General features: G+C 44.4%; 2 protein-coding genes across 2 annotated transcripts; one reads left to right on the top strand and one right to left on the bottom strand.

Moving 5' to 3' along the window:
• Positions 1-10,435: 10,435 nt before the first annotated feature.
• LOC114909455 (paraneoplastic antigen Ma1 homolog) lies at positions 10,436-15,192 on the bottom strand. Its single transcript, XM_029248967.1, has 4 exons — positions 13,996-15,192; positions 11,290-11,356; positions 10,753-10,899; positions 10,436-10,641 (listed from the first exon to the last, which is right to left on the bottom strand). Exons 1-4 carry the CDS (start codon positions 15,190-15,192, stop codon positions 10,436-10,438), a joined length of 1,617 nt encoding a protein of 538 aa, XP_029104800.1.
• A 29,174-nt stretch (positions 15,193-44,366) lies between these two features.
• Positions 44,367-64,282, top strand: wnt2bb (wingless-type MMTV integration site family, member 2Bb). Its single transcript, XM_018741791.1, has 5 exons — positions 44,367-45,191; positions 53,949-54,169; positions 58,078-58,355; positions 58,744-59,008; positions 63,049-64,282. The coding sequence occupies exons 1-5, from the start codon at positions 45,010-45,012 to the stop codon at positions 63,276-63,278; spliced, it is 1,176 nt and encodes a 391-aa protein (XP_018597307.1). The 5' UTR covers positions 44,367-45,009; the 3' UTR covers positions 63,279-64,282.
• The last annotated feature ends 7,807 nt before the right edge of the window (positions 64,283-72,089 follow it).

Here is a 72,089-nt window from a genome sequence, read left to right as displayed (position 1 = left end):
AAAGGAGGGTAAAATTCCTCAGTAAAGAGGAAACTTGCCATGCTAGGAAGAAGAATGGCTGGTGAGGTGCCGACTTGCTGATGTTCAACTGACACACTTGCTGCAACATCTGAGTGGGGTATCCTTCATAAGAGCGCACAGTATGCTTGCTTGAGGAACAGTCACCAGCACCAACTATATGATTGGATGGAAGTTCCAGAGCTCCGCGGAAAGCAGGATGATATGAGAGATGAGCAGATGACAAATGGCCCAGGTAACTCAACATACTGGAAGAAAGTCACTGCATTTAGCTGTGGAACCAGTTAGGCATGATTAACCAAAGTAGTGTTTGGAGCTTTGTCCAAAGTCTAGTAGGGTTTTGTACGGTATGTTTAATAAACCAGGCTTTGGACATACAGTGCGTGTGTAAACCTAAGGGTTGATCAAGGCTGCAAGTTCAAGTTCAAGGCAATCAACACATCACCACACACCAGCACCATCTTAACTTTCAGCAAAGGGGGACACAATTAATTTCAAGAGAATAGTGACACAGACTGATCAATGGACATGCAGAAAGACGTGAATAATTAGCACCAGGGCATTATATGTGAAACTGAAAGTCAGCTACTGTAGCTCACTGTGCCAAGACATAGTGTTATGCAATTTGTGGAAGAGTCACTCTTTGAATGGTTCTAAGAGTAGGGTTCAGTTTGACACACCCTCCTTGATTATCATTTCCTCAGTAGTCAATGGTCTGGCTAGGGGATGAAAACCTTTACCAAAGACATGGGCTGATTCTGAGCAATAAGAAATTTAGAAAGAAATTAAGAAATTTCTCTGCAAATAAGATACTATAATGCTAAAATCTTTGGAGGAAAAGGTGATCCAAGTGCGGAGTTTATCTGTAGTTATGATGGATATAGTTATGTAGACCTTCAAGTGCAAATGAAACTTCACACCCAAAACAGACAAGGCACTCATGACCAGGCCTGGGGCACAACAGTATAAACACACTAGGGTTTATCCACTGGAGTGGATCAGCAGAAGCACGGTTTTGAAAGTAAACTCAATCAAGACTCAGGAAAGACACACTCTTCTGGTTTCGCTTTTCACAGTCCTGATAGGTAGGTGTGCAGCAAGGTTGCTAGTGTTCTGGTACTAGTGAAATTGAATGTCTTGTCTGAGGACTTAACTCCCACTTCAATACTACCGCTGAAGAGTTTACAAAGCTTCAGCTGCTGCACAACAGCGGGGGTCCATTTCCTAATGCTACCTGTCATCACTTATCAAAAGGACCTGGAGGTTTGTTGTTCTACCGCCTTGTTCAATTAACTAACACCTCAAGCTTCTTTCCTACTAATTTCTATTGTATCACGGTCAACTGTACAGATCTGAACAAACAAGTTGATGAGTAAGTTTTTGAAAAAAACACTAAAATGATGAAGTTCCATCCATGAATAAACAAAGTGTGCAATACCTTTCATCAATGGAAGTGTGAAATAAAACACATTCCATTCCATCTTAATGTATAAACATACAATGGACTGATAACACTGAAACAAGGTCACACTGATCCAAAAAATTGCCTCTGATTGGCTAGTTTGGAGACAATCACTTGATTTGACTTGATTATTTGCAGAAGCTAACATTGAGAAATGAAGCCAGTTGAGGAATACCTGTAGTAGACGAGTGACAAATGGTCCACAATCCCAACGGAATGAACAATGTTTATTCAATAGCTAAAGTGTCAAGAGTCAAGAGAGGCTTTATTGTCATTTCAACCATATACAGCTGGTACAGTACACAGTGAAACAAAACAACATTCCGCCAGGACCATGGTGCTACATGAAACAACACAGAGTTACTGACGCAGACTACACAGACTACATAAAGTGCATGTGTGCAAGATTTGGGCAAACAGTGCTAGAGATGCCAGTGCTAGACACTACAACTATTACTGAAACAGTGCTACACATGACAATAATTACTAAAACAGGAGAAGTGTCCTCAGTAGATCTTCAGACCCAAACAGACAAGGCACTCATGACCAGTACAATTAGTGTCTGGGATAATCTGCTCAGTACCACAGTAGATCCACTGTAATATCAGTAAAGTTTCTTGTAATACTGAAGAAATGCTGGTTTTAAAATGTCTGTAGTAAGCACTAAATTATAATAATGCCTGTATTAACTATGCAGTAAAACTTTCCAAGATGAAATATTTTCCATGTGTTATACGTTGTCTGCTTTGCATTATTCGGTACTTTGCTATAAAAATTACAGATTGTTTAAAATAACTGAATGTATTTCAGTGTAAACCATATAACAACATTTGTAATAAAATAAAATCTAAATTTAAGAAAAGTTGACAGTCACAACATTTTCATTCCATTCAATTTAGAAAATGATCTTTTATTGATAATCGTAAAAGGGGGGTGCGGTGGCGCAGTGGGTTGAACCGGGTCCTGCTTTCCAGTGGGTCTGGGGGTCGAGTCCCGCTTGGGGTGCCTTGTGACGGACTGGCGTCCCAGCCTGGGTGTGTCCCCTCCCCCTCCGGCCTTACGCCCTGTGTTGCCGGGTAGGCTCCGGCTCCCCGCAACCCCGTATGGGAGAAGCGGTTCAGAAACTGTGTGTGTGTGTGCACGATAATCGTAAATGTCTTTTCGCTGGTTAGGAATTACAATAATTTTGGCAAAATGTTTGCATGTTTCAAACTGAAAAAAATCCCCAGACAAAGTATGGAAGTGCTCTGATTCAGACAGAAAGTTGTGCTTATTAACAGGAAAAAAATTAGCTCTGCATCTTTAAGACAGGCACAGTCATGTGGCTGCTGGCAAATACGTATCGCAGTTGTGGTCATCCAGTATCGTTTTATCTCTTTACGTTGCCTTAAGGGGAGACCACCCAAAGCCCTGGACCGGACCCCCGAGGCCAGGCATTGCAATTCAGTCATTGTCAAAAAAACAGCACAAGTCAAGTATTTACAGCCTGGTACCAGGACACCTCATCACTGGGCCCCACATAGACACATTTTAGTGTCTATCATAGGCGTGACACCCCCGTTGACCCGCTATCAGTGTGAAGCCTCTTCACATGGCATTGACAAACTAACAAAGGAAGGTCGAGATACAGCTGAGGCTCCACCTTGTTGGCATTATTTTGTAGAGGCGTGATGCACTGAATTGGTCATACAGAGGAGAACAGGCCCCTTCAACAGCAGAAAGTGTGCGCTTCAAGTGTCATTCTTTGTGTTTTTCACTTTCTATTTCATATGTTTGTCCAGTAATTGCTGCAGGCTGTGGCCTTTCCAAGTCAGAGAAAACACTTGCGCCGTCACTGTGTTGTAGGCGCCACATCAGGCTCCAGGTTATTGTTCGCGGTGCAGCGGCTGGAGCTTGCTGTCTTCCCTCATTTAATCACTTCCTTTATTTATGGCTTTCGAGGTTAAGAAACAAATTCCCCCCAACTGTCTTCTCCAGTTGTACGATTTCATACACAGTTATGCTCCATCTTCAGAAGATTTCTTTTTGTTTGCGGGGAATGTTTCACCTCATTTGTCTGCGTTCAGTAAATGTTCTGAGGACCCGAATAGCAGCCTCCCCAAGCATGCGAGCCTGCTGCCAAAAAACGTCAACGAACTTTCACAATTTTATCACCTCATCAAGCCTCTGGACAACTTGAACCACCCAGAATTTAAAAAAAAAACATTTTTTTTCTGAACAATATTGACATTATTATGTTGGTTAGCTGATACTTAACAGACATTTAGAGTTTCACTTGTTTAGGCTGCTCATATTTGACTATTTTACCCTGAAATTCCCTGGGTACTACAGGGTCCTCTTGCAAATTCATTCACGTTTTAAACCTGTGGCGTGATATGTTACATTATTATTTGTGTGCAAATGAAAGATGAGTGGATGAGTCCAGTACTTTCCTCGATTTGGGACTTAATTTGTTCAGAATGGTGATTATTGTTTTACCCTTCATATAGGTAGCTCACTTAATGTTTGAAAGGGTAAAAAGAGTGCAGGTGAAGAGTAGCTGGATGGGATCCGCAGGGGCCCTGTACAACCTGGCGCACTCTCTTTCCAAGGAACGTGAGCACATGTGCTCTGCATGCTGCAGGCCTCCAGGTCAGGCAGGAAGGGACCAGTGCCACCCGCCAGCTTTCCACATCCCGTCTCCAGATGTGCAGAGCACAGCTGGCCTCTCACTTCAGAGGTCATTTATTTGGCACAGAAGGTCAGCTCACTTTCGGAAGGCATCTGTCACCATAGCGTGACAGCTGAACTTATGTGTGGATCGTCTCTATACTCAACAAAAGCTTAGCTCAGATAATGTCATATGTTTCTGTAGAGTGCAAAATAACTGATGTGAGGGGCTTATTTATTTGTAGAAAACAAGTCAGGTCATGTAATGTGTCAAGAGACTGTAGAGAGCAGTTAGTTTATGCAGAGCACAGCAGGCCATGTTGTTTTTACCTGTACATGGAATTTCATGGATGGTGCTGCATATATGACATGAAAGATGTAAAAAGTTACATGTACGTTGGTCACATTCTCTGTGTTTACACTGTGTCAATGATGAGGGGGAACCAATCAGGGTGGATTATTCTCTGGCATGCAAACACAGGAACGGGCAGGAGTCATAGTCAGGGGCAGGCAAGGGTCGTGGGAGGCGCAGACGTTATCCGTAGGGCAAGACGAGACTTGGATGTTGAGGAGACGAAACAGGAGGTCTGGAACCGAGAAGACAGGGATTAGGGAACCAGAGGGAGACAGCGATGCGGGACTGAGAGAACGAGGAGGAAGTGGTTGTGGTTTGTATCACAAGGGGGACAGTTGTCTCAAAGAGATTCTGCAAGTTTGTGAGGCAGCGCTGCTTTGTTAATCTCTGGGCATTCTGACTGATGGCAGGTGCAGTTCTTTGACCTGATGGCGTGGGCATAACACATTGCAACAGCATAGCACATTTTCTGTAGTCAAGTCACTTACCTATTTGCTCTAATAAGATACTTCACTTAATAGTAAGCGCATAGGAAGAGTGAATACATGTTATGGTAAAAGAAAAAAATGTGCACTGCATCATGCTTTAGAAGCTTTAAAAGAGCATTTGTACATACAGTAGAGTTAAAGAGAATAAAATTATCATTAATTAAATTGTATCGTTCTTAATTACAGTTCCTGTGGATTTTTACTGAGGATCTTCAACCATATGTTTTCAGGTTAAGGAACCACTCCAAAGAAATTTTTGCGTAATCCAAAGGGTTTCTGTTTGCAGGGCACAGAAGGCAAGTTTACATACGGAAAACCCAACTTATGTAGAATCCACAAGGTCCATTTGAGCTTGTTCAAAGGAGCTGTAGATGATTAACAGCATTTAGACAGGGCTTTTTGCCAAATATAAAGTATTTTCATCTGCCACATGGTGCCTGGTGCATTGAAATCAGCCCAAAGGGGTCGTGTGCGTATCTCCCTGGTTCCGATTTAGAGCAGGACCAATACAGAATCTGTGAAAGCTGGTCCAACTCATGGGACTTTGTGGGAACCTGCCCTACATACTTTCTGTTGCCTTATATCTGAATGTGCAGACAGTATGGACTGTCAGTACATTTTGTAATTAACTACAGAAGCAGGAGGTGTGGGTATTGGTGTAACTTCTATTCAACCTCACTGAAATGCCTTTAACATATCGCTTCAATAAAGATGTAAGACATCAGTCGAAGTGTATTGATTCCAATGAAACCATTCCAAAAACAAAAGCAATTCTGACTTAATATATCACAAAGTTATCATAACGCATTGATCTACAAATAATGTGTTCCGTGCTGGTATGTGTTACCTCAACTGTAGCCAGAGAGGCTGTTCCACTTGGAAACCCCAAAAGCAAATCCTCAGTTCAGCCTAACAGGGTCATTGTCGACATGTGGTTCTCTGTTAGTATAGTCGTCCTTAATCACATCAAGCTGTTTTGAAAAATCAAGTATTTTTTAATGGCTCCCATGGCATCTTGTGTTTTTTTGATGGTTAAGTACTTTTCTAAATGCATTTCAACCTCTATCACGTAGTGTTACAGTATCAAAGAAGCTACACAAGCATTTCTGATTCTCTTCTTTCATAGAATGTTGTTGTATGAATCCATTCTACCAAGATAAAGAACATTAAGTGCAATGGTGATCTCCCCATTATAACTCACAACTCAAGACCTTGATCATGGTTTACCTTCATTTTGCCCTTTGCTTTTAATAATGTACAAAATCATGTTTCCACCTCATCTGTATTTCTTCCATGTGTACTTCTCTTTCAAGGCTGCTTATATTTTGTTCCAGTTCTGTAAAAGTGTTCTGCTCTACCTAAGAAAAGGTCTCTTTGAATATAGGAGGAACACACACATACACACACACACACACACACACACACACATTTTCAGAACCGCTTGTCCCATACGGGGTCACGGGGAACCAGAGCCTACCCGGCAACAGAGGGCGAGGGGACACACCCGGGAGGGGACACACCCAGGACGGGATGCCAGTCCGTCACAAGGCACCCCAAGCGGGACTCGAGCCCCAGACCCACCAGAAAGCAGGACTGTGGTCGAACCCACTGCGCCACCGCACCCCCTACCTATAGGAGGAACATGCTTACCAAAAACATGAAAAGGGTTTGGTTTTTAGTGACTGAAGTAAATACATAACTAGATGCACAAAGAAACCAGCAAAAGGATATGATGATGCAATTTTGGGTCTTCATAGACTGATTAATGATAAATTGTGGGAAGCATATAATTTTTCTTGTGTGTGTTGTGATTTCCAGTATGGAGTAATGAAAAACATTATGCAAAATTATTGAGCAAAAATCACAAAGGTACTTTGAGGACGACCTGGCTGCATACAGAACTGTGAGGATGATTCACAACTTCTTGAAATCGAAATGCTTTACTGGCTTGTGGGATGCTGAGAAGAGTTGGACTGTGGTTTCAAACTGAGTGCTCCAGCTCCAAAGCCTTCCATGGCAATGTTGGCCTGATTTCATTCTTCAAGATCAGCATGTGAAAGGCAGGTGTTTCACTGCATTTTTCCAAGGTGTTGGCAGAAAAATTCAAGAGTACACATGTCAGCTTTGCAAAATATATTGTATTTCTCTTTGCAAAGTCAGGAGGGCATGGGCATGACATCATCTTGAGCCAAACCGGGTATAACATTGGTTTAGTGCATTTTTCACCATTGCTCCACCATGCTCTCATATAGGGACTAAAGAGTTTGATGTCAGCAGAAGAATTTGCCTTTCACTTCTCAATATAATTGCTACTTGATATCACATGAAATCTGAACTTTTTAAACAGCTTGTTCAAGCTTACTACCCATTTCTTAAGTGGTAAAATAAATGGAGTTCATTTGAACTAAATGGCAATAGTGCCTTCAAATTTCTTTTATCCTTATATACTCTGATTCATTTGACTGATTGCCTTTGTCAATGATTTTTACTTATTTTTCCCCACAGTGCTGTTATCTCAAGGGGGCACAGTGGTGCAGTGGGTTGGACCGGGTCCTCCTCTGTGGTGGGTCTGGGGTTCAAGTCCTGCTTGGGGTGCCTTGTGGCGGACTGGCGTCCCGTCCTTGGTGTGTCCCCTCCCCCTCAGGCCTTACGCCCTGAGTTGCTGGGTAGGCTCCTGTGACTCCGTCTAGGACAAGCAGTTCAGAAAGCGCGTGTGTGTGTGTGTGCTGTCATCTCAGCTGATACCTTAGAGTCTTTCTGGACCTTTCCAAACAGAAAACCCCAATGACTCCACAACCAAGTCCATTCACTTTTGAAAATATGATAGCAACTAATTAATATTCATTCATTCATTCATTCAGTGCAGGGTTTCCAGAGCCTTTCCATACATACACAGCATGGAGCAGGATACACCTTGGGTGGGTTGCTTTTTTGGATATTTTATAGCAAGTTTAAAGTCGAAGGAAACCCTTACCCATTAGTTTCAAATTTTAAGTAATAAAACACATTGAATCATCCTGAAAGGTAGTATTACGAATTACTTGGTGAGATTTGACTTGAATGTTCTTGTATTGCATATGATACTTTACAAATAGGTCAGCAGAGAGGGATTAAAAGGGTTATTAGTGATTACTGCATTTAGATTATGTGAATTTCCTTGTAACTTAATAGTAGTAGTAGTGGTAGTAGTAGTAATAGTAATAATAATAATTGTTAAAAGCAGTGTGTGTGTGTGTAGCGCCACCCTCCATTTCGCCTAATTGAGGGTGGTGCCCTGGGTTCTATTCCAATAGAAAACCCAAACTCAGGTATTTCAACAACAAATTTAATAAATTCTCCAAACCCCCATAGAAATATTCAAAGTTATTAACCCCAATTGGAAATCCCCTCAAAACGAATGCAAACATAAATAAAACAACCGAACAGAAAACACACGTACACTCAATATCTTACAACAAGCACGAATAACCTTGGTGCTACACACTTCTTCATACTCCGGAGTATTTAACACACGTCGTAAAAACCCCTCGTTGCAGGCCTGGACGCAGCTCGTGTGCGTTGAGACCCGAATTATGGGTCGCTTCACTCTTGCGAGCAAAAGAGGAAAAAAACCCGCAGTTTACCTTATCCCCGTTCACTCGCGTTCGGGGCGGATGAAAACTCCAGCGATGCCCGAGGAACTTCGCGCGTTACCAGTAGCACGAAGCGCTATCGGGTTCTCCTCAGTCCTCCTCCGTCACACCGGCGTAGCAGTTCGACGAGACCGGGCCGCTGAGCCTGAAACTTGCCGGTTTAACTGGACGTCTCGTCGGACCACGACGAGGACACCGCAGAAACTAAACTCGCCAACACAATCCAACTGCAGAGAAGCGATATTTTCTCTCTGGTTACTCATCCAGCAACCAGAAAAATATCGCCTCCTGACACTCTGGAGCGCTCTTTCGAACACACCCGTCTCGCACTCTCCTCCGCACGCTCTCCTCTCTCTCGACCCTTCTAGAAAAGTCTCGAAACTCTTCCCATTCGTTCCATCCCCCCTGTTCTCTCATTGGTTCGGCACCAAACTGAACCCCCCAATCGACTCAGTGCGTGCAAAACTAGCACAACGTGTAGGTTGCGCCTGTCCCAACATATGGTGGTAGGGCTTCGACCAACTAGGACTCCAATTAATGAAGCTTTATTTAAACCTTCAAAATTAAACACGCAACCTAGTAGTGCTACAGGGCTACATTCTCCCCTTTCTAATAAGTTGATGCCCTCATCAACTCATATAGCGGCTTCATAAAAAATTATCACTTAAATAAACCACAACAAGAACACAGTGCCATAGGGTGACACCACACAGTGTGGCTGGAACAGCGTCGGTTATCTCCGTAAGCTCCACAGCCAACAAGTACTCCTGTGCTCAGAATATCCAGTGGTCGATCTGAAGGTTTTCCAAACTCATCGTAGGTAAACCGTACCACTGGTCTTCTCTCCCTTCTTGGTCGTTCAGCTAACACGTCATCCTGCAACGCCTTACAACCATCCTGGTCACCTGCTCCCCCTTCTAGATCGGTTTCCACCGCTGAACCTGAAGCAGGGGACTCCTCGATCTCGAGGGCATTTGCTGAACTGGCAGCTTCAACCTCTTCCACCTCAACTTCACCTCCAGCCCCTGCTAATGAAGAACTGTGACTTTCATTTCCACAGTGGGCCTGGCTCACCCCAGATATTCCGGCTAATGGTAATACATTCTCCCAGTTCCGTCCATCAAACGTAAAGGGCTGAGTAACCACCTCGGAATCTGAGTCTGAGGAGGATGATACAGCTGTCCTCGTCCTGGAATCGCTCCTCTGATTGCAACTCAACTGTTTCGTCTCTAAGAGACTCTGTAGCCTTGTTACTCGTCTCTGCGGAGGATCCAATTCATTTACGCTCCCTGGCAGTCGCACTAAGCACCCAATGGGAAGTAGATGATTACGGTGGACTGTCCTGATTGTTCCAGAGCCACTTTCAGGTTTGATCTGGTACACTGGCAGATCTTCCATTTTCCCCACCACAATATATGGTAAAGACCTCCACCTATTCTGTAACTTGTGCTTTCCTGTGACACCGAAATTCCTCAGTAGCACACGGTCTCCCTTTTCCAGAACCTGGTCCTTGACTAATTTGTCATGTGTTCTCTTGTTCCGCTCATGATTCTTTTCAGCAGCTTCTTTGGCCAACTGATAAGCTCTGTTTAAACCTGCTCTCAACTTTGTGACATATCGCTGATATTGCACTTCGTCATCACCCGCCAGCGGCACCCCGAAACACAGATCTATAGGCAGACGAGCTTCCCTGCCAAACATCAACAGATAAGGAGAGTAACCAGTCGCCTCATTCTTCGTGCAGTTATAGGCATGTACGAGTTGACTGATCTTCTGACTCCAATTCTGTTTCTGCCTAGGGTCCAATGTTCCCAACATGGACAATAAAGTCCTATTGAATCTCTCTGGTTGGGGATCTCCCTGAGGGTGGTAGGGTGTCGTGCGGGACTTGCGGATGCCCAAGATCACGGATCAGCTTCGACTCAAAGTCACGCTCCTGATCAGAGTGAATGCAAGCAGGGAGTCCATAGTGCACAAAGTACTTCTCAAACAGTACTCTAGCAACAGTTGAAGCTTTCTGGTCTTTTGCTGGAAAGGCTTGAGCGTAACGAGTAAAATGGTCAATCACAACAAGCACATTCCCAAATCCCTTTGAATCTTGTTCGAGTGACAAGAAATCAATGCACACCAAATCAAGCGGCCCTTTACTTGTAATTTTGTTCAGTGAAGCTGCCCTCTGAGGAAGAGTCTTGCGTGCAATGCACCTGCCACAATTCCGGACATACTCCTCAATATCCGCACTCATCTTTGGCCAGTAAAACCGGTCCTTGATGAGCTCTGCCGACTTCTCCGATCCTAAATGGCCACAGTCATCATGAAGAGACTGGAGAACCATTGGAACATACAGTCTGGGCAACACAAGCTGCTGTACCTGAGTACCAGATGGCCTTTGCATTACTCTATAAAGCAGGCTACCAATCATTCGCAGCTTTGGACTCTCTCTCCGCAACAATGATACTTGCCACTCTTCACCCCGCACATAAGGAGATACATGCCCATTCCTGACAGACTCCTTTATTGGGGATATAACTGGGTCAGAGTCTTGAGCCTTTCCCAGCTCGGTGCTGCTTACAAGTTTCAAACGCCCGACATCGAGACGTGTTGGAAAAGCATAACAGTCCGGGATGGCTTCAGGCGAAACTCCCATGAACTCGGCACATGTTAGCGACCTTACATGCTCTTTACCACAGCGAATCTGTTTGCAAAGAGCCTTGATGTTCTCAGAAGAGAACTCTTGCCACTCCCCAATCTCCTTGGAGAACACATTTCGTGACAATGTGTCAGCATCAATGTTATGGCAACCTGGTCGGTACTGAACGGTAAAATTATATGTAGAGAGCGCAGCAAGCCAGCGATGACCCGTTGCGTTCAACTTTGCAGAAGTGAGAACATACGTGAGAGGATTGTTATCAGTTCTCACTGTAAAACTCACTCCATACAAATAATCATGAAATTTGTCTACCACAGCCCACTTCAGTGCTAGGAACTCGAGCTGATGGACAGGGTAGTTCTTCTCCGAAGGGCTGAGCTTTCGACTCGCAAATGCGACGGGCCTCAGACCTTCTGGGTACTCTTGGTTTAGGACTGCTCCCAGTCCATGGAAACTGTCATCAATATGCAATATATAGGGCCTGGTCGGGTCAGCGAAAACCAGAATGGGTGCATTGGTAAGGCAATGAATGATTTGCCTGAAAGCATTTGTACATGACTCATCCCATCGATCACCAAATGGCTCACTCACTTTGTAATAGTCTTTCTTGTTAGTGCCAGCAGCTTTCCAGCCCTTCTGGCATGGAGGATAGCCTTTGGTCAGCTCAGTGAGAGGTCGAACTATGATGGAAAAGTTCTTTATGAAACGACGGTAATATCCACAGAACCCCAGAAAGGACTGAAGGGATGGAAGATCAGTTGGCTGTTTCCACTGAGCTACCGCTTCAACCTTAGCAGGGTCCGTCGCAATGCCATGCTCTGACACAATGTGTCCCACATATGTCACCTGTGTGCAGCAGAACTGGCATTTATCTATGGATAATTTTAAACCGGCCTCTTCCAATCGGTCTAGAACCTTGAAAAGGCGTTCTTCATGTTGCTCTAACGTCTTTCCAAAAACTATTAGATCATCTAAATACACGACTACTTCCAGTAGATGCATGTCTCCCACTGCCTTCTCCATGAGTCTTTGAAATGTCGTCGGAGCCCCTGTGACTCCTTGCGGCATTCTCTCAAACTGGTAGAAACCCAGTGGGCAGATGAAAGCGGTCTTCTCTTTATCGTCCTCTGCCATGGGAATTTGGTAATATCCACTACGCAAATCCAATACAGAGAACCACTTGCTTCCATTGAGACAATCAAGTGCATCATCAATGCAGGGCACAGCATACTGATCAGGGATGGTGTGACGGTTCAGTGTCCTATAATCCACACACATGCGCAACTGACCGGATTTCTTTCGGGCAATAACTGTGGGGGATGCATAAGGACTTCTGGATTCCTTTATGATACCTGCTGCTAACAGTCCCTGCAGATGACGCCGCAAGTCATCCAGATCAGCGGGTGCCAAACGCCGAGATCTCTCCCGAAATGGCTTATTATCAGTAAGTCTGATCCTATGTTCAACCCCCTTTGCCAGACCAACATCCCACTCACTCATTGAGAACACATTGGCTCGCTCAGCTAACTTGTGTGATAGCCTCCTCTTCCACTCTTCAGGAATGGGTGATTCCCCAAAGTCAAACAAGGCTGGATCAATCCTTTTGGGCTCCTTGGCATCATTACTCCTTGCAACAGTCACTGTGTCGGCAACATGTAAATGTGCGATGACTGTGCCAGCTGGAATGGAAGCATCTTTACATGACTCATTGCGCAACCTAACCAGGAAGTTCTCTTTATCAACAGCTGATGAAAGTATCACAGTGGGCTGTACCAGAACACCAGAAGATACAGCAGTAGTGGGAGCACGCTCTGTAATCACAATGCTTTTCCCCATAGGCTGGGTTTCTGCAATCTTACAGACTGCAACGCGCTCACCAGCAGCAGGAACAATCAAAGGGTCAGGACCCATCCATCTGACATCGGCCACTTTGTCTCCAGCGTCAGGGGGAACACGCCCCACCTGGGCTGGTGTCATTACTTGAGACGTAAGGGTGCGCACACTCAACGATGGATCAGCACTCGTATCTTCTTGGGTACCAAAAACAAAAGGGCGTACCCTTTTCACATTAGTGCCCAGCAAAACAGGAAGGTTATCAGAGCAGCGTGGGTTGGGGCAAACCAAAGCAAGAACAGTAATGGGATTCCCGTCAGTCATCCCTTTCTGCGGAAATGCCAACTCCACCTGCACATACCCTCGATAAGGATAACTATCATCAGAATCACTCAGACCCCAGATAGCTAATCCACTTACCGGACACAATGGTACATGTCTCAAATGCTCATGATACCAGCTGTCAAAAATAATTGTCACCTGGGACCCGCTGTCCAACAGGGCTGTACAGATCTTCCCTTCCACCTTGACCTGAACAGTGGAGGGTGGTCCCACCAATCCTTTATAGGTAATGAACCAGCTTGGGTACTGGCGAAACCTCTACTCATGTGAACATCTGAGGGGCTTCCCTCAGCTGAAACACTTGATCCCTGTTTAGTGACTCTCACTATGCGTTGTGCACGAATGAACTTTTGGATCACTTTCTGTGGGTTTTCTGGTCTGTCGCATTTTGCGGCTGTATGCCCGTCTTCACCACAGCGATAGCAGAAAAACCCACCCTGTCTACGACATGGAAGTGAGCCTCGCTGTGGTATAGCTGAGGACTGTGGTCTGGGATCTGACTTCTCGATGACTGCAGTAGCAGGCTTAACTGACATAATCTTGACTTGCTTTCGGAGTTCTCTCACCTCTTTTTTCAGGGCTTTCACATCCCTATTATCCTCTGGATGTTCAGTGGAGTCAGTTGTTACCATGCTGGACTTCTGGACCACCACAGGATGAGCAGGGAGCAGAGCAGAACATTCAGCTAACTGAAGCTTCAAAGCTTTCACTTCAGCTTGGAGCTCTTGCATTCCACTGTCCGCATGTGCCACTACAGTTTTGGCCCGGACAGGCTTCACTGTGGACTTCAGTTTCTGTCGAGATGCTTCATATCCCTCTTCAGTGCGAATCTCACTCAACAGTTGTAAGAAATCAGGTGGGTTGTCTCGTCGCTCTCTCAATCTAAGATTCAAAAGCATCATGTCGGCTCCTACAGCTCCCTTGATGATCTGATCTAGGCGAGCGGCGTTTGCATCCTTTGCTGCAAGATCTCCTTTCTGTATGACTCTGCTCAGAGTTCTCTCAATTCTTCGAAGAAACTCAGAGAGCCTCTCCCCTGGATGCTGACACAGAAGCCTGAATGCAAAGTAGAGTTCCTCGCCAGTCTCAGCAGACCCAAAAGTATGTTGAATAGCCTCAATATACTCTTCCGAAGATGCATCAGGGTTGCTAAATCGAACTGCCCGAGCAATCTCCGCTGCTGGACCCTTCAAACTCTCTATAATCTTTAGCCTCTTTTCTCTGTCTGGCCTCTCACAGTTATCCACCATGAGACGTGCTTGCTCTAGCCAGTTTTCAAGCTGTTCCTCACCCAGTGGGGTCGGGACAACCCCTGAGAAAGTGCGTAGCCTCCTATACACATTGCTATCCACAGACAGTCTGCCTTGCCTCTCCATCAAGTCCCCAACAGCACGGATGATTGCTTCAGGAGAACAGGCTTGGAGGGGCACCTTTGTGTTCTCTTCAGACTCAGAAGATTGTTGACTTCCAGCAACCTCATCTGAGACTCCTAAGATTCTCCATGGCTGGTCACTGCCCTGTGGCAACACATCCAAGGGAATTGCCTTGACATTTACTCGCTCACAGCATTCACACAGAGCCATCAGATGTTGAGTCTGGGGATCATACCTTCGTCCCCGCACTCTAACTCGTCCCAGAGCCTTGATGGATTGCAAAGTCTCTTCAATGAGAGTAATCTCTGCATCTTCAGGAATATCCTTCACTAACAGAGCGTACTCAGGGTTAATGGCCTCTCCCCTACACCAATTACGGAGCTCAGCCATGTTTCGGTTGTGGTCACTGTGCCTTGTCTGGTACTAAACTAGATTTAACATTCAAACTACAAAACTAAGAAGAAGCCTGTACCAATTATCACCAATAAACAGTTATGGAATCTAACATACTTTTATTCCCTTAACCTCACACTGCAAAAATTATATATGTACTACACAAATAAACTAGTCAATTTAGCTTCCAGTACTGTTCATCCTAAATTAATTTATCCCAGCGGTGCCTCCATTTTATCATAGCGCACCCTCCATTTCGCCTAATTGAGGGTGGTGCCCTGGGTTCTATTCCAATAGAAAACCCAAACTCAGGTATTTCAACAACAAATTTAATAAATTCTCCAAACCCCCATAGAAATATTCAAAGTTATTAACCCCAATTGGAAATCCCCTCAAAACGAATGCAAACATAAATAAAACAACCGAACAGAAAACACACGTACACTCAATATCTTACAACAAGCACGAATAACCTTGGTGCTACACACTTCTTCATACTCCGGAGTATTTAACACACGTCGTAAAAACCCCTCGTTGCAGGCCTGGACGCAGCTCGTGTGCGTTGAGACCCGAATTATGGGTCGCTTCACTCTTGCGAGCAAAAGAGGAAAAAAACCCGCAGTTTACCTTATCCCCGTTCACTCGCGTTCGGGGCGGATGAAAACTCCAGCGATGCCCGAGGAACTTCGCGCGTTACCAGTAGCACGAAGCGCTATCGGGTTCTCCTCAGTCCTCCTCCGTCACACCGGCGTAGCAGTTCGACGAGACCGGGCCGCTGAGCCTGAAACTTGCCGGTTTAACTGGACGTCTCGTCGGACCACGACGAGGACACCGCAGAAACTAAACTCGCCAACACAATCCAACTGCAGAGAAGCGATATTTTCTCTCTGGTTACTCATCCAGCAACCAGAAAAATATCGCCTCCTGACACTCTGGAGCGCTCTTTCGAACACACCCGTCTCGCACTCTCCTCCGCACGCTCTCCTCTCTCTCGACCCTTCTAGAAAAGTCTCGAAACTCTTCCCATTCGTTCCATCCCCCCTGTTCTCTCATTGGTTCGGCACCAAACTGAACCCCCCAATCGACTCACAGTGCGTGCAAAACTAGCACAACGTGTAGGTTGCGCCTGTCCCAACATATGGTGGTAGGGCTTCGACCAACTAGGACTCCAATTAATGAAGCTTTATTTAAACCTTCAAAATTAAACACGCAACCTAGTAGCGCTACAGGGCTACATGTGTTAAAAGCAGCTTCTCAAAGTGCTTTATGGTAAAATGAAACCATATATGGGTTGCAACTCTTTAAAGTAAATATCAGAATTTGCAATTTGTAATAGGGGTGCGGTGGTGCAGTGGGTCTGGGGTTCAAGTCCCGCTTGGGGTGCCTTGTGACGGACTGGTGTCCCGTCCTGGGTGTGTCCCCTCCCCCTCCGGCCTTACGCCCTGTGTTGCCGGGTAGGCTCCGGTTCCCCGCGACCCTGTATGGGACAAGCGGTTCCGAAAATGTGTGTGTGTAATTTGTAATAGTGAAAGAACAGAATTTAAAGCCACATGATATTTTGGATTAAGACAATAAAAGAATAGAATCCTGTCAGTAGTAATAACTGCATGTCAAATGCAAGTTTGTGGTGGTCCACAGGCTATCCTGGAAAAAGAGTGATGTAAAGAACATCCTTGATGAAATGCCAGTCAGCTGAAACAGTCTGCACTGGGCTAGCAGCTGTGAAATCAACACTTTGGCACTATGAATAGCAAAATAAAACAACAAAATAAAAAGTGATAGTAGTTATCAGGTAAATGACAACAGGGAATGTGGGAAAGTGGACAGGACACGCAATGGTGTGATGTATGAGTGATTTTGAACATGTGCGTCTTAAGCCTGGATTTAAATGTATCCAGGGTAGTTGTGATATTCTGAATTTGTTTGACTGAGATATTCTGTTTAAAAATAAGGGAGGACTTTGCATATTTGATGAAAAAAATGGGTGAACCTTTTGAGGTTCCAAAAAGCATTACTTATCTCCCTCATTTAAACTGGTACAGTGTTTAAGGGTTTATTTAACAAGAATTGTCTTTATAAGAAGACTTTCCAAAAGGAATTACCCTTGTTATGCAATGGAAGCTGTATATTTGTGTGTGTGTGTGTGTGTGTGTTTCGGGGGGGGGGGGGATTTTGTATAATTGCTACAAAGCTTTTACAAACCAAAAATTGAAGTTTGGCATATTCCTAATCCCTTTTACTTCTTTCATCAGTTCAATTCAAAGAATGTATTTTGTTCAAGGATATACGGACTAGGAATTCTCAAAATCTGAGCCCTAACCAGCAAAAAGTACAGTTCCTTAATCATTTGCAATTTTTCATACATAGTACATAAATATTTTCCACCTGTGCATCAAAGCAATTTTCAGAGATTCTAGTGGCATAAAACGGCTTTAGAAGGGGTATTGAAAGAACACTGCAGTGAGGGTGCAGTGAGGCAGACCACCAACAAGCAGACATGGAATACAGGGATGAATTAGAAACACGTGGCAAGGAAGAACGTGCACTCTGAACCTCCCTACTGTGTGGGCGGCTCACTGTAGCCCGATTCTAATGATAGCAATAGCTAGCCACAAGCTAATCATCAGCATCTCACAGAGGTCACCCATGTTAGACCCTACTGTTTCCATCTGTGTGCTTTTTAACTGCTGCAATGTGCAGCCTTGCGAGACTGGACCAACTAACCTGCAGTTCTTCTGAATTTAACTTGTGATGGCTGTTTGGCACTCTTGCAGTGATACAAGACCCAAGGATTCACTGAAATGCCACAGCCTCCTTATTTCATTTCTAATTTTCTTTTTTATTAAAATAACCAAGCTGTGCTATTCCTTCCAAAGAACATGTAACACCAAGGGGAGAGAATTGCAAGATCTGGTAAACCTGCTTTCTCAAAAATTGGTTGAGTAGATCGCCGTGTTTTCATTGATCCATTCACACTGTTTTCTATGTTGCAGTGAATATTTCCCTTGCTCCTTTTTTCTTCTCCAAATGAGTGCTCTCATTTCGTATGGCCTGTGCTGGAGTAAAACGTCGCAGTACTCAAGCGGGGCCCATGAAGTGGCCCCGAGACAATTATGCATAAAGAAGGCGATGTATCTACATTACGAGTGGACAGTTGACCACTCTTAAGGCACCGAATGACCCAAGGGGCGAGTGGCAGCAGCAAATGTCAAATGGTCATGTCCAAACTGTCTTCAGGGCTCTTAAAGTAAACACATGATAAGCTGATCAGCCTAATCGGGAGTAAAGTAAAGTAATGGGCAGCTGAGGAGGTGCGACTCTTGGCGTGTTGTGTGGCTTTCTGCAAGCACTTATGACAGAGCTCAATAAACTAACACATGTGAAGGACCTGAGTCCTTCAGTGCTCAATAGTCCAAGGTCAGGAAAGAGTTGGCTCAAACTCACTGATGGCTCGTCAGAATGGCCTGCCCTGTTTTGACTTTCAGCAGCTTTCATTTGCCCACCTTGCTCATTTTTACTGTTTTGTCTGCCAGGATCCCTCTGTTAACATCTTTAACCTACCTGCTCGCTCAGTTAGTTGCAAGGTACTTGTATGTTTGTGTTGCCTATCTCGTAAAGTTCACCATTGTCATGAGACCTAGAAGACGCCCCGGTACTACCTGGGTTCTGTGCGCCCACCCGATCACCCATGGGCTTCCTTTAAAAATATCAGCCGAATACTTCCAGGAACATACCACACTAAAGCAGAGAATGTTCAGACAAGATGTTCTCCTGACAAAGACAAAAAAATGTTGGTTTCTTTTGATTCCTGCTTCTCCGAAGCATACTTTTTCACTAAATGTCTTACAGATGTATTGCTCTGCTGCTTTGTTGTCAGTCTTTACTTGAATGTCCTGCACTCACACTATTTGTGTTCAATCACTAGGCTGAGTAATTTCAATATATCAATAAAAATAGTTTTTATAGTATTTTTCAGAGTTAAAAAGTTGCATTTTTTTATGAGAAATAAAATAATGTATTAAATAGATATTTTTATAGTGTACCTTTCATGAAACATGCAAATAATATGTCACTGGAGAGCAATGGAGTGACAAAGCGAGCACACAGCTGGATCGTGTTCTTCGCTGGGCATTCTCTCTGCACTTCGACACCGTTATATCAGTTGCCTGGAGAAAAGTTTCACTCACTGTAAACAAAATCACGACGATAAACGTGAGAGTGACCTCCTGTCAGATGCTCTTTGGCTCTTCTTCACAGTAGTTGTGCGCAGTAGAGGGAGGCCATCTCTCAGACGTGTTCGCTCTCACTCTCCTTTGCTCTCCCTTTGTCTTTTGTGCTCTCTGAGCCTCATCCCGCACATTTTCGTCTTAAATAACAGGGCATCCGTCTTCATCGCACAGGCGCCTTTGCTTGGGATTGCTGGCTAGTAAGCCTGTGGACCCACAGAGATCTGGGAACAGGGTGGAACGGGGGAGAAGTGCTCAAATCATATCTCAGGCTAAGGTTCAACCACACGTGAAAAGTCCATTTACCTGGGCAGTGGCAGCAAGAATAACAACACACATCAGCAACGAGACACAGCTATTATATTTAGTGCCGCAATAATGTAGCTGAAACGCTACACGATTTGTCACAATGAGGTTTTACAGTTAACAAATGATCTTTTCAAGCTTATCCAGAAAAAAAAACATCCTGTTGCTGCAACCCTCTGCATCCAAAATGTATGTGACAACTGAATTAGCCAAATTACTGGACTAATACCACATGATTCCTATTTGGTCTTTCCATGTTTGAGAACACCATGAAGAAAGGCCAGATGAGTTATTTTAGTCAAATCTGGACATTTAATTGATTTTGAAGGGGCTTCTCAGGAGAAATATGAAGCAGGTATTATTAAAGAGATGTTATTATTCTTTAAAGAAATCTGTCAAGTGGAGATCGTACACTCCTGTTTATCTTACAAGGAGTGACAGAGATCTGCCTTGTCAGAAAATGGAAACATTAGCAGGACTTCTTGGAAAAGCTTTCCCGAAAAAGGGTCGGAAAATCTCTGTATTGTTAGTGGAAACTGATAACATGCAAAGTTTCTTTTATAACCAAATAAATAAATGAAAATTTGGTTTTAATACTAATTGGAAAGAATATCACATTTGAAATGGTTACAGTTCCAAGTAAAAAAGAACAAAAGGTTTCTGTTAATCTGTAAACATGGTATTTTAGTGACATGGCCAGCTAAGTTGTACTGCGGCAAGATTTAAATTGTCCCAAAGTAACTTTGATTTCATTTGGTCACTTGTGGCATCAGTCATGTTCGTAGTTACAGGTTTTCCAATCTCCTTAATGGAGGTGCAGTAACCATGCAGTCATGAGTTTCCTGGGACTGGCACCAAATGATAGGTGACAGATAGTGCAGATGTGTTTGGAAAAAGTTGACGTTCAAGTCTTCCCATGTCCGTTTTTGTCTGACATGGTTGTTCTGTTGAAATGAAGGTTGGATCTCACACAGCAAAGTGTGACTGTAAGCAAAAGCTCCCATGAAGCTAAGCAACGGAAAGCACCTTTGTTTAAGAACAGTGGTGTAAGTCATGGCATTACTGAGCGTTTCATTAAAAGTCGGGTGAATTTTTCACAGCAAAGCCAGTAGGAACGAGTGTTCATTGTATATACTGGAAATGAAGGGGGCACAGAAATATGCTGAGTCAGCACTGCGTAAGTGGCAGCCATGATACTGACAGGCTGCTCTCCTATTTATTACTCAAGAGCTCGTACAACCCCCTACGCCCCGTCCAACCCCATCCAAGCGCCACTTACCCAAAGTGAGCCTGATTTGTTTGAAAGCGCTCTGGTGGCAAGGATGTAATGAGTTGCCGCTGCCACGGAGCACCTGTCTTTGTCTCGTTCGACATTTGTTTGTTGTATCTGGGCCACACTGTCTACTTACGTTCTGTTCTCGTTTGTCCCCGATGCAATCTCCTCCATATGTTTTACCTCACGTGGGATTGCATCTAATTGTCGCACCTTATCTGCTCGGGAAGCCAGCTATTTGGGGTCAAGTTCCTCAGACTGGGGGTCAACTCCCGTGGTTAGAAAAGGCAAGCGGTGAAGGGGCAGAAAGTCTCCTTCGAGCTCAAGGCGCAGAAGGACCTGGGATTCGCTTTGCTTTCATTTCCATGTGCTGCCAGGCTAACATGAGACAGATGTGTGCGCATCCTGGCGGCCGTCCAACCGAAAACCTTCTACTCGTCCTCCTTCGCTGTGCTTCCTCCTATCTGGGTTTGTGCCTTTCGCTGTTTGCATGTTTATGCCTGCAAAATGTGTACACAAGTGATTTCTTGCAGCGGCCTGTATCCATATGTGAGTGTCTTTATTTTGCCTATGTGATTACGGCTGGAAGTCTGTGGTACCGGAGAATAATGGGGTCCGTTTGGTCATTCTGGGCTGAATGCTGGATGTTTGAGGTGTAAAAAGCAACAAGAAGCTTTGTTCATAGAGGGAAAGGAGTCTGTTTCTGTTGATTTAATTAGATAAAAAAAAAAATGTTATTCTCTGGTGCTAACAGCGCAGGGCAAATTGTTTAATTCCTCTAGGCCACGACTTTCAACAGACGGTGGTAACGCAAACCATCACTCGGTTGCGCTCTGTGTGATTGTCGCCAAACAAGTCCGTGGAGATAAAGGGTCTGCAAGGCTCTGTTTTTCCACAACAGCTTCACACAAGTGCAACCAGTGGCCCGGTCCAACCACAACTGAAGCCAAGGATACCAAAAGGGTAAGACAGGGTACCAAAGGAGTACCAACGCAAGTCCATCACCTCCAGGTGCAGTAATCTATCCAATGCTGCTGTGTTGCAAAGACAACATGATGAAGCATCTCACATTCCACAACCTGTCCACCACCCTCCACCCCCCGACTGATCTTTGATCCAGGGGGCGCTAAAAGTCCCACAAACCATCCCAACGTCCATGGAGATCAAAGGTACTGCTAACTTGAGGAAAATCATTAAATTATGAATGCAAGGCCTGGCAAAGGATGCCTGTCAATACATATAGATGGTATATTCTTCAGGACATGACATGACAAAACTGTCGGGCATCCAGGATCCCCTCCGAGAGCTGGCCGCACGACCCCCTTGTGCAGAGCCCACAGACACAGGACCGCTGTCTTCAATTTGCTGGGCTGTTAGAGCAACGTCGGCTCAAAACACAGATGCATTAAGTCAAGATGAAGACAGGTCCAAAGATACAGGGAGAGACCCCAAATCTGCTGGATTCATGACACAACACTTGGGACCTTGGACCCTTTGACTTTTTCGACCATTAATTCCTTATAGCTTTACCTTTGCTCTTCCAGATAAGTCAGAAATTATACTGACCTGGGACCTGTTCTCCAGACATACATTTTCCCCTATTGGCTGTCTTTCAGAGATACCCTACAAACACACAAACAAGAGACTGAATCATTTGCTTTGGACGAAAGGCCAGAGAAATAATCCAGAAAATGTAATTCGGTATTCTCTTAATTTAGAGACTAATTCAATGTGCAGCTCATTTTTTTTTTAAGACAGTCATTTAAAATAACAGCGATGAAACTTTTAAATAGGACACAAAAAATTCTGTTCCATCTTGCTGTATAATAAGTGAACATTTGCTGCTTTCTGAATGAAGCTCATAGTACAAATGATCTGATTCAGTTCAAACTGTTAAATTATTATTGACACTCTTTTGCTTTCTGTACAGAGGCTGGACCAAGACTGTTATTAAGTTGGAAATATTTCAAATGTGTTTTATTTATTCGGTAATAGACGTGAAAGGAGTACTGCGTATGAATGCTTTCCTTCTTATTCATGTCAGCTGTCTAAGATCTGGGAAACTGCAGGGTCAAACATCATTATAGCAGAAATATGTGTTCAGTATCTCCCTTTTCTTTGTGCTCGCATTTCAACTGCTCTACTTAAAACAGTTGCATCTATGCACCTCTGCTGTCATTGGCAAACAAGTAAAATATGTTACATTTACATTACTTCATTTTGCAGATGGTGTCCTCCAAAGCAACTTCCAATGAACTCGAAGTAGTGTTACCAGCTCACACACCTTATTCACCAAGGTGACTTACACTGCTAGAGACACTACATACAATGGGTCACTCATCCATACATCAGTGGAACACACTCTCTGTCAGTCACACACTATGGAAAAACCCGAACAGCATGTCTTTGGACTGTGGCAGGAAACCAGAGCACCCAGAGAAAACCCATGCAGGTACAGGGAAAACATGCAAACTCCACACAGACTGAGTGGGGATCAAACCCATGTCCTCTCACACCACCCTGGCACTGTGAGACAGCAGTGCTACTCGCTGTACCACCCAGCGCTGTCCATTTTGATTTTCTGCACACATCATGAGTGATCAATTTTAGAAGAATTCTTTGTGAAATATTACCATTAGATGGCGATAACATACTTTTACAATGCAGAATTATGGGTATGAAGTAGTTGCACTTCAGGGAGATATTTTCAAATGAAGAAAAACATGGCTATACTTACTCAGACTGTCCTTATGACTGACTTTTAACTCTGTTTAAACACCGACTGTTATAATACGTGATGATACATTGTGTATCTCAAAAATAAACATGAGCCCCTTTGTGCACTTTAAAAAAGTTGTATACTGTTTCATTCATTTCATTCTTTCACCAAAACCATAATCATGAAGTTCATTCAAGTCTGCTGGCTTCTCCATACTCACCACAATTTAAATTCTAAAATACTGATTTTCTGATCGACTATCCTCTTCTCAAATCCAGAAGCGATGATACCAGCAAATGTTCATAAATAATAACAGACTGATGGGACCACATATTTGTTCAATACATCCAGTTAAACGGTGCAGTTAATGAGCAACAGGTTTAACATGATCAGTCGTATAATTACCTTTTTATTCTTTCTCTTAATTAACTTGTTGAATGTACTTTGAAACATGCTGGAAAAAAAGAAAGAAAGAAAGAAAGAAAGAAAGAAAGAAAGAAAAAGATGCGCTAACTGAAAGAGAATGCAGGATGAGTCGGCCAGGGTGGGCAGCAGGGGCCCATCTTGGCTAGAAGTTCAAAGCCCCCCGCTGGCCTGGTCCACAGCACACACCTGCAGGCAGTTAAGGCTCCCCTTGTCAGGATGCAGGACAGGCCTTGCGCTTCTAGGAAATCAGAGCACCAGGCATCCCTGCCGTTTCCCTCCCCCACCCAGGCCTGGCTCATCCCTCCTCTGTAAAAAGGAGTCCGTTGTCTCAAAGAGTCTCCAGAACACTGCCGGGCACAGGCATTATTACTATAATGATAATAATAATAACAACAACAACAATAAAAATAATAATAATTTACTATTATTATTATTATTATTATTGTTATTATTATTATTATTATTATTATTATTATTATGTCAAGCTGATTGTAATTTTTTACTTTTCTTATATCTACATTTGAATAGTAACAGTGTAACTCTATAGCCTTAAACCTGCAGTCAAGTCAATAGCCAAAACGTCGCACTCCTCATCACCCTATCGGCTTGATCTTCGCGGATCAGTGTCTCCCAGAGGCTGGAAAAGGCCCTTTTCTGGTCCACTGAAAGCAGTTTTCCTAGAAGGCTCTGACAGCCTCGCTCTATTGCACCAGTCGTCCACTTCTGCAGTGTGGCCTTTGGGTGCAGTCAGGTTCGTCTGCCGGCCAGCCTCACGATAGCGTTTTCCATGCAGGTGGAGTGTCTCCACACAGACAGCAGGAGCGCTTAGCCCAGAATGAGGTACAAAAGTATAACAATATCAAGGGCAGCGATTCGGGAGCTGCTAATCCCCTTCCTTCCCCTTAGCCTCACCGGGGGCAGCAGCCCCTCGTGCTCACGCTGTGTAGCTGGCTTTCTTTATGGGCTGCTCGCAGCCAAATCAATACGCCACGATACCCCGGGGTTATGACAGCTATGCTGACGCTGTACTTTCCCAGATCTGTGGTCCTATGAGCCCCGTGGGATATTATGTTAAGAGTTAACAGTACCTACAGCATGGCCATTGCTCAGAAATGGCTCTTACCCCTAACAGTGCAAATCTGGGTTCAAAAACAGTGTTTCTCATATCTATTTTCCGACAAACTTGCTTACTTTGCTGCTTTTGCCACAGTCATGTTACTAAAGGATTTGTCACAGTCGTAAAAAAAAATTCCATGCTTTTTAAATGATACAGAAAGAATAAGTTCCCAAATCTTTGTAACGCCTAAAGGGAGGGCCAGCACATACTGTATTCCTGCAAAATAGTTTAATACTGTAGCTAATATTTTTGAATGTATTAAGGTATAAATGTAAAAATGTCCTACAAGTTACAGAAGTTGCAAAACTGAATTACTACAAATATTTCTTGAAAAAGTAATAAATAATCTTCAACTTGCAAGGCTTTTTTTAAAAATGTGAAACATACTAAAACGGTCTTCATTCAGCTATTCAGTAGAGCTTTAATAAAAAGTTTGATGTCTCCCCTCTTAAACTGCAACCCAAACTGTTTTTAGTGATGTTATGCAGCATATGCTGATTATTCTTACGCATTTGGCTACAAAGTATATTTCATTATATTGTATTATTTATATTATTTTATAGTTTAATCTAACTGCTCTGTTCAACCCACACATAAGACAAATTTATAAACATTCCTTTTGCTCATATGATTTTTTTTATGTACACAGGAGAGCCTTTAATAACTGTGGAGAAAAGGTCAAATTATTAATTTTTTTTTTTAAAGGTTCTAGTGTTATTTCATAATTGTTGTAAATTATGTTTAAATTGTGTTAAATTATGTTTAAATTATGTTGTAAATTATTAATTGTCGTTTTTTTCTCTGTTGAAAAACCCCTGCAACGTGAAGCAATTTGGAATTTTAAAGTCACTACAGCAATATGGTGAGGATGAGCATGGAGACAATGTAGAGTGTCATGCAAAAGCATTTGACCCCAAGTTACATGACCCACTTATCTATTCCTCTTGTGCAATCGGAAGTATCTGATGTCACATGGCTCCAGAGCACCAGTGGGTACAGAGTCAGAGCCGCATCCCCAGAAATGGTTCCGTGGATGAGCCCCTGTTTATCTTTCTGCTCTGATTGTCACTGGACATGTAAATTAATCCATTGCTCCTGAAATTTCTCCCAGGAGCTGAGTACTGGAGTTGTCGGGGGGGGGGCGTGGGATTTTGCGTGTTGAAGCGGCTCAATCCTGCAGGATAACACCATACCAGTGGGCAAACAGGCGTGGTGTGACTTTAATTTGTTGGCGCTCTGTACACTTCCTGGCTGAAAGTCGTGGGAAATCCAGTCAGGATTTTCAACAATTTTTTCTGGATCTGCAGGGATAAGAGGAATGACATCTGAGCACAGTCATTCATCTTTCAAAACAATCATAGTAGCACACCTCATAAAAACACTTAATAGCTAACTTGTAAAAAAGATCCTTGATTCCACAGTCTGGTGTCTAGAGTTGGGTCAAAATCGCACTTTGAGTCGTGTGTGAACTGGTAGCAGTGCTGCACAGTATCTTCACTTCAGGTTGACTAATGGAGGCACAAAATCCTTGACATTCAAAGGTCCAGGTTAGCCTCCATCAAGGGAGAGCACTGAAACAGTGGAGTTGCCTCTGTAGCAGACCTGCTTTGACTTCTTCTAGCCCAGAAGTCCCCCCAGTCCCACAACAACCCCAGCGATTCAATAGGCTCCACCCCCTTGCATCCAGGTTATGGCACTGATGTGTAACTGAGGGGGGTGAGATCTGGGCCAGACGTCACGTTCACCTACAGAAAGTATACACGCAATACATCGCCTCTCCTTCCTTTTGTAGTGATTGCTGCGTGGCCACTGTCAGGCTCGTCAGACGGGAGGTCACTACAAATCGCCTCTCCTACATTACTGCATCCGTAGCAACACCTTCTTGTTGGTCACCCCCCATTTCAACAGAGCTTTCTATGTCGTGGCATGACCAAGTGTCTGGCGGTATAACTGGATGGGTAGGCTGGACTCATTAGCCTTGGTTGGCAGCCCGCCTAAGAGAGTGACAACTCTGACTCCAAACCTGGGCAGATTATGCTCGTTACACCTGTCAGACCATCCATCTAGGAGAAGGTCACTCCGGCATAACTCCTATGACCTGGGGACCTTGCTGTCACCATCCCAGCTTGCTCAGCCATTGCAGATGAACCCCAGGTATAAAGGGTGGGGCCAGTAAGTGCACACCGCACTCCACCTAAAAACTCCACTGCAAAAGCTCGAAGGGCATGCCCACATCTATGACCAACATCATCATCAAGCCCTGCAGCAATGGGAAAGGGGTGAAACGGCAGGTGGAAGATGACACTAGAACCCCCAGTTCCAATCCTGCATACAGGCGGTCCAGGTGTAAGGGTCATCTGATGTTGACCCCGGAGATGATGGCCATCATACAGCAGCACCCTGAACGACTAAGCAGCCTTCTCTAGGGACAGCACTGCTTACTCCACATGGACAGGGGCCTAGAAAAGGTGGCCTAACCAACGCTTGTTTCCATTTCCCCCAGTTGGCTAGTCAACGGGCATTTTCAAACGCAGTCAAACAATAAAGAAGAAAAGGGACACAACTGCCATGCAAGGTGTGCTAAGACTAAAGCTTGGATGCTGGAACATCAGAATCATGCTCGATACAGCAGACAGTGGTTGCCAAGAACTACGCTTCACTCTAGTTGCACATGAACTTTCAAGGCTAAATGTCGACATCTCTGCTTTCAGTGAAGTCCGCTTCCCAGAGGAAGGCAGCCTTCGGGAACATGGCGCAGGCTACACCCTCTACTGGTCAGGCAAGCCAGAGACTGAGAGACGCCTTTCTGGCGTTGGCTTTATGGTCAGGAACTCCATTGCCTCCAAACTCACCCAAGTAATGCCCAGCGCAGAGTGTCAGACGGACCAACGTCTTATGAGCTGCAAACTTTGTCTTTACTTTAAACCCAAGCCAAAGAAGGGAGGGGCTCCAAGGAAGAAGTTTCAGGTTGGCAACCTCCAGTCAGCTGAAGTGAAAGCTGACTCCCAGGCAAATTTTCAATCGAGACTTGAGGGTCCTGGTTGCCCCACAGACCCCTCTTCAGAAGTGGTTTGGGAACAGCTCAAAACCACCATTCTGCAGACCTCTGAAGAAGTCCTAGGGTTTTCCACAAAGAAGAACAAAGACTGATTTGATGAAAACAATTAGAAGATCCAAGAATTGCTGGCAAAGAAGAGATGCGCCCACCAAGTCCACCTTGCTCAGCCATCCTGAACTGTTAAGAAAGCAGCCTTCCCCCTTGCATGCAGCAACCTCCAGCTCCAAGTTTCGAGAGATTCAGTGGGGGACCAACCTCGCAGAGAGAACTCAGCTTTGCGCAGGTATCGGTGACAATAGAGGGTTTTATGAAGTCCTGAAGGCTGTGTACAGCCCTTCATCTTTAGATATGTTTATATTTATTTATTTACAGTAGCAGGCACTTTTCTCCAAAGCAACTTCCAATGAACTGTATATAGTGGTATCAGCCTACACACCTTATTCACCCAAGGTGACTTACACTGCTAGATACACTACTTACAATGGGTCACTTATCCATCCATCCATGGAACACATTCTCTCTGTCACTCACACACTATGGGTGAACCTGAACTGTGGGAGGAAACTGGAGCACCTGGAGGAAACCCACACAGACATGGGGAGAACATACAAACTCCACACAGACTTAGCGGGGATCGAACCCATGTCTTCTTGTACCACCCAGGCACTGTGAGACAGCAGTGCTACTCATACCACTGTATTGCCCATTCACACCAGGTCAAGAGTCCCTTGCGCAGTGCTGATGGCCAAACGTTCTTCACAGAAAAAGTGTCCAACCTGAACTGGTGGTCGGAACATTTTCAGACTCTCTTCAATGCCAACTGCATGGTTCAAGACTCAGCAATCCATCACATCCCACAAAAGCAAAAGAAAACAGAACTCGACAAGATACCTACCCTAGAAGAGACTGTCAAGGCCATTAAGCAGCTGAAAAGTGGCAGGGCAGCAGGAGTCGATGGAATCCCACCTGAGATTTGGAAGTATGGAGGCCCAGCACTACACACCAAATTCCACGAGTTCTTTGTCTGCTGCTGGGAACAAGGCAAACTACCTCAGGACCTCCGCGACGCACTCATCGTCACCCTGAAGAACAAGGGGGAAAAGTCAGACTGCTCCAATTATTGAGGGATAACTCTGCTTCCCATTGCAGGGAAAATCCTTGCAAGAGTACTCCTGAACAAACTGGTACCCACCATTACAGAAGAACTCCTCCCAGAGAGCCAGTGTGGCTTCGGAGCCAACAGGAGCACCACCAACATGGTATTTGTTCTCAGACAGCTTCAAGAGAAATGTAGGAAACAGAACAAGGGATTGTATGTGATGTTTGTCGACCTTACCAAAGCATTTGACACTGTGAGCAGAAAAGGCCTGTGGCAAATCATGGAACGACGTAGTATGTCCTCCAAAATTCCTCAACATGGTCAACCAGCTACATGAAGACCAACGTGGCCAAGTCAGACACAGCAATGACCTCTCAGAGTCCTTCCCAATAGGCGATAGTGTAAAACAAGGTTGCATCCTTGTGCCAACTCCCTTCACAATCTTCTTCAGCATGATGTGCCAAAGAGCCACAGCAGACCTTGATGATGAGCATGGTGTCTATATCTGAGACCGCACCTATGGCAGCCTGTTCAGCTTGAGATGACTAAAGGTCCACACCAAGACAGTGGAGTATCTCATCCAAGAGCTATTCTTCGCCAACGATGCTGCCCTTATTTCCCACATGGTAAAAGCTCTGAAGCGTATAACATCCTGCTTTGCAGAGGCTGCCGAGCTCTTCAAACTAGAAGTCAGCTTGAAGAAGACAGAAGTTCTTCACCAGCCCGCACCTTAAGAAGACTACCACCCTCCCTGCATCACCATCGGCGAGTCAGAGCTGAAGACAGTCCACCAGTTCAGCTACCTGGGGTGCATCATCTCCTTGGACACCAAGATAAATAGACTGACAACAGACTGGCAAAGGCAAACAGTGCATTCAGCAGATTGTACAAAAGAGTCTGGAACAACAAGCATCTGAAGAAAGGCACAAAGATCAGTGTTTACAGAGCCGTTGTACTGACCACCCTACTCTACATTTCTGAGTCGTGGGTCACCTACCGTCACCACCTGTGACTCCTTGAACGCTTCTACCAGCAATGCCTCGGCACTATCCTCAACATCCACTGGAATGATGTACATTTACATTTATATCTACATTTATTCACTTAGCAGATGCTTTTCTCCAAAGCAACATACATCTCAGAAAAACACAATTTGTGCATTACATTAGGAGAAAGACACATAGTTGCAGACATGCAATTCTTAAGTAAACTTAGTTTTTTTCTTTCCACTTTATGCACCGATATTCATCGCACGAGTCAGTGCATTAAACTCAGAATAGACTATTCCTCATCACCTTCCTACAAACTTTTTTTTTTTAAAGGTACACAAACATTTCCGTACAATACAGGAGTAGCTCCTGGGGGTAGTGTTCCGAGGCGAGCGCCTGGTGGCTGCGCAACCCACGTAGCCCAGCCGGGCTCAGCCCGAAAAGGCATCGTGAGGGGGCCATGTGGGCCCACCACCTGCAAGGTCCAGCATGGGGGTCCGGTGCTATGTATACCTGGCGGCGGGAGGGGGTGGGGTGGCACATGGTGTCACGACCCCTTGCGACGAAAACTGGCTCTTGGTACGTGGAATGTCACCTCACTTGGGGGGAAGTAGCCGAACTGGTGCGGGAGGTTGAGAAATACCAACTAGATAGAGTTGGGCTCACCTCCACTCACAGTGTTGGCTCTGGAACCAAACTCTTCGATAAGGGGTGGTCCCTCTCCTACTCAGGAGTTGCATGAGATGAGAGGTGCCGGGCGGGTGTGGGGATACTCAGAAGTCCCCGGCTGGAAGCCATACAGTTGGAGTTTGCCCCGGTGGACGAGAGGGTCGCCTCAATGTGACTTAGGTTCGCAGAGAGGAAAACTTTGACTGTTCTGTGTGCTAATGCACCAAACAGCATTTCAGAGTATTCGACCTTCTAGGAGAAGGAGGGAGGGGTTCTGGACAGGGCCCCACCTACAGACTCCATAGTCCTGCTGGGGGACTTCAACGCTCACGTTGGCAATGACTAGGAAATCTGCCGGGGGGTGATTGGGAAGAACCGATCTGAACCCGAATGGTGAAATGTTATTGGACTTCTGTGCTAGTCATGGTTTGTCCATAACAAACACCATGTTCGAACACAAGGATGCTCATAAGTGTACTTGGTACCAGAGCTCCCTGGGCCAAAGGTCAATGAAACTTTGTAGTCATTTCTTCTGACTTGAGGTCACATGTTTTGGACACTCAGGTGAAGAGAGGTGCTGAGCTGTCAACTGATCACCATCTGGTGGTGAGTTGGATCAGATGGTGGGGAAAACTGATGGACAGACCCGGCAGGCCCAGACATTTAATGAGGGTGTGCTGGGAATGACTGTCTGAGGACCTTGTCCGGAATGATTTTAACTCACACCTCCGGGAGAGCTTCTCCCATGTCCTGGAAGAGGTAGGGGACATGGAGTCTGGATGGACCCTGTTCAAAACCTCCATTGTGGAAGCAGCCAGGCACAGCTGTGGCCAAAAGCTTGTTGGTGCCAGCCAGGGCGGCAACCCGAGAACCCGCTGGTGGACACCGGTGGTGAGGGAAGCCGTCAAGCTGAAGAAGGAGGCCTTTAGGGCCTGGTTGGCTCTGGGGACTCCTGACTCAGGAGACAGGTATCGGTAAGCGAAAAAGGCAGCAGCGGCTGCGGTTACAGAATCAAAATCCCGGGCATGGGAGGAGTTTGGAGAAGCCATATAAAACGACTATTGGTCGGCTTCAAAGAGGTTCTGGAGAACCATCCGGCAGCTCAGAAGGGGTCGGAGGAGTTTCGCTCAGACTGTGTTAAGCAGAAGTGGAGAAACTCTTACCTCTGATGAGGACATTGTCGGGAGGTGGAAGGAGCACTTTGAAGAACTCTTGAACCCGAGTGATATGCCTCTGTAAGAGACGAGGCAGGAAACAGGAGGAGATGCAGTCGCCTGTTGCTGTGGGCTTTTATTTGCCTTAGACAGCGGAGAAGGAAGGAGACGGGAAAGGGGGAGCAGGGAACAGGCAGGGAGAGGTTTCGTGCTGGTCGGGGGGGCTGGGAGAGTCGGGTCGGTCGGGACGCGGGCTTCATCTCAAGATTCGGGTCTGTAGTCGCCTCTTCTGGTTCTCCTCCTTGGTTTCTTCCCCCGACTGCTGGGCACCGGGAAAGAAATAGGGGATGAAATCAGCCCCAGGTGTGGCTGCTTTGCCCCGGTCTCCACCCCCTCCCCAGGCGACCTCGGCATGCTACACCCTCCCTTACAGGAGTCAGGGCCAGAGGCTTTCGGGCTGTCAGAGTCCATTTCCCTGGTTGAAGTCACTGAGGTAGTTGGTAAGCTCCACAGTGGCAAAGCACCCGGGGTGGATGAGATCCGCCCAGAAATGTTGCAGGGCTGTCATGGTTGACACGCCTCTGCAATGTTGCATGGACCTCGGGGACAGTGCCCTTGGATTGGCAAACTGGGGTGGTGGTCCCTGTCTTTAAGAAAGGGGACCGGAGAGTATGTGCTAACTATCGGGGCATCACACTTCTCAGCCTCCCTGGGAAAGTCTATGCCGGGGTGCTGGAGAGGAGGCTCCGGCCGATAGTTGAACCTCAGATTGAAGAGGAACAATGCAGATTCCGCCCTGGCCGTGGAACAGTGAACCAGCTTTTTACCCTCTCACAGATCATTGAAGGGGCATGGAAATTTGCTAATCCAGTCTAGATGTGTTTTGTGGACTTGGAGAAGGCCTATGACCGTGTTCCCCGGGAAATTCTGTGGGAGGTGCTTCGGGAGTATCGGGTACCGGGGCCACTACTGCAGGCCATTTGGTCCTTGTACGTACGGAGCGAAAGCTGTGTCCGCATACTCGGCATTAAGTCAGGCCTGTTCAGTGTGGGTGTTGGACTCCGACAAGGTTGTGCCTTGTCTCCACTCCTGTTTGTGGTTTTTATGGACAGGATATCAAGGCGCAGTCGAGGTCAGGAGGGATTTCTGTGTGGGAGTCGGAAGGTGACGTCTCTGCTTTTTGCAGATGATGTTGTCCTTTTGGCACTGTCACATGGCTGCCTCCAACACGCACTGGAACAGTTTGCAGCCAAGTGTGAAGCGGTGGGGATGAGGATCAGCACCTCAAAGTCTGAGTCCATGGTTCTCTCACGGAAAAGGATAGTATGCCCCCTCCAGGTAAGGGGAGAGTTTTTGCCCCAGGTAGAGGAGTTCAAATATCTTGGGGTCTTGTTCATGAGTGAGGGAAGAAGGGAGCGTGAGATCAGCCACAGACTGGGAGCAGCGACAGCAGTAATGCGGTCGCTGTACCGGACTGTAGTGGTGAAGGGGGAGCTGAGCCATAAGGCGAAGCTCTCCATTTACTGGTTGATCTACGTCCCTACCCTCACCTATGGTCGTCAACTCTGGGTGATGACCGAAAGAATAAGATTGCGGATACAAGCGGCCGAAATGAGTTTTCTCCGCAGGGTGCTGGGACTCACTCTCCGTGACAGGGTGAGGAGTTTGGACATCTGAGAGAAACTCAGAGTAGAGCCGCTACTCCTTCACATTGAGAGGAGCCAGTTGAGGTGGTTCGGGCATCTGATAAGGATGCCCCCTGGGCGCCTCCCTTTGGAGGTATACTAGGCACAGCCAACTGGGACGAGGCCCCGAGGTCGGCCCAAGACCCGCTGGAGGGATTATATCTCACAGTTGGCCTGGGAACGGCTGGGGATCCCCCAGGTTGAGCTGGAGGAAGTTGCGGATTACATGGGCGGCTGGGCCTCTCTGCTCTCCTTGCTTGCTGCCACCGCAACCCTTTAAGGACAAGCAGGACAGAAGATGGATGGACAGGAGTAGCTGCTGTGTAAAGACTTATCTGGGCATGATCATAAAGTTATAGTGCATGAACACTTACACCACACATAAGCTTGAGAGATCATGGGCGAAATGAGTCTGGAAAAGGTGAGTTTTCAGACCCATCTTAAATGTGGACAGAGTTTCAGCAGTTCTGAGTGACAGGAAGAGGTCATTCCACCACAATGGAGCCAGAACTGAGAACCTCCGTGCTTTAACTTTCGTTTGTGGGACCACCAAGCGGGCAGAAGTAGATGAGCAAAGCGGTCTGGTTGGGGTGTAGTGACTTCATCACCAACACTGAAGTCCTCGAACAGGCGGAGGTCACCAGCATCGAGGCCATGTTGATGAAGACGTTGCTGCCCTGGGCAGGGCACATTTCCAAGATGGAGGATCATCATCTGCCCTACATTGTGCTGTATGACGAGCTCACCATTGGCCACCACGACAGAGGGGCATCGAAGAAGAGGTACAAGGACTCTCCAAAGAAATCCTTTGATGCCTGTTACATTGACCACTGCCAATGGTCTGCTCTAGCCTCCAACCGCGAGGCCTGGAGACACACCATTCACCATGCTGTCTCCTCCTTTGAGAACGCACACAGGGATAGTCCTGAGGACAAAAGGAGATGGGAGGAAGATATGTAACACTGCAGCCCTAAACCCAGAACAGACTTTTCCTTGTAGCTGCTGCAGCCGGACCTGCTTGTCCCGCATTTGTCTCGTCAGTCACCAGCCAGTCTGCAGCAGAGATGGGCAGACCCCTCCTTAAATCTTCATTTGCGAAGCCAAACCATGATACAGCTGGATAATTTTTTTTTTACTGGAGCATTTAATGGCAGCTACTTTTCTCCAGGGTACTACAGCAGGGAGTGAGATTCAACCAAGAACCTTTGGGTCCAAAGGGAGCAGGTGTAACTATTATGCTACCAGTAGCCATTCTGCTTCCCCTGAGAACGTTGAGTAATTTTGCAACGCCAGAAGAAGATCCTCATCTCTAGCATGGTTCCCTGTCTCGTCAAAGAAGTCACACTGAAGACAAGGAGTCCCAAGAGACAACAGGGCTTCCTGACTTCTTATCTAGGACTAGCATTGGGCCATAAATGACATTATTGATTTTTGTGCTTCTGTTTTGCTCCATGCAAATTATGCAAGAAGTGGGGATATTGAAATGAAAAATTAGTAAATCAGTCTGACTAACAACACTGTAAATTGTCTTGGATGAAACCACAAGCAAAATGAATAAATGTAAATAACATGTCTGGCATTGTAAGTTTCTGTGGATAATTGGGCACCAGCTCAGAATCAATTAATAATACATTTTTCGTAAATACAGTCCACATTAGTGATGGACTGAGTGCAGGATGGGTTCCCAACTCCATTTTTCCAAATCCAAATCCAATGTGAATCTACAGAGCATGTAGATGTAAGCAGGGTGTTTTCTGTAGCACATGCTTCTGCTGACTTCCCATCCCCTGTGCTCAAGTGCTGTGGACACCGCTGCATGAATCAGCCTTGGGAATGGTGGAAAGGCCACAAATGGGAAAGGTGTTGCCGTGGTGAGGAACGACTCACCTGCTCTGGGTTTCAGTTGGCAGGGGTGCCCGGCGAGGTCAGCGGTGCAGCCCAGTGATCCTGCAAACAATTTGTTATAGAGTTGTCACTATAAAATCTAATTCGGACAGCGTGCAGCAGGGATAAAGAAAGACGGGTCACATGTGATGCCAATCAAACACCCCCCATAGCCACCCGTGGAATCTGACAATGATGTAAGGGTACATAGTTGGGCCCTGAGAGCTGGCCTGGTTCGACTGTATGTGTCTGTGGTTGTGTGTGTTATTCCAAGGCAAAAGATGACCTAAGGCTACACAAGCTACCTATTCTGGAGGATTGGAAATGTATGCTGAAGTGTGAACAGCAGTCCCAGTTTTCATGTGCATTTTAAACAGTCTCATGTCAACGAAATACACACCACTGTCACTTTGCCCCTCCTCTGTGCACCAGCTCACCCCCATCCCCCGTCACCATTCCTGCGCTGCATTACGTCCCCGTGCGCCAGCTGTATTTTTAGGGCACCGCATTGTTGCTGACCTTCAGTTAGGTTTATGACTAACGCTTCGGGATTTGTGCTGATTAATATGAATGTGGGCACTCACAACGGCCCCCTAGTCTCTGCCAGCCCCCTGCCATGGGTGCTCAAAGTCCTACCGCACAGCGTGCCGGGCGGCTCCAACAGAACCGGTGAGTACTTGCCCGCGTGCTGCATTCACACTATTTTAAACAGCTGCCTTGGTTGCCTTCTGGGCTGAAGACCCAGAAAGAGAAAGCAGAGTGTGCCCTGGAAGGGAGGGTTTAAGTATAATATACGTTCAGGGAATGACGAGACTCTAACTGTGCACGTGCTCTTGTGTGGGACAGCTCAAATAAGAACACACAATTACATTCATTTTAACCAATTTTTTGCAGTACACTGCACAGCAGTAATCATAATATTAACAATGGAAAAGAATCAAAAGGCGGTCAGGCAGAAGGTTGTAGAGAATGGTTTTTGGTCTTTGGTTTGTTGACCATATCTACTGGCATTATGACCTTTCTCAGTACGATGAAAAGAACTGTGACATGTCTGCACAAGTTTACTTTTCCTCATTGCTGTGACATAATCATCAGCATTTATCCACTTTCTGTCTTATAACAGAAAAAAAGTTTTATCTTCTTTTGTAACCATAACGCTAACTCTATCCTAACCTTATCCCTAACCCTGTCCTTACATATAACCCTATCCCCAACCTTAACCCTATCCCTGTCCGTATCCATAATCCTTAACCTTCTCCCCGTCTGTTTCCCTAGTCGTGACCCTATTCTTATATGCAACACTAACCCTATCCTTATCCCTGTCCATATATATAAGCCTATCCTTATCCCTATCCACTTTCGCACAATAAGATGTCATTCAGTTAGTCTTTCATGCCACCATGGGGGGAGATTACTCATTACTGTGAAAACAAGGTCAGTGACTTGCTTTAAATACCTCCCAATGTGTCCACGGTCAATTCCAACCATAGTGCTCTTCTCAAATAGCTTGCAACTGTAAAGGCAGCAGATGGACATCTCCCAATGCACCTGTGAAGCCACCTCTCCTCCTAAGTAGCACCGCAACCCTCCACTGCACTCAACCCCATCTGTCTTAATACACCACCCCACCTCTCAAGGATCACCTTCACAGCCACATAGACTAGCTCAGACAATGTAGCACCAGATAGCTTGAGCTCAGGTTCCAACTCAAGATTCTACTCAACTAGCCTCAAAGACTGATGAGAAAGGCCTCTGAGGACGTGATGTTATCCATTCTCGGATGTCACCTGGGAATTAGCATAGGACATGCATTCCATTTGATCACTGAGGAAATGCATTCTCGCTCAAGAGGAGCAGAGGCGCTTCAGTGAAAACCCTGTATTTGTAGCCTGCTAGTGTTGTAGCCTCTGAGTGACCCTTTCCAGAGCAGCCAAATTCGTCTGTTGTGAGTTCAAGGTGGACATGAGCAACAGATAGAGCTGGACTCGCAAGGTTGCAGGTCCAGGTCCCAATATCAGGGTCTCCCCTGTTACACAACAATTTTAAGTAAGGCACTTTGAGGTACTCACCCTGTAAAAATGACCCTGCCGTAAATGTGGGTAAATCATAGTAAATAAAAATGTCAAAGTAGTAAGTACATGCGAAGAACACATACCAAGGCTGTTATCCCAGGCTTAACATTTCATGTCTACCGTATTGTGAAACAGGCACTGCTTTTAGAGTACAGAATATAACCCTTGTTTTTGTCCCCAGAGAGCTGTTAAAACGTATTAAAGCGAGTGACCATGCAGTTTTTCGTTGCCCGGAATTTCACTGCCTATAGAGACATGGAAAATGTGCAAAATGCCTACATTTCACAAACTGGGATGTTCTCTCCATCAAATTTCAACCTATGAAACTCATAATTCAGTTCAATTCAATTTATTTTTATAGAGCGCTCTTCTCATTCAGTGACACAAAGCGCTTTAACACAGGCATGAGGCAAGAAAAACAAATACATCAGATAAGAAATGAAGACAGTTCATTAATGACTAGCATAATATAGTACTTTCATAGAGCTATAAGTATGCCTACTGGCCACGGAGAAAAGGAACAAAAACTCCCAACTGAAAATCGAGGGAGAAAAAACCTCTGGGGGTCCAAGGGCCAGTGGTTGCCCCCTCCCATAACCTGAAAGAGATGATGAAACAGTTAATTTAGGAAACAGCGCTTAATGCAGATGATATTTTTTGGCTGGAGCAGTTGATGAGGAGCATTGTGTCCAAACTGAGCCGTGCCAACCGGCAAACCATTTATTCTGCAGTTTCAACACCCTGTTTTCCGAGCACTGCACTCACAGGTAATGGTAATGTCACTTCCCAAAATAAATGAATAACGGCCACTCTCCGCATATGGACTTGGCTCAAAGCAATAAAAATAGATTCGGCAGGATCTCGCCTGTTCAAGCTGCTGAAATAATGTATGATATGTTGCTTTTAAAGTAAGTCTTGAAAATAGACCTAATGTAAATCAGAACTGTTTATTATCTGCAGACAAAAAAATGACCTTCATGTACATGAATATTGAGGTAATCTTGACATGAAAAATCATGCTGGTAACCTCATTAATAAGCTTGCAGCAAATCCTTATAATGTCAGGTTTATAAAATACATTTTTGGCAGTGGTTCAAACTGTTTTATTGATTTATTCTCTGGTTGACACTTGCTGGGAAGAGTCACTCCCTCAGTTTGGGTAACCACTCATCCTTAATGCAGGGTTGTGGTGGTTCAGAGCCTATCCCAGAAGTACGGGGTGCGTGGCAGGGTATACCCTGGACAGGACACTAGTCCACTGCAATGCAGCCACCTGTGCACATGCCCACACACACACAAAACCACACAGGCAATTTATACTCATCAGTTCTTCTGAAATAGGTCTTTGCACTCTGGGAGAAAATCAGAGCACCTGGAATAAGGGAGAACACGTCAACTGCAAACAGTTGTGTTTCAGGTGACTTAGTAACAATAAAATTGCCCAGAGTGCACATGCGCTGCAAAGGACTTGTGCACCCTGGCTTACACCTTCAGCTTCCAGGATAGGCTCTGGACTACTGGGGCCCTGTTTTAAGACAGTTGTGGGGAATGGGAATAAAATCAGACAAACAGCACAACTCTAGATCAACCACAACCCCCAGACAGCCTGCTACTTTATAAATGCCCATTTATATCATTTGGTTTTGTCTTTGGTTTTGTACATCCTGTTATTAAAGCTATAATAAAATGTGAAAATAAAATTAAATGTATGATATAAAATCAAATGGTCTTCCATGATGAAAAACATGGCTGTCTCATTCCCTCGATTCTTCGAGGACTGAAAGTACACTCGACGTGGGTGAAATTCACGCTCCACAAGGGCGGATTTCAGGCTTTGGCTGCTCCGGCCTCCCGAGAGCAGGAATAACTCACTGATGTTTGTACTTCACTAATTCCTTTTGATTTACCATAAAATTGTGGTGTAAGCTACACGGTGCAGGCCTTCACCACCCGGCTGCTTCTGCTTCAGCATGTCCTCGACACATTTCCCACATGGCGCTTCTCTTTATACGCCACATTTGCTCCCGCCACGCCACGCTAATTTGCCTAAGAGTGAAGCAGAGGTGTTGCTAAGAAGAAATAAAAATGTCTCAAGAAGATTAACCTAATTAAGGTTCTTACATCTAAATATGCTAATTGTTTGCTCGAGCTTTTGCCAAAACAGCAGTGTGTACAAGCTCATTCTAATAGTTTCAATTCCAAAAGGGATTTCTTTACGTCAGCTTACTAAGAATTAAGCGTTATTAAGGGAGGAATATAACACATAGACTGGTGATGTTATTCTTTTGAGGATTACGTCCCCTGAAACACGTCGGCCACGAGCACTTTACCGGCATTTTCGCTATCTGTGCTGTGTTGATGTGCACAATTAAAAACAAGCTCTATTACTATCTTGGAGCATGAGTGTGTGAACCTCAACCAACTGCACCAGCCTGCTTCCTGTGTGTTTCCTCACAGCAACATGTTCTGCTGTGTCACAACCTTCTCCTGTTACAACTGCTAAGGTGCATCACTCTTTTTGGGGCCCACATGCAGAAAAAACCCGCAGGGGAATCATTTCATTAAGTTGTGACCATTTTATTCAATGGCAACCCCCCCAGACTTCAAGGTTTCCTTCTTGTGACACACACACACACACACACACACACACACACACTGTCTGAACCGCTTGTCCCAGACAGGGTTGCAGGGAGCCGGAGCCTAACCCGGCAACACAGGGAGCAAGGCTGGAGGGGGAGGGACACACCCAGGACGGGACACCAGTCCATCGCAAGGCACCCCAAGCAGGACTTGAGCCCCAGACCCACCGGAGAGCAGGACATAGTCCAACCCACTGCACCACCACGCCCCCCTATGCATTGGATATAGAATTTTTTAATTTCAGCTAACTATTTCATGATAGGGGGATGCGGTGGCGCAGTGGGTTGGACCGCAGTCCTGCTCTCCCGTGGGTCTGGGGTTCGAGTCCCGTTTGGGGTGCCTTGTGACGGACTGGCGTCCCGTCCTGGGTGTGTCCCCTTCCCCCTCCGGCCTTACGCCCTGTGTTGCCGGGTAGGCTCCGGTTCCCCGTGACCCCGTAAGGGACAAGCGGTTCTGAAAATGTGTGTGTGTGTGTGTGTATTTCATGATAATTCTTTTTCACAGCCTACATCTAAATGATTCAAGGAGCGCCCCACCTGATCCCATCCCATCCCACCACCACCATCGCCACTTCACAGTCAGTTTTTCAAAGTGAGATACCTTCACAAATTTCTTTTATTAAAAAGGTGGAGCGGGGCAGCAGTATTCTTCTTTCAGGGGGCCCAAAATTGCTAGCTATGGCTCTGGCTGAAATCAAGTGTGCGAATCGCACCAGAGCTCATCTGGAAGTTCTGTATCAGCACAGTGACAAGAAAATACTCCCTTTGCTCTTCATCGCAATAAAATCACACACACACACACATTGGCTGAAGCCGCGTTTCCCAAGCCGGAGCCTAACCCAGCAGCGCAGGGCATAGGGCTGGAGGGGGGAGGGGAGACACCCAGAATGGGATGCCAGTCCATCACAAGACACCCCAAGCAGGACTCAAACACCAGACCCGCCAGAGGGCAGGACCCAGCCAAGCCAGCTGCGCCACTGTACCCCCCACCCCCCCACAATAAAAAAACTGCCCTGCAGGAGAATCACAGTGATCTACATACTAGCTATGACTACACAGAAATTTTGGGAAGGAGCATCTAACGTACATGTAGGAATACAATATTCACATCTCAGCATCACACTTCATTAAAAAATTAAACTACTATTTTTAACAATAATAACATTGCATTTTGTCCATTTTGGTGACAATTTTCTCCAAAGTAACATACAGCGTTATAATTATTTACCCATTTATACAGCTGGATCATTTTACTGAAGCAATTTAAGAAAAAAGGGCAAATACTTTGCTCAAGGGTACTACAGCTGGAGGTGGGATTCAACCCTGTCACCAAAGACATCAGCTCGTACCATTACGCTACCACCTACTCTCTAGTAATAATAATAATAATAATAAGAAGAAGAAGTGTATTATTAAGTGTATCTGAATGTTTATGTTGACAGTAAACTAGCCACAAGCAATGCTTAACAGCCTATTTAAAATACTAATTGTTTACATTATTTTTGACCGGGGGCGCAGAGGGTTGGACCGGGTCCTGCTCTTCAGTGGGTCTGGGGTTCGAGTCCCGCTTGGGGTGCCTTGTGACGGACTGGCGTCCCGTCCTGGGTGTGTCCCCTCCCCCTCTGGCCTTACGCCCTGTGTTGCCGGGTGGGCTCTGGTTCCCCGCGACCCCGTATGGGACGAGCGGTTCCGATGTGTGTGTGTGTGTGTGTGTATTTTTGACCATTTTATTTTCATCATAATTTTATTTGCTTTTATTTCCCCCCACCGCATTTGATTTGTCCAAGATGCATTACTCAAACAATGAATTTCAACGCGACAGTCGCGTACACGGGCTCATCTACTACCCCACCAATTCAGGGTAAGCGCCTTGCTGAAGACTATATTATTATTATTATTATTATTATTATTATTATTATTATTAAGGCATGAATTCACCCGTGCTGTAATTTATTTCCAGTTCCGGCGCCCTGGTATGGGTATCCAACGGGCGAAACAGAATTTTGCGGACTTTGCGCGTTCTCGCTCGCTCATGCACACGCCTGTAAGCGAACTGATTTGTCGGACACGCGGTAAAAACAGCCCCTCAGATCCCGACGCTCATTTGGGACCATGTACGTGTCTCCTCGTTGAAAGGACCTCGAGGGAAGTAAATTAATAAAGCAAAACAAACAACATAAACCAGGTAACACTCAGACGAGGGTTCGAACCCACCTCCTACTAGAGGACTACCTTGAATTGGTTTGGTAAAGACGAGCCTGTTTGTACGCGGCGGAATAGCGGTGAAGTTCTTTGTTTGACTAATGCATCTTGGACAAATGCGTGGGGGAAATAAAAGCAAATAAAAATAAAAATGGTCAAAATAATAGGGAAAAAATATATATAATATATATTTTTATTTAAAATTATATGGCTGTTAAAGATTGCTTGCAGCTAGTTTACTGTTAACATAAACGTTGAGAAAACCTGTCACTGCATGATGACCGTTTGGGATGCACTTTGGGAAATATGAATTACTTATATCTGAATCCCGCAAACAGAAGAGAGCTGCGGAATCCCTGCATCGAGCGCAATCGGCGGGGTCGCGCATTCAGTCGCCCGTACTGTGTGGCACCAGCGCTACCCGCTGCGCCACTGCACCACCCCTTAACAAATAAAACAGATAGAAAGAAACATTTCACAAAAGCAACGGGTAAGGATGAATACAAAATGTATATCCCAGTTAAATGAAAACGTGAAATAGAACATATCAAATAGAAGATGCCCGTGTTGTTGTGGAGTTTGAATAAAGCGCATTTGTGTCAGTCGCTGTTCCTTCATTCTCACCAGAACGGTTACATTGTCTCTTTTTAGCTCACTACAAATTGGATCTATGATATAACCACATAAAACTATTACTAACTGACACAAGTCACCTATTTTGATACACTTAAATTACCAAATAATTTATTGTGATATTTCAGATGAAGTTTAAAATGCCCTATAATTTCGGCAGGAACCTTTCGTGATCATGACAATATTCGCATTGCCTTAATGTTGCGGACGTAAATTAAGCAACAGAATTACCCACTTCTTTCTGCATTTGAGTTCAGTAAAACAGTGTATAATTACAGTACAATGCGCAAAGGGCCATTCACTATTACTCATTTAAAAGGAACAAAAAAGGCCAAAACGTGACACACTTAAAACATAAAATGCTACAAGGCTCTACTGTGGAGATGTTTTTTTTTACTAAAGAATTTAATTTAATTTAATTTAATTTAAGACTTTATTGTCATTGTACTGCTGTACAATACAACGAAATTACAGTTTACGGGAGTACCAACAAGCCGCTGCGTAATGCGCGCCGCCATCATATCTAAGAAATCTATGATATATCAACTATATCAACATCTATGAAGAAGATGCTGAAGCAGCGGACGGAAGGGTGAGTGAAGAACGGAAAAAGTCGCAAAGAATGGCTCGTCGGCGCGCGGTGACGCCGCTTCCACTTGTGCGCTTTATTCTTGCAGGTTCCGCCGTAGTGTATTGCTACGCTACTCTTACTAACGGGCTTCTCAGCGACAGGTGTGAGTAGGGGACCTGCACGGGTCTGCCATTTTCATAATAATGAGTATTCTCTGTTTTAATTATTTTTTCGAACAACAACGAGATAGCCAGATAGATAAATCGCGTGTTACACACTCCGGTAGAGCTGCCGCGCTCTCACACTCTCGTGCCACCCGTGACTGTGACTATTCCAGGCACGGTGCTTGCCGGCAGGTGCTTTTCCGTCCCGTGGATCGTCTCCTCCCGAAGGCGGCATCTGCACACGGCGGACGAGTGGAGCAGCACCCACCCCCCCACTCCACCCGGCCCGGCCTCCACCCAATGAGAGGGGAGAGGAAAGAGAGCTGTCAAACCCCCCCTGGCCTTTCCCCCACCACCACTGCTCCCCCGCATCCCAAAGCCAGGAGCTCTTCCCCAAGTCCCGTGTACCTTCAGGCTTCACTGCAGCCTCTGGTTGTTTCCGAAAGCAGCGCAACGAGGAGGTAAAAAGACGCAGGAAGAGGGCAATCTGAGGATTTTGGTTCTGCTTCTTTTTTTTTCTTTCTTTTTTTCTTCCAGGATGGGCTCTCCCTGAGGCCCTTGGCCACGAACTGCCGACAGGCTGCACAGAGCAGGACAGGGCAGAACAGGGCAGGACAGGACACCCCCTCGCTTGGATTACTGTACTTTCGCCTTTTCGCGCAGCATCGCTCTCGTAGTTGGATTGTAAGTGTTTGTTTTCCCCTCACTTCTCTCACGGCCTGGACTGGACTGGACTGGAAAATTAATCGAGACTTGTGATACTAAGGAGGCGCCGATGGAAGAGCGTAGCCGGAGGGCCGGGTCTCGCCGCCACAGGAACGCGCATACGAGGCGCTAGGAGTTCGTGCCTCTGTTCGCAGCCGCGTGACTCTGGGGCGCATCTTCGCCATCTCCACATCTCCGCAGCTCCACATTTCCACTCCAAGACATGTTCGGTCTGAGCAAAAGCCGCAGCTCCTCCGGGACCCCGCTGAGCGCCTGTGCGCAGAGGCATCAGTGGCGGAAGGGCGCAGCCTCCCCGGACGGCTCCTCCAGCGCCTCCTCCAGGCTCTACTGCACCTTCGTGCTGCTGCTCCTCATCTTCACGCCCCGAGTGGATTCCTCCTGGTGGTAAGTGCGCACTCACAGGGCCCCTGCAGGCTGCTGCGGTTGCCACCGAGTGGTGCGTGTGCGTGTGCGGCTGCTGAAGCGCGGAGCAAAGAGCACAGAGCGGCGTCCCGAGGAGCGAAGCGCTTCTGCCTCGCAGCACTGACAAAACGTCTCGGGGTTAGACTGAGGCTCGTTTCCGTTAAGAGGAGCACTTTGGTCCAATAATCTGTTACAGGATTCAAATTTAACAGCACAAGGAGTGCAATGGGTGAATAATAATAATAATAATAATAATAATAATAATAATACATTTCCTCATTGTACTCCTGTTACGCGGCTCCGTGATTTTACTCTGCAATTTGAATTTTTAAGGAACTGAACTGGACTGACAAAATAATTCGCAACAAAAATTTATTTACGATACAAATGTATATTATTCTTATTATTTTTATTAGAACATTTTTCATGTAGTGCTGTTTTGATGGTTCAGTAATTTTACTGAAATTTTAAGGACTGTCACTGTCAGGCTGAATAATTCTCAATATAATTTTACACACATTTATATTCACACAAGAAAAAGTACATCATTATTGTTGTGTTTGTTTTTGTTTTACCACGTTTTACTGTATTGCTGTTGAGAAGCGCAGAAGTTGGAAGGAAAAGCGTTTTAAACGTTTAATTAATTCCTCGCAAATTAATGGTGCGACACCGATTACACATTTTGTCCTTTCGTTCCCATTGTGGACATTATAGACATTGTCAAAGCCAGCAACTGGTAACACTTAAAACGAGCAGAATTTTTTCGTCGCACATACATATATCATCATTGAACTGTTTCACTTCAGGTTTTATCACTACTGGCAACTGGGACGCAAAGTCACGACGATAAATGTAATTTTCGTACTACAAGCATGCGTAGCATTTATTAATACTGACTGTATTTTAAAATTATTTTGAACTCTTCTCATGAGAAATTATTTATAAAATGATTTTATGTATTACTCATGGCATTAACGTAATCAGTACATTTTACTTTGTTTCATTTTATTTATGCCTATCATTTTGGCTACATGTATTTATGGTAGGCAGTGAATCCTAAATTTGTATTACTAAAAAATTTTCACAGCCATGTATTGATACCTGTGGCATAACAACGTTCTGGTGTGATTTAAATATATTTACCTTAGCACTGCTGAGTTATACATAAATATTGGGGTGAGACATTGAACAGTTCTGGGATCTTAACTCCCCCTCCTTGTGACTATGATAATTAACATACATACATACATACATACATAAATAAATGAATGAATAATAAATGAATAAATAAATAGCATCTGAAGCTGTTGGTTCAGTAGAAGTCTGATAAACAAGTTCTAAAGCACAAAGCTGTTTAAACAACAAAAAAATTGTGTTTCTTCATTCATCAGGAAACAGATTATGTGGGGAGTTGTGCATGTTAAGGTTGGCCTGTACTAAAATGAGATGAGGAGTCATATGTACTCATGTGCACCATGAGTCATGGATTCCCAGTGGTGTAAAGACTAGTCTGTGCACTGAAGGAGCACCTGTGCATCACATTTACCAGTACAACACGGTGTTGCATGTGCAGGAGCCCATTTTGATGTAGCATAGCTGAATATTGTATTTCTGCACCTGCTGTTTATTTATTTATGTGTCACACATGTGATTGATGTTTATGTCGTATAGGTGATAACATGATGAATTATTCATACACATGATGAAGGTAATTTAGGCACCCCGTTCACAAAGATGAGATGATCATGCATGACAGCTGGATCCCTCAGTAAAGGCAGATGAAACCATCATGTTAGTATAGCAGTTCACAGACCCTTTGTTGATGGCTTTGATCACTCCCTAGACATTAGCATCCTTTGATGATCTCTTGTGTCTTCAGCTTCCCTGGCTAAGCTTGTTGTCTTGGCATTACAGGGTGTTAAAATTGTAAGGTGGTAAATCTGACAAAAACTTGCAAAGATCTGATTCATTTCTGCAGCTTTTCCCAATTAAATGTTTTTAATTTTGAATTTCTATATGCTGAAACTGAATGAAAAACAGGTGCTTTTCAAGAACGGGACAATTAATTTCAGTCGGTTTTGAGGAAACCACTACAAACTCCACACAGACCTAGGGTAACAGGTCTCTCATCCCCAGCTTTTGCACTTTTCATTTGGCAGTCACTCACAAAGGCATCATGACATCTAGCTTTGGGGGCAGTGATACAGTACATCCCTTCTAGTGAAAAAATAAGAGCACTGACACAATAAAACTGTGTTGAAATATTCTGGTGGACAATGTGGGCATGTATTTTCAGTAGTTACAGAAGTACGATGATGATCATTATTTTACTTGAATAATATATATTATTTGCCAAATATTGAGCAAGAATGCTAAGATGAAATTATATTGATTTTTAAACTATTCTATTTCTTTTTTGCTGAATCAGATTCATTTGTCAGATGTGTTGTATGCCGAGATATATATAATTGGCTGGAAGTTATGTATTGCTCAAATGAGTTATGTAAGTCATACAGTATATTGGTTATCTGGGGTTATCCCATACATTCAGGGGATGCAAGGTTAAATGATGTCTGGTGAAAACATGGGTTAAATAAAGAACAAATAAAAACAATTCATAGTGACGCTCATACTCTCTCTAGGATTTGTGAAGCAAAAAGAAAAGAAACAAAGTCATACATTTCAGATGCGTGCAAAGGAAAAATGGGATAAAATGTTGAGGAAATTTTAAAACAAAGCGATACTGATGTGGATAATGACTGTGCATAGTGTCTGAAGGTAAAGATCTCAAAGGGACAGGAAGCAGAGCAACAGATTTTCCCATAGAAACACAAAATACACCTTGGGGTGGCTTCTACAGGACAGTACTCTCAAGACTGCTGACAGTTTTGGGCATTGGTGTAAAAAGCCAAAAGGGTAGGGGTCATAAGGTGAGAAAACAACAAGGGCGGGGATCTTCATGCAAGCCTGTATTGTCCCCAAGTAGTAGTGTACAACTTACATACCATTGTTGACATTTTTTGGTGCCCCCAGTACCTGACATGGTGTCCATCACTGGTTTTCAGTGTGTGCTCCATTCAGCCTTCACCATTTCAATGAATGATGGTGTCAGGTGGCAGTTAGGGAACATCTCAATGACACCCAAACAACTAAAGCCCTGGGTGATTCTGTTCAGGTCTTGCACTGGATATCCATGATGAGCAACGGATGAGGGGGAGTGGGGGAGTCATGTCTGTTGATCCCCAAGGGTAATAAGCTAGAAACCAAATGGAGAAGAGTACTGAGAAGATGCCTTCTGTTTCCCCAATGGGGGCCCCCCTTCCCTAAGCACACTGCTGTCTCCATGGCCACCGGTTTTAAGGAGCTCACCCATCATCATGTGAATGCAGTTCAGATAGTATGTAGTACATTTGATAATCTGTTTATAGACCATCCAGCAGTTACCTTCTGCGTGATGTTAAAGAAGCCGTCCAATTACAACTGTCATTTGGACTATTTGGCTGTAGTCACTGTATGCCAGTGACATAATGCAACAGCTTCTTATTGGCTATACTTTGTTAATCAACCAAATGGATGTGATTCCCTTTCCGAGCGCAACTATAGTTCAGCTACATGTAAACCAAACATTTTTCTGCTTTTATAAAGGCTTATTTCAGGTATTTGCTTCGCCATCATTCGCTCTGTACAATCTGTTATGGAAAACCAGCATGAATACCAGTCACTGTTATAAACTATGGTCAAGGGATTCATAAAAACCATTATAAATCGTGTAAAACAGTTTAACATTCACGATGGTGTATTGTGGACCCAGCAGTGTAATCCTGCTTCTTTTTGTATTAAGCCTCTGTGCATGTTTGTCACAGAAACTACTTTCTATAATTTTATTAGTATGTTTTGGAGACCAGATTCCTGTGGTTTCAGGGACTCAGATCGCCCACTTTCTCTCTTTTCCCATTCCCTAATGTACCTTTCCACACCACCGCCATCTGCAATTGAGCGAATGTCAACACTTCGGCCACGATAGGCTCTTTTTTATGGTATGTTATTGTAACCCTGGAGACAGATGATTTACAGTCATCATAAAGCCCTCCTCAGGCCACACCGAAAAGAGCAGGGGCCAGGAGGCTTTGTAGAAACCAGATAGAAAGATGTACTTGGGATTTGTTAGGTGGTGTCGGGGTCTGGGGCTGAGGCCAATGAGCCCCCCGTACCTCTCTACCTCTGTATATCTTGACAAGCTGTCAAGGCAGTTCTCTCAACAGGCAATCATGTCACACTCTATCTCCAGGACTGTCCCATGTCAATGTCATTGTCATGCATTTAAGCACATTTTTGTCCCCACACAAAAGAGAACAAAAACCTTGGTAGAAAAATGGTTATGAAAATCAAGGATGCTTCACTCTGTCATGTCAACATCATCTGAGAGTCAGATTCACAAACGTAGCCTATGATTTGAGTACAAATGGGATTTAGGAATATGGGAAAGATGTAGAAGCAGAAGCACTGCTCTGAAAAGGGAAGTCGCTTTGCTGCTAAGAAAAGGCTGCCTTTAAACGATATTGTTATGTATTCTATATTTCAGACAGGGGGTGCGGTGGCGCAGTGGGTTGGACCACGGTCCTGCTGTCCAGTGGGTCTGGGGTTCAAGTCCCGCTTGGGGTGCCTTGCGACAGACTGGCGTCCCGTCCTGGGTGTGTCCCCTCCCCCTCCGGCCTTACGCCCTGTGTTGCCGGGTAGGCTCCGGTTCCCCGTGACCCCGTATGGGACGAGCGGTTCTGAAAATGTGTGTGTGTGTATTTCAGACTGGAATTTGCTGAGTCACCCTTTTTATGTCATTAAGTGAAAGAAGCTTAGAATGAATTTAGCTGTTCCATTCCATGTGCCATATGTGTTTTCAATCAGATATTAAATTGCCCGTTATTTACTCGAGAGGCTATTAAAAGAACATCTGTAAAAGGAATATAATTTGATAGACGTGTTATATATATAAATATATGTGCATGTGTGGTCATCCAATTTTTATGGGTTTTAATGGTCTAAAATAATAGTGCAGTCTATAACCATAAACATAATGATTTTAAAATCTCTACATGTTCCCCTGTGACAACAGCATGGACATATAACCAAAGTTAATCACTTACAATGCTGTTTTCTATGTTTTTGCATTTCTTTGACATTAAATTTGATCAGATCATTTGGTTAGTTCAAATAGAATATGAATGGAGCCTGGAAAAGGAAAAAAAATGAAACCAGCACTGTTTTGTATGTAACTTCCTTGGTATGAAAGATGTGAATGATGCAGTGGATGGTGTGAAAAAGTTATTGTCCCCAGGCTTTAACCAACCTAACTAAGAGGGGTCATCTGTTTGAATACAGTCAGTCCTGATTTGGGCCAGCAGTGTCCAGCGTAATTTCAACTGCTGAAATCCTTACCAGCAAAAGTCAAGTTGGAAAAACTCATACTCAAACTCGTGCCTTGCACAAAGGAATATTTTTGAAGACTTCTTGAGAATAGTATCTGAAGTTTATCAGTCTGAACAGGATTACACAGCCATTTCTACATTTATATACATTTATTTATTTAGCAGATGCTTTTCTTCAAAGCGACTTCCAATGGATCCTACGTAGTGTTATATTTCTAAGGCTCTGAACCTTAACTGAACCATGGTCAGGGGTTGAAACAGTGAATCTACCTGGGAGTGACCATCCTGCCAATTCTCTCCACAAACCAGGTGTAACTGATTAATGAGCTCAAAAAGAAGCCCAGAACAACTACCAGGGATCTGCAGGCCTCTCTTGCATCAATTCAGGTCACCGTTCATGACTCCATAATCAGAAAGACAATAAGATGCGATGCAAAAATGGGATACATGTACAGGAACAAGGCAGAAACCATTGCTCTCTAAAAAGAGCACAAACGCTTGCTTACAGCTCACCAAAAGTACCTAGATGACTCTCAGTGCTTCTGGAAGATCATTCTGTGGACTGATGAAAGAAAAGAAGAACTTCTTGAAAGCCATGGGTCACGCTACATGTGGTGCAAACCAAATGTAGAATTTCAAATTAAGAATCATGACTAAAATAATTAAGCGTGATGGTGTAAAGGTTTGGGGATGTTTTGCTGCCACAGGTGTGCCTTGCTATCATTGAAAGTACTATATAGATTTGTCTTTCTATCAGAAAATCCTAAAGGAAGAATGTCAGGCCATCAGTCCATGAAGATAAAGCACAGCTGGGCCAAGCAGCAAGACAATGATACCCAATGTACAGATGGTCCCCAACTTACGATGGGTTTACATTCCAATAAACCCATTGTAAGTCGAAAATGCTTTGAATACACCTAACCTACTGGACCTCATTGCTTTTTATCTTTTAATTTGGTCAAGATCGTTGATTGCAAAAGTCCAAGTTCACGTGTGATAGTCATTATGGGCTTGCCACCTTCATGCTGGGCAATTATCTTGAGTTTCTTCTCAAGAGTAATTGCTTTCTTCTTCTTCCCACCAGTAGCAGTAGACACAGATGGGCATTTTTTAGACATGATGGATGCACAATAGACCACGTATATATAGGGGGTTAAAAAAAAAAACATTGGCAACACAGAACACTGTAGAGAATCGGTTGTATAAACTAGCAACCGCGTGGCAGCCTGGGACATACGGATCGCTGCCACTGCCCAGCATCACAAGAGGGTATCGTACTGCATATCCCTTGCCCGGGAAAAAAATCTAAATTCAAAATTCGAAGTAGTCTCTACTGAATACGTATCGCTATCGCACTATCGTAAAGTTGAAAAATTGTAAGTCGGACCATCGTAACTCAGGGACCATCCAAACATGTAACTCAACATCAGAATAGTTGGAAAAAAGTTATGGAGCGGCATAGTACAACTGCTGATCTGAATCTGACTGCGATGTTGTAATGATACCTCAAAATAGCAGTTCATGCTTGAAAACCGGCAATATTGCTATGACGAAGCAGTTTTGCATGGAGAACTGAGCCCAAATTCTTCTGCAGTCATGTAAAACCCTAGTCAACAGCTGAAAGACTTTAGTTGCAGTTATTGCAGCAAAAGGTGGGACAGCCAATTATTGACAGTGAGTAGCAATCACATTTTCGCTATTATTGCTCATTTCATTATCCTTCACACCAAATAAAATGAATAAAACCAATACGAGTGTCACTTTTCTAAGGCTACTTCTAACAGTATTCATAGACTATTAGAACTGACAAAATCACATTGATGTTAATGTTAAAACACTGCAAAATAAACAAAACTGGAAAGGAGGGTAATGCTTTTCCACAGCATTGTATGTTACCCAAACGTAGAGTGCCTATATACAGAGTGGTACAGTAAGTTGTCTCCAGCACAGTAATTTTTTTTTTTCCATTAATACTTGCAGCAAATCAGTGTATAGGTAGGCTTAATGTGGTCATTATGCAAACTTTTGGAGTTCAACTAGATAATAAATGGCAGTATAGCCTGTGGTAATTATTGTCTGAAATGAAACAAAGGCTCCAGTTCTCTTGAGCCTGCAGAGGTTGTAAAGATGTGCAAACATGTGTTGCTACCCCTCATTAAACTATGCTCCTTTTCGAAGCTTAACATTTTTCTACCTAAATTTGATATGAAGATAATGTCAATTGTCAGTGTCAATGATAATTGCAGGATGTCTTCCCTTGTTTCAGAAAGACTGAAATTATAAATTACTATAATGCTGCTTGTGGGGGGGGCGCGGTGGCGTGGTGGTGCAGTGGGTTGGACCGGGTCCTACTCTCCAGTGGGTCTGGGGTTCAAGTCCCCCTTGGGGTACCTTGCGACGGACTGGCGTCCCATCCTGGGTGTGTCCCCTCCCCCTCTGGCCTTACGCCCTGTATTGCCGGGTAGGCTCCTGTTCCCCACGACCCTGTATGGGACAAGCGGTTCAGAAAATGTGTATGTGTATAATGCTGCTTGTAACAAAGTTCACTTAGACTATTTTTAGGCAAGGTGAATTACATTGTTTAAGGTTTTATGCATCTCTGCTGTGGTGTATTTACTGAAACTGTTCAAGTTAAACACATTTGCTGCAAGATACCAGAGGTGCCTATCTGCATTTTGAATAGTTAAAACATTTGTGCTTTGAAATATGTTTTCTCACCCATAAAGGTTTTCTCCAACAGTAGAAAAGGGGGAAAGAAACACACACACACACTTTCTGAACCACTTGTCCCATACAGGGTCATAGAGCCAACCCGGTAACACAGGGTGTAAGGCCAGAGAGGGAGGGGACACACCCAGGATGGGACACCAGTCCTTACAAAGCACCCCAAGTGGGACTTGAACCCCAGACCCACCAGAGAGTAGGACCCAGTCCAACCCACTGTGCCACCACACCCCAGGGAAAGAAACACTTTCTGATGAAATTATGACGTTACTCAAGATAACTGGGTTCAGCCCTAGTATACACAGGGGTCACTGACACCAAAAGAAATAAATATTCGACTTATCAAGATAATACACACTAAATGTCATCTGGCTTGAGAAAAATGGCAGTTCAACACATTAATGTAAACATGCTATTTTAAGAAAATGGAACAACTGTACACTGGCCCACAAAAGCTCAGTGTTGTGCCAGAAGAAAAGTTGTCAAGTCAAGATTCAATGTTTAAGACTGTGATTTACCAGCATATCTTCTGCTCAGCCTCTCTTGTGCATCTCATTGTACCCTGCTCCTTCACAACCCAACCATGCTCTAGGTATATCGGGGCACTTGGGGCACGAGTCATCTGCGACAACATCCCAGGCTTGGTCAACAAGCAGCGCCAGCTGTGCCAGCGGCACCCGGACATCATGCAGTCAGTGGGGGAGGGTGCAAAGGAGTGGATACGTGAGTGCCAGCACCAGTTCCGCTACCACCGGTGGAACTGCAGCACACTGGACCGAGACCACACCGTCTTCGGTCGTGTCATGCTCCGCAGTAAGAGTACACTTCTCTTTAATGCCACCTTCTTGTTTCACATTGCTCATGTGACCTTTTCTGTGCATTAATCACTGCATTTGCACTTTCTATATTCTCAGTTTGAAGCTCACTAGATTTTGCAGAAAAGTGATTTGTTGTGCCTGTGTCCTTAATTCTTCAAGTTATTACCATGCAACCAGTTGCTCCGTTATGTTAACTAGATTTGTCTGCTTTGTACTTAAGACACAGAGCTCTGTCACTTGTGTATTTATTGCTCTTACGCCTAGTTACACTGTGCTTGCCATAAACACACTGCTTTATGAGGCTTCTGTTTTTAATCCTTGCATTGATCAGACTAAATTGTTGACCAGCACATGAATTATAAGTAACAAATAGCAATACTTCTGTGTTTTATTTGTCAACAGTCCACTGGTCCAAGCCCAAAGTGAAATGTTGATAGCATTAGATGTATAATTACAGATTACCCAATGGGTCAAAGTTTGCTCCGAATTCCAACTCATTCCCCCGTGGGGGTGTATTAAGAGGGATGCTTCCCAGCTATTCAAAAGCTGATTTGTCGCTATTGTGCTTTAGCTGGGAGCAGAAGAAAGACTTAATGTGTAGTGTATCCAGATAGGCAGAAGTGGAGGCAGGTGAGTAATTCACTGGGATGTGAGGACCGTCAAATGATGACCCACACATGTAAATCAGGCTTTGTACATCACTGATGCGATCGGCAATAAATCCCCTCCCGTGGAAAATAGGGTGCAGTCCAGCAGCTGTGCAGTTCCCTTACACTCATACATGTAGATACACATATACACAGTACACACACATATGCCCATGAGCACATGCACATACACGCCAAAATAAAACAAACAAGAATGCATATACAGTAGTGCACATACACATCTTGCTCACACACATTCGGAAGCAAATTTACACACATTCACTCACATTTGTGCACAAGTTCACAAAAGCACACTGAAACTCAGAAACAAACACGTAAATGCATGTGTCAGGACACAATATGCAGTAAGCCATTGGAAAGAAATATAGCAGCACGCCACACTTGCACGTGCACAAGTACACGTGCGAACGCAAAGGCAGAGGTGCATGCCTTTCCGAGTTTGCCCGCTCTACCAGATTTGTACATGGTCAATAAACAGAGAGAGCAGTAAAAGTATGGCCGCTGTCATCCCAGTGTTGCATCAGCGCCAAAAACCAGACTCAGCGTAGGCCAGTGAGTGGTTTGCGTTTCTGCAGACATGCTGTCATATTTTGGGGAAAGGCCATTCATCTTCCCCGGTCATAAAAGTTTCCCTTCTGGGGGGTTACTGTAAGTTTGTGAGTCAATTTCCCATGTAGCCCTATTTGCAGAATGAACCCAGGAGCCACAGGCTGAGAACGTAAACCCTGTACACACATCAACAACAGCTCTGTGCTGTGTTTCAATGAACCAACACGATCCAGTTGTCAAAAGCTGTCCATGGCCACTCTTTCAGGTTTGCTCTCTATAATCCTGTTACAAACACACATTTATACTGATTCATTAAGCAGATTAAATATGACTTTATCTCATGTACAAAGTTATTTTCGAATTACCAAAAAAAAAAACCGGAAAATGAAACTTTGAAAACAGTACTTGAAAACGCATCACAAAACCCACTGATAACTGTACAGTATTAGCATGTTTTTTTTTTGCATTCATAAGCACAGCCTAGAGCTTAGCTGACCTATGACCGCTCTTTCTCTCAACATACAATATGCTTCAATGTCACACTTCCTTTTTCTGTGTATATTTCTATATTTTCTTACTGTAATGTTTGCTGCTCCAGAAAGATGCACAGATTTCCAGTTTCACTTGACAAGAATGACAAAAATAGGCTGTTGTTGAGTTCAGCGTTTCAAATGCTGCAATGGACTTTTTAAGTGGTTAACTCTTTGCCCTCCTGTCCATTACCTTTCTGCAGTAGCAAAGGTCCAACACGGTGTATGTTCTCCGAAAACAAGTAGCAGACACATCTACACGGGCAATGTATAAACAGTAATAGAAGATGTAAATATTTAGAGAGATGTTTCTGGCAGGCAGACACGAGATCCAGCCCCTGACTTATCGCCGGCACTGCAGTTTGGTCCACAAAATGGAAAACAGTGAGAAAAAAGGCTGAACTGGGGCTGCATTAACTACTGTCTTCATTCCCCTCAATGACCACATACAAAACAGTTTTGAGAGAGGTCACCTGTTTAGCACATGCTGCAAAACATTAGTTTTTTTATCACATATACACAGCTGTATACCTGCAGAGGTAGAGAGGAGAATGTTGACCAGATGTGTGTTATATAGCTGGAAATGCTAGAAGTGCTCATGCAGTCATGAGAAAAAGAAAGTACACCCTCCTTCTGTTTTTCAGTTTTATCTACAGTATGAGGCCATAACAAAAGATTATATGGTCCTTACTTAACTTCATTGAGGGAAGTCTAGCCTCAGGTGACAACACAACAGATTCCACTATCTCATTATTTATTTAACAAAAAATAAGTCAGTTTACAGATGCCATGTGTAAAAAATTAAGTGGACCACATGATTCAGTAGCTTGTGGAACCACCTTTAGAAACGATGACTTGAAGTAGTTTTTTCTGTATGACTTTGTCTCTCTCACATCATTTTGGAGGAATGTTGTCCCAGTCTTCTTTACAGCAGTGCTTGAGTTTGTTGATTTTTGTGGGCATTCGTTCATACACAGCTCTCTTAAGGTCTCGCCACAGCATCTGAATGAGGTTGAGGTCTGAACGTTGACTAGGGCCATTCCAAGACTTTGATTCTTTTATTTTACAGCCATTCAGCTGTAGATTTGCTGGTGTTCGTGCCATCGTTGTTCTTTTTCATGGCCCAATTTCGAGCAATCTTTACCTGTCAAACAGGTGGTCTCACATTTGTCTCTAGAATACTTTGGTGTACAGAGGAGTTCATGGTCAACTTGATGACTGCAAGGTGCCCCGGCCCTCTGGCTGTAAAACAAGCCCGAATCATCACACCTCCACTAACGTACTTGATGGTTGGTATAACATGTTTGTGGTGATACGCTGTGATTGGTTTTTACCAAACATGGTGTTGTTCATAATGACCAAACATCTCCACTTTGATCTCGTCTGTCCAAAGGACATTGTTCTAGAAACCTTGTGGCTTGTTCATATCCAACCCTGCAAACCTAAGCCATGCTGCCATGTTCTTTTTGGGCAGAAGGGCCTTTCTCCTGGCTACCATTCCATGAAAACCACACTTGTTCAGTCTTTTTCTTGTATTCTCATGAATTTCAACATTCAACATGAAAGGTCCATAGAATTAGCTTATGGGTTCTCTGTGATTTTTCTGAGCATTATCCTGTCTGATCATGGGGTGAATTTGCTGGGACACCCACTTCTGGAAAGAATTGAAACTGCATTCAACTGTTCTCCATTTGTAAATAATCCTTCTCAAGGTAGAATAATGGATTTAAATTTGTTTGTAAATGATCTTATAACCCTTCCCACATTGATGAGCAGCAATGATTTCTTCTCTGAGTTCATTGCTGATCTCTTTTCTCCTTGACATGGTGGTAACAGACACCTGGATGTTGCAGTCCACCAAACTGCCAGAAGTTCAGCTGTTATAGAAGTGGTCACACTTTGTGATAATTAATTAATCAAGTGCATTTGATCAGCAGTGCCTGGCTGCTTATTATCTTCTTCATTTCTATGAATGCAGGAAGGGTCTCCTTAATTTTTCCATACACATCAGAACAAAGTGGAATGCCTTACCTGTACATATGACCATATCTGTTTTTGCTTCTTCTAGTATTTATAAATAAAATATGTCTTTGAACCAGACTCTTGTTAGGTGAGAGACAGTACTGCTGGTTAATTCCTCCATGTCACCCATACAGGCAGCCGTGAAGCCGCATTCGTGTATGCCATCTCCTCGGCAGGTGTTGTGTACGCCATCACAAGGGCCTGTAGCCAGGGAGAACTGAAAGCTTGCAACTGTGACCCAAACAAGAGGGGCCGGGATAGAGATGACAAGGGTGAATTTGACTGGGGTGGTTGTAGTGACAACATCAATTACGGCATCAAGTTTGCCAAGGCTTTTGTGGATGCTAAAGAGAAGACAGTGAAGGATGCTCGTGCACTGATGAATCTCCACAACAACCGCTGTGGGAGGATGGTAAGACTGCCCAGCAATGGGGTTTGAACACACAGTGCATCATATTCCAATGAAAGTTACACAACTTCTTGATAACCTTGCTAATAATTACTGCCTGCTGTTTTTGTTTGGAAATGATCATGCTGTTCAAGTTCCCCCATTGTGTGTGAGTGACAGAAAGAGTGTGTTCCACTGATGTATGTATGAGTGACCCATTGTACATACACTAGTATGTAGCAGTGTAAGTCCCCTTGGTGAATAAGGTGTGTGGGCTGGTAACACTACATAGAGTTCATTGGAAGTCGCATTGGAGAAAAACGTCTGCTAAGTAAATAAATGTAAATGTATATGTAAACATAGAAATGTTTCATATACATGACAGATGTTAATGTTGTTATCTGTTTGGCAGGCCGTGAAGCGCTTCATGAAGCTGGAGTGCAAATGTCATGGTGTCAGTGGCTCTTGTACACTCAGAACCTGCTGGTTGGCCATGTCTGACTTCCGGAAGACTGGAGACTACCTGCGGAAGAAGTACAATGGAGCCGTAGAGGTTACCATGAACCAAGATGGCACAGGCTTCACTGTGGCCAATAAAAACTTCAGGAAGGCCACCAAGAACGACCTGGTTTACTTTGAGAATTCCCCTGATTACTGCCTCATGGACAAAGCAGCAGGTAGGCCATCAGAACCCTACTCAAAACGCTGGGTTCTAGGTGAAATGTGTAAGATTTGAAGTTATGTTATCATGGTATTATTGCACTTATTTCTCATATATTTATTAGATTTTCAATAATCATATGTCACTGTTGCGATAAAAAGAGGCAGTACTATCATCGAGGTCATCAATATTTCTCTGAAATACAAAGTAAAAGGCTTTAGAAGTCAGTGGTGCCTTTAAACTATGGGAAACACAGTTGTTCTGAAACTATTCCAAGCATGACCCATCTTGGTCAATCTCTTCATGGTTGACTGGTGAGCCAATTAGACTTTAGGCAAATAAAGTGAAGGCGTACACCTCAAACTCTCAGGAATGCCTGTGGGACTTGGTTCCCGTCCAATTTATTCTTTAGAATGATTTGACCTCTTGTCACTCTCATTAAGTCTACCTGAAGTTTGTGTAATATTCTCTGGCCACAGCTCAGAAAAGTGTTTTATGATGCGGCTATTACAGCTGAGTCACAGCCAAACAGGTACAGTGTTTGTACACCTTGAATGTGAGCATTAACACCATAAGCAACATTTAAACTTAACATGAAAACGAACACATGTAATGTGTAAATGCAGCATTCTCGGTATGTCTTCTGTAAACTGTTTTGTAAACAGTTAATAAGGGATGAGGACACAGCAAAAGCATTGTCACCGTGGAGATCAGAGATCAAGTGAAAATGGTAGCCTCAGTAAGTTTTTACAGTACCATAAAATCTGAGTTTCCCCCAACTTCAGTGTTACTTTATATCGTCACCTTATTTAAGTGTACAGAAACACATTTCTGCGGGGGCACGGTTGCGCAGTGGATTTGGCCAGGGCCCACTGGGTGGTGGGTCTGGAGTTTGAGTCCTGCTTGGGGTGCCTTGCGGTGGACTGGCATCCAGCCTTGCACCCGGTGTTGACCACTCCATCTGCTGTACAATAATATTGACCGGTCATCCTGCCACAAGGCATCATGTTTCTGATTGCCTCAGTCAGTGCGTCTATCAGGGATTATGTTTTATTTACAAAACCCCACTTTTATTTTCAAAGCATCATTTGTAAGTACATTCAACTTACTGTATTTTTACAACGACTAACTAGTGTAAAAAGAGTATTCTGGTGGTGCAGAAAAGAAAAAAAGATTAGAAAATAAAATAGATGTAAAACAAAGGAAAATTAAAAGTGCAGCATGACAATGTATAATACTGTACAGTATTTATTATTATTCTGTATAAGTGCTATTTTAACATGCACAATGTGTGAAATTAGTGAAAGACTAAATAACTAAAACCCTATTACCCGATGCAGCATTCGTGCAAGTTAATTCTTTATATACTCTCAAGTGGGGAGGCAGCTTTTGATAAAGTCAACTTCCAACAAGGTTGTTGGAAATCTCGCTGTATGTTGAGCCATCTGTACGTAGAATTTCAGTAACTTCACCACACATTATGTTGAATTAGTCTCTAAATAAAATGAAGAAATATACTGTACTTCCTTGATTCTGCAAGCACTTCTTCAGGATGAGGAGTTCAGGAATCTGGGAAAGCCTCGCAGTAGAGTCATGGCTCCTCAGGATCCGGGGCTCTCAGTTGAGGTGGTTTCACCATGTTGTAAAAATACCCCCTGGTCAGCTCCCGGTGCAGTTTTTCTGGGCACTTCCCATGAGGAGGAGACCCCTGGACACACCCAAGACATCTTGGAGAGATTATATCTCATGGCTGCATGGGAGCACCTTGGGAAGCTCCAGGAGGAGATGGAAATTGTGGCTGAGAAAAGGGAGGTCTGGGCCTGTCTGCTGTGACCCTCACTGGGACAAGTGGACGGAAACAGACTGACCGACAGACTGACCTTTTTACAAATTTCATCTTGAAAATTGGATGTGTCCTACAATCAATGGTGTCTTAGAATCACTTCTTTAATCACATGGATATCATTCTATTGATCACCTCAGTTGAGTTGTGTCCATTGCCAGTACCGCACATGTTGAAACAAACCTGAATGTGGATGATATTTTGTGGACATCAAGGTTCTGAATCCAACAGTGATTCAGAATGTGATTTGAGGAAGGTTCGCAGGCACAATAAAATCGACAAATAAGTTAACTAATGAGTAGTTTTGGTAAATTTATTTTAGCATTTTGTTGCTAGAATTTAGGAGTACTTATATTGAAAGTAAGTTTTATACCAAACAAAGTTTAAATAATAAATCGTTAGCTGTATAATTTTTTCTAAAGTTTCATGATTTACTTCATGTCTTTCCTGCGGTCCTGGAATTTTTTCCTTCTCCCACGGAGATGCATCTCTAAATCTAGAATGTGACTTACAATCAGTTGTGTCTTAAAATTGGGTGCATATGAGCATTGTTTAAGGTTCTCAGTTATAGTGATCCCTGCTTACAGCCACAGACAAATGAGCATTAGTTTTGTTTCATGAACCCTTTGAACTTTACAGGGAACTCAAACCCAGTGTAGAAAACCCAACAGTTCCCACGATGGACAGGAACCCGACAGTATGGATGTCGGCTGGATCTTCTGCAGCCAGGACAAGCCAATTATCACACCTGCCATCTTTTATCTCATTTCTGCGAAGGGCCTGGAGGGGATTGGGCAAGGTTCCCGTGGCCTGCTAATCCTGGTCACTCTCCCACAGTTCAGCCCTTAAGCCTTCAGAAGTGATGGGGGGTTGTGCTCAGGAAACCGGAGAGCCACCAACAGTACAGCAGGCACTGCAACCTGCCCCCAGACTTAGCAGCTAGGCAGTGTTTGTGCTACAGCATCTGAAGGAAAACGAAGAAATGTTGCTGCTAACCGAGTCATAATCATCAATAGCTGTTGCTTTGATGCTGTTAAGCCAGGTGGAGAGTGATAGTTGAGGGGGAAGAGCTTAGGTGGGATAAACGCCACACAGGTGCATTGCAAGCAATGCAAAGAACCTCAAATGCACTTGGCAAACAGCACGGAGAGGGGTGGGGAGTTGCTGTCTTGCAAAGACTTGGGCCAGAAGCAACAATCCACGAGTGACATTTGGAAATGACATGTCAGGATGTAGTGTTGCCATCTCTGTAGGTCAGCCATTCCTCCATTAGCCCTCCATCTCAGTGGAATTCATCGCCTGAGGACACAACAAGCTCATTTTACAGACACTTCTCCCACAGCTTGCTGAGCAACTTTTCACGTCGATTTGAAAAGGCCACAAGAGATGTGAGCTTCCTCACAGTTTTCGGCTTCTCAGTATCTCTTCTTGTGTCGATCATGCCTGAACGTACATTAAACTTTCAGTGTTACCAAAGTGAAACTATCAGGCTCCTAAAACAGAGCCACATGTCATTAAATAACACCCATCTGTGAACCCCACTGGTTCTGTGCAGTGTTGCACTGGAGGGGTTTATCGACTGGCCGTGTGTCATGTTTTCACTCGAACTAATGTTGCCTAACAAGCAAGTAGAAAAATACAGACATACACACACACTGAGAGCTGTGTGCATCCACGTCAGGCTCCACGCTCTTCTTTTTTTCTATGTTGATGATCAACATCATGTGCCCTTCTTCTTGCTGAATGTGAACAAAGCTAGATCATAAATACGTGTTTCTTGGGTGTAGTGAATTTCTCTTAGAAAAAAAACAATTTAAAATTACATTTTTTATTATTCATTATCAAAAAACGACATGTCCAAACCAGGGTCGCAGTGGCCTGTCCCAAAAACATCAGCTGTGAGGCAGGCTACACCCTGGGTGGGATGCTCATCCATCGCAGGGGAATCACACAGCAATGCACATACTAAGAGCAAATTAGAAGAAGAAACTCATACAAACACTGGGAGAACATGCACATGCTGCACAAACTGAGTGAAGTAAAATTATTTGTACGCGCTACAATGGAAATATCTGTACTTTCCTACCCAAAGAAATAAGAAGTTTGATAAAGAGTCCATTCATCCCACCCAACCACCACCCTCAGTGGCATAACATACCTCAAACACAAAGTGCTGCAGGTTGATCCTCAACCTTCTGTTCTGTGTCCTCCAGGTTCCCTAGGCACAGCAGGACGTATCTGCAACAAATCCTCTCGGGGGACCGACAGCTGTGAGGTCATGTGTTGTGGGCGGGGCTACGACACCACCCGCGTCAATCGCATCACGAAGTGTGAGTGCAAGTTCAAGTGGTGCTGTGCCGTGGAGTGCAGGGACTGCGAGGAAGCAGTGGACGTCCACACCTGCAAGGCTCCCAAGCGTGCTGAATGGGCAGACCAGACCTGAGGATGAACCGCTGTTCCCTCACCACTCCCTACCCCCTACTTTTTCTGGATTTCCTGTGGGCCATGGCATTCTGAAATACAGTGTCCATCCCTCACGATCCCTAGTCCAACCCTTCCCACCACTCTCTGCTGCATGGCTTCCATTTAAATACACTATCTCTACCAAAGCACTAAAGTACATTTTCCCATGGGGCCTTTGCACGACGTGCTCCGTAAATGTCCCGCCTTTTTTGTTGTACAAGTGAGGGCTATGATGTTTTAGAAAACTGTGAACATTATGTCTTGGTTATGATTTTTATAACGCCATTAAGTGGAAGGAGGAGTGTTTCCTGTGATTGTTTTGTGCAAAAACAAAATGTGCTGCTTTGAAGGAGCTTCCACGGTAGTAGTGTGGCGGTTTTGTGTATTTACTTCATTTACATATGTTTGGAATCTACTGGTTTGTATGAGCAAACACACCGTACCTGTGTCCTCCTCACTCATGTTATTCTGACAGTGGAATGTGCCTTTTGTCTGAGGCCAGGCCTCCTTGGGTTGGTTCCTTCACTCACACGTATGGCAGTGGGTTTCTGCACGAAAGACAACACAGTGTGGTATAGATGGAAGTCAGGTTTGTCCTGGAAAGGAGGGAATGCAGCTGCTGAGCTACAGTGGGTGAACATTTGGGTGTCGCTCTGACCCAAGAGCAGCTTCCCCTCCAAAGTTTGAACAAGGACAACGGAAAAGAAATTATTTAATGCAGGGAAAGTTTTGTTGTAGTTCTTGTCTGATAATGAACCTGCACTAAGGACATTAGCTAAAGCAATGAGCAAACATACTCACATACACACGCATATCTGATGGAGAAGAATGATGTGGACCCAAGCGCAGAGACACCATGAAGATTTGTCTAAGGACTGGTGGGTCTCTTCAAGGGATCTCAGTGACTGATTCTGGAAATAGGAAGTTCAGCAGTGAATTTTTTTCCTTGTTCAAAAAGCTTGCTCTTGTATCCTGTGTACACCGTCTCCTTGTTCTTAAACAGATGTTCCTATAAATATATGGTATTGGTATATTACTGCTGGTATACTGGGTTCTCTTTTTAATCTGCCTGTTGTTCTCTTATTCCTGTTGGTTCTGCACTTTTCAAAGAGGAATTAAAACAATGGTGTCTGGTTACAAAGGGACACACTATATTTACACTAAGTGCTGCACCTGTCTCACTGTTCCTGTGCAATATAGGTTGCCCCCAGAATCAAATGCACAGAACGTATGAAAAGATTCCCTCGATGTTCATTTCAAACTTGTCAGGCTCGCCGTCCAAAGCACATGTCCATAAGGCAACTGAAGATGAGGGCAGCAATAGGAACAAGTGACCTCCTCATGGCACAAAGCAGCCCTGTGCAACAGGTGACAAAGGAGGTTTTTGTCATCTTCTTGCCCGAGTAGGAGGTAGAAGATCAGAAGTTATTGGAAATGCCACTCAGCCCTTGCCACAACAAAGGTTGACAAGATGCCGCATTGCCCAGTAATTACTCAATCCATGTAATTACAAGGCACGGTATGATCACAAAAAAGGCTCTTCTAAATATTTGGCCCTGCTGTGTTCTAAATTGACTCACCCTGTAGCAGGACTGTTGAATTTATGGCTGACAGTTCCAGGTGAAACAGCAGTTCCTCTAGTGAAATCGGTTACACATGCAACAAACTAGTAGCTACTTGCAGATAACTGGGCACGGTTTCGATAAGAAACACCAAGTTAAAAAACCTTCACAGCTTTACCAATTTTTCAGCTTTTTCCAGTTTTCCATCCATGTTTCACATTAATCTTTAACAACAAAAATAACAGTTGCTATCTGTAAGAAACAGCTACAACAACTGGAGAAACAATTTAAACTATAGATGTAGCAATAACTAATTAAATACAAGAATACAGCACCTTTTAGCAAATATATTTATATCAGTGAACTGGTTAAAAGGGTTTAAAACAGTGAGCAAAATTAATTATGTGTATAAAACATGCCTGTGCATATACATATTTATGACACTTTTAATGCCTGTAAATATAACACTTCTTTCAGGATACAAGTTCACATCAAATCAAGATGGAGCAACAGATAAACTGAGTGTAATATTAGTTGTTTTCAAATAAATTCCTGAAGTGAAAACTGTTAATATAATTTTACATGCTAGGTAAAAAAAATTACCTTTTGACAACTAACTCATTACAGCAGTTTAGACTGGGTGGGGAAATTTTCTCAGGAAGGTGGAACTGCAGCTCCATTTGTGGTCAAATTACTGTGAGAACAAATGAGAGATTCTTTAAAAAAATAATCAGATTAAATGCTAATTTCAAGTGTAAGCTTAAAACAGTAATTATACAAAGAAAACTAAGATCAATGTCACTTATTATTGGCTAAAGTAGAATGGTCCCTGCTGTAATTTCTCACATAAGGACTGGGTATGTTAAATGGACACGAGAAACCCAATAATGTTTAATGAGCTGTACTGCATAATTAAAAACATATTATGTGTCATTTTTCTCTATGGAAAATGAACCCCCTGTAACATGTACTTGCAGATTATGCTCTGTCCCTCTGAATGGTCTCATAGCAAGATTCAAGAGGCTCACTAGAGGAATAAACGAATGCAAAGATCATGTCAAGAATCAGTGTGGAGTCAGTCACCCTACAAGGACTCATTATCTCTCAGATCCTCCCAGATCATCCTAGCCAAGCATGCAGTCTGGTAACTGAGAGGCATTTTTCAAGCAAACCAACACCATAAAACAATTACAGAACGTTAACGGGCTGCTTACATGCCTTTTATTGGTCCCACAGGGTGAGCGCTTAGCCAAAGGGGCCATGCAGTGTAACATGACCCGTATTGCTGCCACCAGCTAGATGCTGTCTAGGCACAGGGAGCACTTGATGTGGCCTCCCCTGGCATGCAAGGCATGCCCCACAATAACAGCACCCTCTCATGGGCCATCATGGCACTGCTTAGAGGTTGAGAAGGCAGCATAATGGCCACAGCCTGTGGACCAGGGGCACTTGCTGGCAACACACTTAACCTATAAACTACCAGTTAGAAAATGGACAAAAGAGCTACGACTGTGAACATCACCATTTGCGTAAAACCAGCCAAACCTCCAATCAGTTTTGTATAACTATGTTTTAACTTGTGGACCAGGTTATATGGACAGATGGATATTTACCAAAACAATGGTCAAGTAGCTTGCTCAAGACTATATTTCATCACACCAGTATCCACAGTCTGGAACTTGAACCCATAATTTTTGAGATACATGTGCAGTTTTTAAACCACCATGTCACCAGCTGTGCCTGCCTGTAGGAACAAAGCTGTCACTCTAACAAGAAACAGTCAAGCGGCAATATATAAATTACCCTTCGCACTGGCTGAACTGTGGGAGAGAGACTGGGAGGATGAAGCTGCAGGAGTGAAAGGGTTAAAGATAAAAGCATCATGCTGACCTCAGCCATGGGCAGACTTCAAGCTTTAGTGCTTAGAAGGACAGGGAGAATCACTAATCACCGTGAGGTCACAGCATAGCAATCCTGTGAGAAGCGCTATCCGATGCACGAAAATTTCAGTGATGCACTTGGCCTGAATATGTCTCATTTACTGAATGTTACCAGGGTGCTGCTGTACCATGGTAGGTGACTGTGTCACCCATGGGCAGTGTGTTGGTGCCCTATGACAACTTGTTGCGATTTGGCCGCCAGAAGCAACACTTCTATGACAGAGCAAAGAACGTGGTTCCACTTGGGTAGACCATGTCAAAAACAGCCTGGGGTGACTTGTAAGTTGTCTTCTTCTCAAAGCTGTTCAACAGTAAACATTTCTTCTCGTTCATTTTTTTCAGTCTTTTCCAGCTCAGCCCATTTCAAAAGTTCCAAAAAGTGTTGACAATGACACATTTTATTTTGAGATGAGCCTTTCCACCCTGAGTCTGTACCTAGTAAAAGCAAATCTGCACAAATCATGATTTATGGTGCTGTCTTGCCTCTTGGCTGTGATGGATGTCACTCGGCACTTTCCCTGACTCCAACCACTGTTACTGGGAAAGAGTGTAGGACAAATAAGAAACCCAGCACTGACCAATGAATGATGTGCCACTTTTAGGCAGTTTGCTGTGATTTGGACTAACTGTCATCTGTTTTCATGGATAGGGAGCCAATGACTCACTTCTTCTTGAAATCCAAAGGGATGGTCAGTTTCAAGATGGAACTTGCTGGTTTAGCATTGATGTTTTCAATTTTGCCTCTCTTCTGCCGGGCGGTGTGCACTGCATGCTTAAGGATTCTCTCCAGTTTTCATCCCAGGTGATTATAGATCTGCCAGAACAAAGAAGAGAAACAGCAAAGCAACTGCAGATCTGAAGAAATGAAAAACTGAGGGCAAGGTCAGCTTGCATTGAGAAGTATGCAGAGTGCCTGGTAAGCACACACACTTGTGACTAGAGGGTCACTTTGGGACTTCAGAATTCACCTCTTATTGTTTACTACATCTATGGAAACTAAGGCCACTGAACAGAGACGTTGTTTCGGCCTGGTTAAGCACGAGGTGACAATAATTGTTTACTCGATGTCACTAATGCCAACTGATAACCTGTTTGTTTGTACATCGTAGACTGTAAAAGCTGAGTGCAGGGGGAGGCAAGAACATGGTTCATCTGGTCCTTGAGGCTTATTTTGATCCATGTTGACAGGTCTTTCATGTAATAAGCTTACCTCTATGTTATTTGACAAAAGCTAGATGCCTAAAGAGGTGCAGTTAATGAAAGTATAATGCTTATAATTTCATTTTAAAAACAATCTCAACTCTTTAAATGCAGAACAGTCTGTAGTCACTGTAGTTTTATGAGAAATTAGCTGTTGTGCCTGTGCTTGTTAGGATATCAGTGTTTCCCAATTAGAACTTCCAGTTCCATGTTGTATTTTTCCTGGCACGATCCCTTGGACAATGTCCATCCCTTGCGTTGCATGCTATGGAGAATAATCGTGAGGCTTGATGGATGTGCAGAAAGGTCTTCTTGGGTTTACTCAAGGCTAACAACCGAAGGAAGTAGAAAGGGGGGGGACTTCCTACGTGGCAGAGACTAAAATACCGGAAGAATGAGTTACTTACCATGATTCACGGCGGTTTGCAGGCAGCCATTCCTTTAATCGCCACAAACATCCAAAATGCTTGTAAGATTATAAGTACATAGCATGAAATGTCCCAGCAGAGACCTTGCGTTATTGATTATTAAGAATTAAAACAAAGAAGAACAGTGAAAAAATATGTCGAAGCACCAAAATGAGAAGTGACTTTATCACTTCTGTTTACATTTATGTTTAGGGGCTTTGCTGTTGCTTTTCTCCAAAATGATGTGCAGCTCAGAGTATAGAAATACATTTACATTTACATTTTTTCATTTAGCAGACGCTTTCGTCCAAAGCGATGTACATCTCAGCAAAAGTACAATTTATGTATTACATTAAGAGAAGGAAACATAGCTGCAGACATGAAAGTCTCATGCAAACCTAGTTTGTTCCCTACCACTTGCTGCACCGAGGTTCGTCGTTCAAGTAGGTGCATAAGACACAGGATAGACAAATCCCACAATTTTCTTTTTTTAAATATTATAAGATACACAAATAAGCAAGTACAATGCCAGAGTAATGGCTGAATAAAGGTTGTATCTGGGGGTGCTTATGGAGTTATGATGCATGAAAAGTTACACCATAAATGAGCTGGAGAGATCTTAGGCGAAGTGAATCTGGAAAAGGTGGGTTTTTCAAGATTTAAGAGTTTATTGTCATGTGTACAGTAAACAGTTTGTTACACCATACAATGAGATTCTTACTCTGTGAATCCTCTCAGCAGCCTATGACATAAATTATAAGGACATAAGAAAAGAAAAACACAAGGAGAACAGAGGGCGTAAATCACAAATTTACAAAAATTACTATTAGTGCGTGGGGGGTGCAGTGGTGTGGTGGTGCGGTGGGTTGGACCACGGTCCTGCTCTCCGGTAGGTCTGGGGTTCAAGTCCTGCTTGGGGTGCCTTGTGACGGACTGGTGTCCCGTCCTGGGTGTGTCCCCTCCCCCTCTGGCCTTATGCCCTGTGTTACTGGGTAGGCTCTGGTTCCCCATGACCCTGTATGGGACAAGCGGTTCTGAAAATGTGTGTGTGTGTGTGTGTTTGTGTGTGTGTGTGTGTGTGTGTGTGTGTACTATTAGTGCACAAATTACTAAAATTACTATTAGTGCAAAAATTCAAGAAATGAGGTTATATATGTATATAAAGTGTGCAGTGTGCAATGTAAACATGAAAGTTGTACATGTGCAAAATCCTGCAGAGGTAGATTGGGTCTATTTGCAGTTGGGGGGGGGGGTGTATTTGCGTACGCAAGGTATGCGGAGGTAGTCTGTGGTCACTGATGATATTGGGGTTGTGGATGTGTATTGTGTGTAGGAGGGATGGGGGGTAGTTGACACCTCTCAGGCTCAGAGGGTGAACTGTGATGGGTGGAGAGGCAGTGGATGGGTGTTGTTCACAAGCCTGATGGCCTGTAGGTAAAAACTGTTTTTCAACCTTGAGGTTCTGGCTTTAACACTCAGACCCTTCTTGAAAACAGACAGAGTTTCCACAGTTCTGAGTAACAGGGGGAAGTCATTCCACCACAACAAACCCAGAACCAAGAACCTCCAAGCTTTACCTTTCATGCACAGGACCACCAAGCAAGCAGGAGTAGATGAGTGAAGGGGCCGGGCTGGGGTATACCAGTTGATTAAGTCTTGTAAATAGCTGGGAGCAGTACATTAATAGCTGATACATTTCTACACAGTAAATTTACACTTATTCATTTAGCTGATGCTTTTATCCAAAGCAACTTACAATGTTAAGGTTACAATTATTCATCCATTTATACAGCTGGGTATTTTTTTTTTTTTTAACTGAAGCAATTGAGAGTAAGTATGTTGCTCAAGGGTACTACAGCCAGAAGTGAAACTCAAACCTGCAACCTTTGGGTCCAAAGGCAGTTGTTCTAATCACTGTGCTACAGGCTATCCCATGATAACCAGGGTTTTGAATTTGATTTGGGCAGCTATAGGAAGCCAGTGCAGAGAAATGAGTAGATGAGATACATGGGAGTGCTTTGCCAAATCAAACACAACTCGTGCAGCAGAATTCTGTAGAAGCTGCAGAGGTTTGATGGCATTAGCAGGAAGGCCACACAGGAGAGAGTTGCAGTAGTCCAGACGGGAAGTCACCATGGCCTGAACAAGTAGTTGGGCGGAGTCAGTAGTGAGGTAGGGACAGATCCTACGAATATTATGCAGGATGTATCTGTAGGAGGGGGTGCGGTGGCACAGAGGGTTGGACCATGGTCCTGCTGTCCGGTAGGTCTGGGGTTTGAGTCCTGCTTGGGGTGCCTTGCGACAGACTGGCGTCCCGTCCTGGGTGTGTCCCCTCTCCCTCTAGCCTTACGCCCTGTGTTGCCGGGTAGGCTCCGGTTCCCCGCGACCTCGTATGGGACAAGCGGTTCTGAAAATGTGTGTGTGTGTGTGTGTGTGTGTGTGTGTGTGTGTGTGTGTGTGTGTGTATCTGTAGGACTGGGTTGTAGCTTCGAAATGTTGAGAGAATGACAGACTCGCATCAATCATTACTCCCAGACTCTTAGCAAAGGAGTTAGGTGAAATGAGTGAGTTGTCCAGTTTGATCAAAAGGTCATGACAGGAGGATAGGCCAGCTGGGAGGTAAAGAATCTCTGTTTTGGAGAGGTTGAGTTGGAGGTCGTGATCAGACATCCATGAAGAGATGTCCAACAGGCAGGCAGCAATGCCTGCGGAGATGTCTGATGCACCAGGCGGAAAGGAAAGGAAGAGCTGGGTATCATCAGCATAGCAGTGGCATTTGAATCCATGGGAGGCTATGACCGGACCGAGGGAGGAGGTGTAGATGGAGATAAGAAGAGGACCCAATACCGAGCCCTGAGGAACACCGGTTGAAAGAGGCAGAGGAGAAGAACGAGAGCTCCGCCAGACCACTTGATATTATCTGTCAGAGAGGTAGGACACAAACCATAATAGTGCCACACCTTTGATCCCAAGCTGGTTAAGAGAAGAGAGTAGAATCCGGTGATTGACAGTGTTGAATGCTGCAGACAGATCGAGGAGGATGAGGACCAAGGAGAGGGAGGCAGCTCTAGCAGCTTGGAGAGCGTCAGATACCGCCAGAAGGGCAGTCTCAGTGGAGTTACCAACTTTGAAACTAGACTGATAACCATCAAGGAGATGGTTCCGGGTGAGGAAATCAGACAGTTGATCACAGGCAGCCCGCTCAAGGGTCTTGGACAGGAAGGAGAGGAAATTTTCAACCAGACTTGGGTCCAGGGAGGATTTTTTTAACAGTGGTGAAATTAGAGTGGTTTTGAAGGCAGCTGGGAAACAGCCAGAGGAGAGTGTCTCGTCCCACGGGGTCACTGCCCCTCCTGGTCAGAGGCGGCGCCACTCAGCACCGCTAGGTAACGCTCACGTATCACCTCACAGTCTCATAGGACAGGGAGGTATAAAAGGAGCCAGCGGAGAAGAACTACTTGTGGATTCTTAATCAGCGGTTCTATTGTGCTCTCTTGGCGATTCGTAGTCTCTTGTTCCCTCAGTCTGTTTCCTAGGTGTTCATGTTCCAGTCCCGAGTGCCCATCCTGTCAGTTCCTGCCTCTTGTTCTTCAGTCCTGGTCCAGTGTTCCAGTCCGGTATTTCGTCACGTTTCGGGGTTGCTGTCATACTCACAGAGTAGCGTTTCACTGTTCACCGTAGT

This window comes from Scleropages formosus, chromosome 25 (genome assembly GCF_900964775.1).
Source record: "Scleropages formosus chromosome 25, fSclFor1.1, whole genome shotgun sequence".
Taxonomy (NCBI): Eukaryota; Metazoa; Chordata; class Actinopteri; order Osteoglossiformes; family Osteoglossidae; genus Scleropages; species Scleropages formosus.
The sequence above is the reverse complement of the archived record's forward strand: the minus strand, read 5'-3'. Positions and strand labels throughout refer to the sequence as shown.

What these genes read in the sequence shown, in the direction of transcription:
- LOC114909455 (XM_029248967.1), bottom strand. Translation starts at nt 15,192, where the DNA reads ATGGCTGAGCTCCGTAATTGGTGTAGGGGAGAGGCCATTAACCCTGAG. An exon ending in TGAAAGCCCTGAAAAAAGAG is followed by an intron (nt 11,357 to 13,995) that starts GTGAGAGAACTC and finishes GTGTTCTCCAAG; the next exon opens with GAGATTGGGGAGTGGCAAGA. An exon ending in TTGCAAACAGATTCGCTGTG is followed by an intron (nt 10,900 to 11,289) that starts GTAAAGAGCATG and finishes GTGGCCATTTAG; the next exon opens with GATCGGAGAAGTCGGCAGAG.
- wnt2bb (XM_018741791.1), top strand. Translation starts at nt 45,010, where the DNA reads ATGTTCGGTCTGAGCAAAAGCCGCAGCTCCTCCGGGACCCCGCTGAGC. An exon ending in CGAGTGGATTCCTCCTGGTG is followed by an intron (nt 45,192 to 53,948) that starts GTAAGTGCGCAC and finishes ACCATGCTCTAG; the next exon opens with GTATATCGGGGCACTTGGGG. An exon ending in CGGTCGTGTCATGCTCCGCA is followed by an intron (nt 54,170 to 58,077) that starts GTAAGAGTACAC and finishes TCACCCATACAG; the next exon opens with GCAGCCGTGAAGCCGCATTC.